At 42.4% G+C, this 72,089-nt stretch overlaps 1 protein-coding gene and 1 long non-coding RNA gene across 3 annotated transcripts; both read left to right on the top strand.

The window, feature by feature from the left end:
- The first annotated feature begins 21,005 nt into the window (after window positions 1-21,005).
- LOC120518792 lies at window positions 21,006-21,943 on the top strand. The gene is made up of 2 exons (XR_005631299.1): window positions 21,006-21,319; window positions 21,610-21,943. It is a non-coding gene; the product is annotated as an uncharacterized LOC120518792 (long non-coding RNA).
- A 15,191-nt stretch (window positions 21,944-37,134) lies between these two features.
- LOC120536261 (ephrin type-B receptor 3-like) lies at window positions 37,135-63,067 on the top strand. Of its 2 annotated transcripts, none has more exons than XM_039764595.1 (16): window positions 37,135-37,422; window positions 49,464-49,528; window positions 54,042-54,714; window positions 56,973-57,128; window positions 57,293-57,628; window positions 57,834-57,958; window positions 58,046-58,208; window positions 58,326-58,434; window positions 58,675-58,727; window positions 58,822-58,944; window positions 59,037-59,284; window positions 59,456-59,671; window positions 59,995-60,144; window positions 60,228-60,421; window positions 60,515-60,670; window positions 61,236-63,067. In XM_039764595.1, exons 1-16 carry the CDS (start codon window positions 37,365-37,367, stop codon window positions 61,342-61,344), a joined length of 2,934 nt encoding a protein of 977 aa, XP_039620529.1. In that variant the 5' UTR covers window positions 37,135-37,364; the 3' UTR covers window positions 61,345-63,067. The 2 variants fall into 2 exon arrangements, with proteins under 2 accessions (XP_039620529.1, XP_039620523.1); XM_039764589.1 differs by having other exon boundaries at window positions 58,323-58,434.
- The last annotated feature ends 9,022 nt before the right edge of the window (window positions 63,068-72,089 follow it).

Raw genomic sequence — 72,089 nt, 5'->3', positions numbered from 1 at the left:
TAATCGGCAGATTAGGTAGGTTAAGTCATTAAATATTTTCAAAGAGGTGGAGCTAAGTAGCGCATGATGGGTAGCTGAGTTGGATGAGTTCATTAAATTTGCAGGGCATATTGAGCATCTGAGAAGGGAAGTATTAATTAAACTTGCTTGAAGGGGCAGAGTGATGGAGTATAGGCAGCTAGAAATTCATTGAGTCGACAGAATACTGTAGCTAGTTATGGAATATGTCCAGTAGGTGAAGATGTGGAGCAGTTGGGTCTGTTGCTAATCATTGAATGTGGCTAATGGAACTGTAGCATAGGTTTGTTCCCTGCTAATATTTATTTTCTGTTTTTTTGTTAGAACGTCTTTTTTTTTGTTTTATTTTTCATGTTTTTCTTATCATGTAAATTTTGTTAGTGTTGTTAGGTTTATTATTTTGTTTTTATGTATTGTGCATATACTGTATACTATTTTTTGTTATGTGCATGGAACTCATAAGAGGCGGAGCAGCCTGACATCACTGCTGCTGGGACCGCCCCCCCACCTGTATATTCATTTTAAAGAGAAGATCCCAGTAGAGCTTCATGGTTATGAGTATTATATTACTTTTCCTGGTTTATGATTATAGTTTTGCTTTGTTCTTAGATTTATTTTGGGTTTCCTTTTTAGTATGGTCATAAATGGCAGGGTGCGTTGTATGGTGGCCCATAGTGATGGGGCCCATATAGAGTTTCACTCATTTATTTAGAGACCACAGCAGATGAAAATACATACATTGCTCTGTTTTCAAAGGGTACATCTAGCTTCTTGTCTGTTGTATTGGTTAATAAATATCACTCAACTTTCTGGCTCCCGACCCTCTTGCTATGTCCCTTTTGACCCAGATTTCTGCTTCTCATTTTGGGATTTCTTTGAAATACTAATTTTTTTTACTCACTGGCATCGAACTCAACAGTGTTTTTCTGACTTCATCTCTTGAATTTTAATTTAAAATCGCCTATGACTGTTTTGTCATTACAATGGTATTTTCAAATCTTTAAAGGCAGCTCTTCATTTTGGGCCTGTGCAGGCCAAAGCCTGCATATGAAGTTTATTGTCCGGCTGCCTGAGGGTGAGGCCTTCCCTAGGCAGGCTAGTAAAAGTGCTGGCTTGCTTTATGGTTCTTTTGGAAGCCTCACATTTCTTTTGTCATTTCTGTGTCTTCACAATACAATACAGAGCATGGCATGATTGGTGCCAGGAAAGAGAGATATTAATAAAATGCATTAAGTAGGGTGGGGCCTCACAAAGCCAGTGCGGCTGCCTTAGGGCAGGGCTTTGTCTTATTGACAAATGGATAGAAAATCAATCTTAGTTTTATATAGTCAAACTTCTTCATCCAAGCATACCAGAGAGCACTAGAGTGTCAAACTAGCAACATCATAGGTTGAAATTAAACTTCAAACTTTACTCCACTTAAATGCATGAATGCACTGCTGAGGCTCTTCAGGATGGGTTTAGGAAGAAAGGAAATTAAATGAAAGTAAAGAAATTGCTGCACAGTTGTTCAGTGCAGAGTACTTTGCAAAGAAATGTCGTATAAAGCTGCTGGGGCACAATCTGGGGGGCGGGGGGACTGGAGGCGTGGCTAATCCTTAAATCCATCAAACTAGGCAGGGCTCTGTTACATTCAGGTCACCAGGATCATAGCTATATTTTGGGTGCAGCATTCTAGGCAGCTGGCTATGGGGCTATTTTTACATGAGGGCTGTCGGCAGCTTGGGGTCAATCTCAGGCATGCAGGGTCCTCTTTGGGAGTCTGTGCCATTGCCTTCTTTCCTTCCTTCCACGAATCACTATTGCAAGATGGAGACTGGACAGGCCTAGCACTCTGGAAACAGCAAGCAAAAGACCGCCTCACACCCAGAGGCACACCCTGTTCGGCTGCTCGTGCCAAGGTCAATACGCAGCGGCGGCGGCGTATCGCTCTACCGCCTCACGAGGCTAATTGTATTTCCCAGTGACAAGGAAAGCAAACAAATGCAGTGAAAGCACATCCTGCCGCTTCCGCCAATCTTATCTGGATAAGTAGATTTAATCAGTTTCCTGAGTCCGGAGTGAAGTCCTTCAAAGGTGAAGACAGCGAAATTCACACTCAATTCAGTCACTTTGCTGGCACACCACTTAGGCAAGGATGTGAGAAGTAATGGAAACTAGAAATCTGGTGGGCACATTTCATCGACATGTGACTGCAAGGAATCCCCCATTCGCACACCTGCCTTCTTCTGCCAGGCTGGGGTAGGCTGTTACTACTGAATGGCACTTTTCTGTGCCTTGCTTCATTTATGGCATCAGGCGTCAAGCTCTGTGTGGGTTGAATGCTGTTCTATCGTGTCCATGTTCTTGATGCCCTCTGGGAGCACTCTACTCCTTGCCACTTTCTCTATGCCTGCTGTGTTCTGCTGCCACTGTGAGTCTGTCCAAGCTGCGTAGCCCTGCTGTTTGAATATCCGCCTGCTGACAGCAGATCCTCCCCGTGCCCTCTGATCCAGCTATGGAATATGATTCCTTCCTCAGTGTATCATGCACTGAACTTACTCAGCCGCCCTCTCCTGGGTACAATGAGGCTTGTTTGAATGCTGAATTTGGGTGGGATGGGGGTTGGGGAGGGGGGTGGTGGCTTCTTGGCAGCAGTTTAAGAGGAGAGTTGCATTAATTTCATTAATCAGCTCCACATGTGGAGGTCTGTGAGGGACGGAGTCGGGAGCCATGCCATGAGGAGGAGGTGGTGGAGAATTTATTAGCACAGGCATGGGCAAGGCGCCTCTATGGGCCTAAGCGAGTCCAGGGGTCAGGAGGACGGCCCAGAGCCTGGCTGGCTTCTCACTACTGTGGTCCAGAGTATGCATGGCCCCTCCTTGCTTTAGGCTCCGCTGTGAATCCTACAATGCTTCACATGTCTTCCAAAAAATAAACCCTTCCCTATCAGCGTGCTCTAGAACACAGTCATGTTTGAGGTCTTTAGGCCAAGCATCCATTAAATGTCTGCTGCATACTTAAGAACACCATTCCATGAGCCCATTGTCCTTTAGGAAGTGGCCTCTGCCTGCACTTTCAGAGGAGGCATGGTGGTGCAGTAGTCAGGGCTGCCTCCTCATAACTTAAATCCTGGCACAGTGCATCTGTGGGCTTTTCCTACAGACTTGCCAGGTTTTTCTTCCATAGCCCAAAGAATTGAGCTTAAATCACTTTGTGAGTATGTCCAGTGATGGACTGGGGTCCTGTCTAGATAATGCCTCCATGTTCTATCACCTATGACCCTGAACTGGATTAAGCAGGTTAGACATTAGGGTGTCTGCACAAGGCCTTCTGCTCTCAGAAAGAGACGTCACTCGATATTCTAGAATGCAAACCCCCAAGCCTTACTAATATACAAGAGCACTCTCCTTTTGCACTCTAAAACACAAATACATTCAAGAGGCAAAGCCAGGTGCTCTGGAACAAGAGCACATGAGCATACCCTCCCTATGCTGTAGAACAAGGGAACATCAGAGAGACCGGAACACTCAACACTGAACATCCTGTTTTTTTCTAGAACACATAAATAGGAGGATTTTCTATGTTGTTGCATATGGTAAATTCTAGAACCTAATTATATGAAGTGGCTATCTTCTATTGTGTACATACCTTATAGACAACATGCAACACACATACAAACACACTTCTGGTTCTCAAAGACACATGGAACAAATCACCTCTGTAGAACACACACAAACAGTTCTAGAACAGTGTTTCTCAACCTTTACCTTTCCAAATATATTGATGACCCACTAGCAGTGGTCCCACGTGAATCATGTGAATGTGAAAGTGGGGGAGGGTCCATGTTCTTGAAACGTCTGCAGTTATAAATGGAAATAAATATCACACAGCAATCCACCATGACCCACTGCAAACCCACTCATGCACCCATTGAGGCCAGTGATGATCCAGTGGTTGTTGAACACTGTTACAGAGATACAAAAAGCCTATTAAATCCAGGAGGGTAGCAAGAGTAAGAGCCTATCTCAGGGGCATTGGGAACAGGAGCCTGCCCCAGTCGATTTGAGTACTTGTCTAGAACAGAAATACAACCAATACCAGCAAATCACTATATATTCTAGAGCACACAGCCAAAAATGACATGTCTATTCAAAGCCTCCCTGGAATTATTCAAGAATACACAATCTTGTGAAAAAAATTAAGCACACACTCAAGAATGGCACACCAAAGGTATTCATTTCCTCTAGAACTCAGATATACTAAGTTAATCTCCAGCTTTTTCACAAACACCAGCAAATGTTTCTCTTCTCTAGAACACATACACACCCAGGTTTACCTATGCATGTGTTTTAGAGTGCAGGACCACAAAATAAGCCACACTACACACTCTGGAATTTAGGCAACAGCAGAGGTTTTTATTTTTTCTAGAATTCAGATGCATTAAGTAATCTCATTTTGTGTTCTAGAACACACAGACAAATGGAAGCTCCTTGTTCTTTAGCACAGGGCCTCTTTGGAAGTGTCCTAGAAAAAAGAACCTTGTTAAATAGCTTACTGTTCAGTCTGGAACAAAGACAAACCAGACAAATTCATTTGCTCTAGAACACAGATATATGTTTATGTATTATCTAGTTGATCCTCCTTTTCTTCTAGAACAGATGGATACAGTTCTATATACTGTAGCAAATGTACATCCAAGTGGTCTAAACCTGTATTGCGGAATGGAGAATCACAAATACCCCACACTATACACTAGAATCTAGACAATATTAGAGATATTTATTTTGTCTATAACATCAATTCATGAAACCATTTCATTATAGGCTCATTAAAACACTCTTCCAGTGTAATGTTGAACACAAAGAATCATGAAAAACTTCTTCACATTTTGTAGACTTTTTGAAGCCATGTCTTTTCACCACAAGACATTCACATGATGCATATCCATTTGTGTTCATGAGCACATGATTCTTTTCCCTAAAACACACATACTCTTTCACTCTGAATGTGACTGAAAACCTAAGCGCCAGAAATGCCACAGCATATTCTAGTACTCTTGGCACACATGCTGTATACATGAGAAGCCTAATGTCCCAGAAGCGGCCCCACTGTATGTTCTAGATCAGTTCCACACTTCAGGCTCCAGAGGATGCCACCATGCTTCTCTGTTTGTGTTGTCTCCCCCACAATGGAGGGGCGGGCAGCTCCCCGTGCTCACAGGAATGCAGTTCTGTAGCTTTAAGCTTTTACTGCTTGTGTGATGTTTTGCAGGCATGTCTCTCAGAAGAGACGACGCAAGGGCACCAGGGCTTTCAGCTCAATTAAATTTTCAGAATACATCATCCCCGGCACAGCTGTGTGTGATCTGTACGCCGAGCTGCGGGAACAATGTATTACTGTCATATGCCAGCGGCCCTCTGATCACTGCTGGCAAGTCTGGTCAATAATGCATTCCATACAAGGCTGCCTGGTACATCTCTCTCTCTCTGTTTCTGTCTCTCTCTGTGTCAAAGTGCTCTCACCTATTTGGCCTGTGTGCATCTCACCCCTCCGACATAAAGCTCTTTTGGATACTTGGCCCTCAGGAGCCCAGAAGATTTCTTTCTTATTGGAGAATCTATCAGGTGACACAGGTACACAGAGTGTCCTGAAACCCCAGCAAGAAGAACTCCAACTGAATAGGTGGGCTGCACAGAGTGAGTGGTCCTGTAGGCAAGACAAGGAGGCTGAAGCAAATAAAAGGGTTTATTTCACAGGATGTGGAACATGTCTGCTTCCCGCAGGACTTCAGCCATGGCCACAAATGTTTAGAAGATTGGAAGCACATTGTTTCATGGCAAAATGATGAAAGGTTGTCTTCCTTCCCTTCCAGCTAAAGAACATTCATACTCATGCTTAGTGTGGGAACTTGGTTTGACAGGATCCCTTGCCTTGTTCTTAGGAAGGCCTGGCACTCAGTGCTGAGACCTGGGCAACATTTCAGCAATGTCTCATACCTACATTCAGGTACAGTAGGTAGATTTAACAGGGTCACTCATCTGCGTCCAGTGTAGGGCATGGTCTGAATAGACCACAGTCCTGAGATTAGTGAGGCTGGCTGGCCTAGATAACCTACTCTGCATACGTTGCATCATATAGAGGGGACTGAGATGACTATTGTATAAATGATCAGCTTCCTTGAGCCTCTTTAGGCCTTTCAGAATTATCTTCAGAGCTGAAGTGTTGTACCTCAGTTTCATAGATTACATATGTGCATGCTGATGTATTTGAAGTAAACTTGGAATTCCAAGACATATTCTGTATTCCCTGTTCTGCTAGTAGGTTACCATTTGCTGTTAAAATTGTTGGAGGCCTAATATGACTGGATTAGAATGATTAGGTTTGTAGATATGTGAGTGGACCAATGTACAAGGGCTCCTGGGGACCTGGATAGTTTGAGGGAAGGTCTGCCTCAGATGGAATCACTATGGGAGGCCTGATCTGACCAAGTCTAGACCTTCACATAGATGCTACTAATTTATAGGATTACTAGTTCTGGGAATGATCTCAGAGGATCACTCTCCCTGGATAAGGGTGAGGATCATTATTTATCCTGACCCTGTAGGGATAAAGCTGATCTGATAGGATAACCTTGTCTGGATCAACAGGAAGGTCATTGACCTGTAGGATTTACAATTTCAAGGCTTGAATGAATTTCTATTCCTGGGTGTTTAGAACAGGCTATGCCTAAACTAGCTGTAATCTGACAGCATCACTTTCCTCAACTCAGTAGGGTGGTATCGCTTTGTCCTCTGAGAGACCTGATCTATCAGGAAAGGTGAATTTATGCCAGTAGGAGGGTGTCTTAATTGACTTTAGTACTGTTCGTGAGCCTGTAGGAATGGGATCGATCTGACAGAAACACCCTGTTGGACGGAGGCAGGCCTGGTCTGATAAAATCACTGGGATATCACTGAGTTACAAGATTGCTTGGCTGGGTCTATGGTTGTGGGTCTGATTAGCACAGACTTATTTTTAATGGACTTGTCACAGCACCAGTTTGACAACATCATGCACTTATCAGACTTTTTCTTATATGGCCAGAGCAGGACATGGATCCGAAAGGACTTTGCTGCCTTGATCGAATGAGAGTTGTTCCCACCTTCTGTCAGGCTCTGTGAAGTGGCCTGCATTTTCTACTATGACTTGCAGAGTCACCTACAATTTGACCTTCAAGTAGTGTGCAGACAAGCTTAAGTAAATTTCTCGGGGTTAACAAGGAACTATAAACACCATTTGCACCTCCTTCACCTGGCACATTCAGAACATAGTTGGAGCCAATTGACCTGATCTAGTCATTTATATAGGCCTATTCTACAGTTGTTGCTTTGAAATGGTGTTTGCATGAAAGGTTCTGTATGCAGTTTGACTCTTTTCTTTTGCACACTGTCCCATTTCTTCCAAGCTCTCTGCTGATCACCCTGCCTCTACACACTTTATCACTTTTTGCTGTCCTTTCTGGGATGTTGCCTGCACAATCTGGCACACAGCTGACATATTTGTGCGCGCAAACAAAATGGGGCCATGGCTGCAGAGGGAGGGGGCATGTGCTAATCAGAGGGTCCAGACCACAAAGCGAAGACCAATCCCACCTGGTCACATAAAGAAGGCCTGGCTCACCCACTCTGAGGAGGCAGCCAGAAAGAGTGCAGAGTGTGTATGTGGAGGTGGAGAGGGGCTACACTCACCAGCCCTAACACACAATCAAGTTCATGGACACAGAAAGACAGCTTGAATGCATTAGTGGTCAGCACTATCCCATGGCTGGAAAGTGGAATTTTGTACCTGCTCCACACAATCAACACTTGTCTTTGTGGTCCACTACTGTAATGAACCTTGAATTTGTGTCTGGCAAGCAGAGGTCAGTTTAACGTTACATCTGGTCAAAGCATCACAGATGAAGTGGGCAGCAATGACCACAGACCTCCACTTATCATGTCACTGACAATTTATCCAGTCTTTCTGCTGCCCCATCTTGATTGTGCATTTTAAGTGCATCTTTTAATCACCCAGGCAGATATGTTCACCCTTATTACCCATGGATTTTCTTTGCCATATGTCACTGTAAGTGTCCTTCAGCTGGATATATGTAGGTCTGTTTAGCAGGTTGGCTCAAAAGATCTTAGGATACCAACCTGGGAGCTGCAGCCTGGCACCTTTCCTGCTGGTACTCCCCCACGCTTGGCCACATGCCATTGACATTCAATGTTTTCCAAGCAACTCAACCAAGTGCAGGTTTAATATTAACTAGAAGAAAACAAGCATCCCAATGGGCACCTGCTGCTCTGTCAGGCCCACAACTCTCTGATTGCCACTGTGCAATGTTGATAGTCACTTAATCCAAGCTTTAGGACTTGGCTCTCTTCCCCATTTGCCAATAACTGAAACAAAGGAACTTGGGCCTGGGCACCTATACAATATTTAATATGAACACAGGTCTACAAGAATGAAAATGACGGTAATGCCAGGTGTGGAACAGCCACGCATTGGGCACTGAGATATGGATTGGCATTCGCAGGCCTGGCAGCAGACACTTTTTTTCTCCTTGCTGTTCACAGTACCGCTGTGATGCTCTCCTGTTCATTCACATGCAGCCAGACTCATTAGCCAGCTGCAGCCGGTCAGATAATGACCGCCTACATGGCTGAGCACTCCAGGCTGCGCCTCGGGCATTTTGCTCCTCCAGAAAGTTGTTAATGGCAGAAAGAAGAGCCAACTTGGGGGTGCAGCAGAAATAAGCAGAATGCAAGATTTTAGGGTGTAGGATGACCCCCTCTAAAAAGTGCTGGCGGTTGAGAACGAGGTGGGGCTTTCTGTGTGGCAGCAGCCACTGTGTGACAGCTCCAATGACCATTTTGTCTTATTTTAGATTTCTTGCCCTAAGCTGGACACTTCTCATGAGTCTGATTAGAAGTATGGTGACCACAGGAGGAGGTGTCTGTTACTGACTGATTTCAATTCATGAATACTTCATGATTTACTCATCATCTACTCACTTTCTGCTCCTGATGATTTAACACTAAATAAAATTTCTCTTATTTGGCGGTGCAAAGTCGAGAGGCAGATGTCCATCGATAACTGTGGCTGTGCCCTGAATGCACTGGCCACCTACACATTCCTGAGTTTTAGGAAGCCACTTGCACTGTGAAACGGCTGTGAGAGTGGGTATTTATAGGGAATATACTGACATGGAGTGAGTGGTCCTTCTCCAAGTTGGACATGACAAATTGAATTATACCCATTTTTGACTTGTGCCCAAGGTTGCCATGATCTCAGGTTTGATATCTCACTTTTTTTGTTTCGTCTCACTTAGAGCACCATTTTGAGAGTAATACTGGCCATGAGTGACCTCACTGATATTTCTGATTGTTGGTTTTAATAACTATCTTACATCCAGGGTTGTTTTTTTTCTTGCGCAGAGTCTGTGTTGATCAGTAACACTGTAACTGGATGAAGTGGATCATACAAAATGGATGGAGGGTTATGTCCACCATCTCTGTGAAATTTGCATGTTCTCCTTAAGTCTGCATGGGCTTTCTTCCCCATCCCAAAGACATGCAGGTCACGTTTGCCTGTTGTGACTGGTGTTTACAGGTTTATATTGGGTACAGTGAAATTCTTATGTGTACTAGTCAACATGGACATGTCATCACTGTATGATGCCTTGATTAATGAGCACAGCTACCTTAACTCGAAACTTCTGCCCTCCTTACCTGAAAAATTTCAGAACATGTTTGTCATCGCAAAATGCATTTAGAGCCAACATCCACACTTCTTAAGGTAAGGCACAAAATGGTAACCTAATTTGGTGTCAGTTGAGTATTTGGGCCTAGATATTGGGGCCTGGAAAAAAAGCAGACTTGCCTGCTCACATTAGTACTCCATAAATACTAAAACTGAAATATTACTTACCCAATAGGAAAAGTATGTATATATGTCCTGAAGTGCTTCATTGTGGTTTATCGTTTAATTAGATTGTTAAGATAATCCCTTCACCTTTGGTATCAATATTCAGAAAACTGCTGGAATATTACACAGTCTAAAGCGAAATTCTTATGTAAAAAAGAATATGGAGACTCATGTCTTCAATACTGTCGTCGCTCCTTTACACTTTAGTGTAAGAGTTGTGTGACTTTGCTCTGCCACAAAATGGCTTTCTATCCAGAATTAGTTCTTACCTTGCACCCAATACTGCCTGGATAAGCTTCACCACCCCACAACCCTGAAGTGGATTACTGGGTTAAGAAAACAGATAGATTTTCTGCAACAGTCAAACAGAGGAGGAATCCAGCCACTGTATTTACACTTTCTTTCTTTCTTTCTTTCTTTCTTTCTTTCTTTCTTTCCCTTCAAGCCAGCAGAGCCTTGCAGGTCTGACTGACTCCAGCCACATCAGCTCTGACATCTGTTTCCAATCAACGGCCAATCATGCACAGGGGGTGGAGCTCCCAAGTTAAAATAAAGCAGAGTTCCTGTATGTTGAGTGCACGCAACGTCACACTTCCCACTATTTTATGCCGTCGCCCCTCATCTCACCTCCACCCTCTCTCTGCTGTGTTTTGGAACCCCATACACATGCACACAGAAATACACATATACACACACGCACACACACACGAAAGGACTGTTCCATGAATTAATGGTGCTCCACCTTTGGACTGATGAATCTTAATTTTTTCTGATAACACAAATGCCACAAGGATATATGGGCACCAGAAGAGCAGCACTTGCACATCATACGTTTTTACACACAGGTTCATCTAGGCATACAAACAAGCAAACACATGTTTAGATTTCCACACATTTCCATTACAAAGAAATACTCCACTGGAAACACATGAGCACAAGTGGACACAGTCACTTGACACTAAGGAGCACCAATGCATTCACAAGCTCTCGCAGACATGCATTCTCACACCTATTGCATGTGCAAGGGCACCTAAAAACACTAAAAAGTAGAGGTTCACAATGGACACTTAGGCTCCTGATTTGTGCAACAGTCTCACCCACAAACAGCCTTCAGAAGGACATACACACACGGCTCACACGAGGATGCTCCAGCAACCGTGACAGTGCATTGATTTCCTCTGCAACGCCTCAGGCCATGGGACGTCATTAATGTATGCTTCCCTCCCACCACCTCTTGACATCTGACACTGCCATGTGCTTCCCACCATTTCTGGCACCCTGCTTGTGTCTTTGGGACTTCTTTTTCAGACCAAACTGTTGCTGTCATTTATCCTCCCAGCTGCAAGTGCACATGTCTCTGTGTCTGCAACACCAGGGAGGTGGCGTGTGAGTCAATGGCCACCCTGGTTGCACAGCCTCGCAGTGACTGGACAGTGATGACAGGACTGGAAGGAGAAGGACAAGATCATCATAAACAGTTGGAGAAAGGGGTCACCTAATAGGTTCAGAGGGTTGAGACAGTGAGAGGTGGAGGGAAATAGGGTCAGTAAAGGGTTAATGAGGACATCATGGTCAAGGTGATTGCTTACTGAAGGTCAGAGTGAGTGGTCTGAGAGGTGGGCAAGGTGAAAAATCAGTGGGAAAGAGAGAGAGAGAGAGAGAAAGCTGGCACATGTGGAGGTCAGAGAGAGTGGTCTGGTTAGGTAAAACAGAATAGCAAAATGAGAAGGAAGCAGATTGGAATGGACAAGCTAGACATAGGTCAGCACAAATATTGGGGTGGAGGGTTAAGGTAAGTGACAGGTATTTTTGTTAGTGAGAGACCACTTGAGGTCACTGTGACCCCCTACTCTCCTGTTTCTTTTACTGGAGTGAAGCTCCCCTCTTCCTATGACTTCTTATCTCTAACACAAGCTTTCATATTCCCTTGGGATCTCAACACTGAGGCTTCTCTCCTCCTCCTCCTTCTCCTCCTCTGTCTCAGATCTGACTGTGCGGCTTCTGGAGGAGGTGGGGGTGGTGAGGGGGTTCAGAGAAATGCCACTGAGCCAGTCATCTGCGCACTCCCAGGACATCTGGAGCACAAGCCACTTCAAAGCACTTGTCTTCACATCCATGAAATCTTCCCAGTGATGGAGCTGGCAGGCGGCCATTTGTATTTCATTCACTTGACCACATGACATTTGACCAATGTGATGTGTTGGGTATGATTTTAGGTTGTGGGGCTTTTTTGGTCATGACAGAAGCTTTCTAGGAATTACATCATTAGCTGTGGACACAAGTTTGGAGTCCATTGTGAGCCGGAGAAGGTCATGGAGTAGAATGAGTTCACCAGACCTAGCCTGGCTAGTGCAAGCTCTTCTCAAATTTGGTTAAATACAGTATGTCTCTTTTACATATCCAGGTGAAGGACTTTAGAGACCCTTGTTGGCATCTATTTAAGATACCGCTACACAAAAACACTGAAAAAACATTTTCAAGTTGGTACTGATCCTGCACCTTTGGCACATTTTCTTTTACAATCCCAAGCTCCAATGTGTCTTGTATCCTTGGTATTTTTCTTAACCTTCCTAATCACTAATGCCATGAAGGTTCTTGTATGACACTTCATTGAGATACCAGGATGACTTAAAGCCTTTACTTTTCCATCAATGTCTGCTTTTGAGTGTTCTCCTCATTACCAAAGAGATGCGTGTTACCCATCTTGTTACTTACTTTATCCCCCTTCTACCTGCCAATCAGTTCATGATACAAATCTCTTGTAAAGTTCACATAGAATGAATGACTATGTTGTTGAGGCCTACCATGTATCACTGCTCCCACTCACTGACTGACTACCCATCCCCATTTGATGACACTTTCTGTCAATGAAATCTTCATCACCTTACCTGTGTTACATCCCCTCTGACTCACTATGGCCCATTCCTCACTCTAGCTGCTCATTCCATCTCAGTGTAACAATAACAGTTATTTGTCCCTCTTTAGTCCTCATTTGTAATCCCAGGGGCAAACTTTCTATGGTGCTCCTTAGACTCCAATTCCTCAGTGTGTGAGACCATACTGCTTACCGGGTTCCACTCTCTATTTTTTGTGTGGGTAGGTGGAGGCCGTGACCGCAGGGCTGTAACCCTCACAGCTGGCACATTGCACATCTGGCAGAAATGGCTACAAAACATTTTTATCGCTTCTTGTCTACCTCGGCTTCCTTGTCTGGCAGGGTAATGAGAGTTAATAAAAGCAAAGAATCATTAATGTCTAGAAAAAGAGGCCAAAATGAGAGAAAGGCTTGTAAAGGTGGGTTGGAGGAGCGCCAGATGAATGCTTTCATCCCTCGTGTTGACCTTCTGCACTTTGAGCACAATATTCTTCTCTTCTAGTGCTACCCTTGGAGGCCTCATCGTCCCTCTGGTTCAATTGGGTAATGGGGTGCTGCCCCTTTGAGTCACTGATCATGGTACTTGTGGTGGTGGCAGGGGTTCGACTTCATTGCCTGAACTCAAACTCAATGCATAGCTCAGGCTTGCCTCTGCCCAGTAAGTCCAGACTCTGGGAAATGGAAGCCCCATGGTCAACTTTGAGGGCCTCTGCATTAAACTTTAGGGTTCACAAGTTCTGTTATGCAGTTCAGAGAGGACACCCATTCAATTCTTAAGGTCAAAGTAGTTTTAAAGACGGCAAATATTGCATCAACGATCACAAGTTCAGTAATGAGGGCTTCAAAAACAAGGCCACACATAAACCAGGAGCTCAGTTGTGAGTTTAGTTCTTGTGGCTTTAGAATTAAGTGACCATTCCTAGGGACCTTAGAGACAATTAGTCCAATGCTGAATATCTGTGAGTAATCAGCTACAGTTCTAAATATCAGAATGGCCACAAAACCTTAGTGACAAATGTCCAGTTCCAAGGGTAAGCGAGAGCAAGTCCCAAGGGCATTAATAACTATTAGGCCAATGGTGAAGCTTTGGATCATCTAACCGCAGTCTTAGTTATCGTGCTGACCATATATCCAGTCCTGACTGATGCTCTTTTTTGAAGGCAATGCTGATCTTAGAGACCTCTAGGAAGGAAGTTGCCCAACCTCAGGTTATAATGCTAGTGTTATTTGTCCTAATAGTTGTATTCACCCATTACGGTCAAACTATAGAGAAGGCACATTTAATCTTCAGACTTCCAAATGCCACCAGTACAGTGAGAAGCACCAATGATCTCCTTGTGAGGTATGAAACATGAATGTAGCACAAGGGGGCGCTGACAGAGCCCACGGCGGTCACTCTCTCAGACCTGCTTCTGTGAGTTTGGCTGCCCCCATCCCCCGCCTTCCATGTTCAGCTTGGCTGCTTCAGACAGCGCAGGTCCCTGGAGACCCCCGTCCATTCAGGGGTTTTGCTTGAGTGAAGCTTTATAATGGCTCAAGGAAACAGGGCTTCTCGAAAACTTTCGGAGCTGTCAGGCAGTGAAGATTAATGTGTGAGTGAAGTCCTTTCTGGGGAATATTCATTTTCTTCAGTCACGCTCCGGGCCTCACTCTTTCTTGCTCTGCACTGCTCCTTGCCTCTCACACCTCTTCATTCTTCTCAGAACCAGTGGTGGTTTGAATCTCTGCAGCCGGAACTGGGAGACGAGGGGCGGAGCCGCTATGTGGACCTGTCCAGTCACAGACACTCTGCCCCCTGGAGTCTGGGAAAGTCATCACTTAAGATTTTCTCTTTCACCACACGGCAGCCATCTAGTCCCAGAGCTGGCAGAATCTGGCGCACATGCGCACACAAACGTGTGTATCCAATGAAGCATGAATGCATATTAACAAACATGTCACAGCACACATGTTGAAAATGCACAATCACATTGAGAAACACAGATTCAAACCTGCAAATGGAAAACATAAACACCCTGCCAAAAATGTTACAAGGTGAGAATAAATATACATGCTCAGCCACCCTCCAACAAATGATCTAACACTGCAAGTTGTCACGTCAACACAATGCTCAAACACACACATCCAGGAATACGCATGGACATCCTCAGTGATGCATGCACACTCACATACGTCTAACATCACACATATGTATCATGCTCATGTCTACATTCACTAAATACAAGCACATTCACAAACAGGGAAAGCACACATATAAGTTCATTGCCATTTTCTCACTTTTTCACATGTGCACACACACTTTACAAATCTTTACGTGTATCAGTTAACACATAATACTCATGTCTCATAGGCTGATTTTAGCTTTTGATTTAATAAAATTTAGTTGTGTTTTACTATAATTCTTAGTTATATTATCTGTTTTTTGGTGTGTATCAATAAGGAGTCAAGAAGATATCTTTGTTCCTTGTGACAGAAAGAACTGTCTGCAACTTAATATCAGCAAAACAAAGGTGCTAGATATTGATCTTCACTGCACCAAAGAACCTCTATGTGTGGTCACTATTCAAAGAGTGAGTGTGGATGTGGTGCATTGGGGGTTCACATTAACGATGTGTTGGGCTGATCTCATGACACAGAGGAACTATATAAGAAAAAGCAGGCTCTTTTCCCTTAGGAGACTAAATTCCTTTAATGTGGGTAGTGACATCCTTCACATCTTCTATAACTCTGTGATGGTCAGTGTGATTTCCTACGTTGTGGTGTGCTAGGCTGGTAATTTCACTTCAAGAGAGGACCACCGAATCAACAAGCTAATTAAAAGGGCAGGCTCAGTTATAGGACGCTCTCTGGACCCCCCGGAAGTAGTAGAAAATGAGAGAATAAAGGCAAAACTGAATACCTTTATGAACAAAGCTGCACATACCCTCTATGTCACAGTGACACCAAGGACTTTCAGCCAATGAATTGTTCAGCAGAAGTGTGTCAAGAAACGCTACTGGTGCTCATTTATACCAACACTAATATGTCTGCATAATGCCTCACTGTGACTGTGACAGCCAAGGCAGATGTTTTCATTTCATTCTAGTTTTCATTCTTGTTAGTCATGCTGGTGTGTTCATCCCAAAATATGTGTATGTGTGTATTTATTTAAATAGCTTCTATAAAAAGGAAAATTTCCCCTTGGGGATAAATAAAACTCTATCTATCTATCTATCTATCTATCTATCTATCTATCTATCTATCTATCTATCTATCTATCTATCTATCTATCTATCTATCTATCTATCTATCTATCTATCTATCTATCTATCTATTTAATTGCACCAGAGTGTGGTGACTTGTTGCATGTTGGTTGGACATTCAGGTATGTATTTGACTATACTCTATATGTAACAATACTACTACTACTGTACTACTACGTCTACTACAAACACAATGAACTTCAACATCCATGCTCACTTTCATGGACAAAGATTAGACACATACATTAAAGCAACACACTAGTGTTAGACACATCTCTCTGAATATTCCTATAACAATATATACACGTGCACATGTTAATTCACATTTTTTGAGAGTTGGGAGTTTAGGAGTTCTTTCTTGTTTTCTTATAGAGTCAAGGCTGGGGGGCTGTCAAAAACAGTGCCTGTTAAAGCCCATTGAGGCTTTATGATTTTCGGCTATCCAAGAAATAGATTTTTGTTGTTATTTATACTCTCAAGGATACATGCACTTGCATTCTAGTATAAACAAGCACACTTTCAAATATGTGACAAACAGCCACACATAAAAACACACTTTTACAAACATAACATGCATAATAATACTGATATGTTCACCCAAAAACTCATAGACAATCGAAATTATACATACAGTATATTAACATATATCTCACATATAAAAAAACAGGAAACATGCATCATACCATTGAAATACACAGACACAAATGTACATACGTACAAAAAACACATTCATTCATATAAACATTTGCACCCACATTAACACATACAGTATCTAATGATTAACACAAGTATATTCACAATTATGTGGCACATGTAAACAAATATCAGCATGCACTCCCAACAAACACGCATGCATGGACATTGCAAGATTCCCTAATAATATTGACACAAAGACTCCAAACCTCAAGGAATTCTATAAAGACACACAGCATGAACAATATGCACAGACACTGATGGTGTGCACATCCTTACACACATACACATGGCATTACACACACATTGTATCATTCCTGCCCACAAACACACACATTTCTATCCACATTCACCCCCATGATAAACACTACATCAGGGTTCCTCAAGGTCTGTCCAGGATGGCCACAATGAATTCTGGCTTTTGTTCCAACCCAACTTCTTAATTAGGAGTTTGCTATGGCTGCTGATGAAGGTCAGACCTCAAGCAACATTTTTATGCATTGTTTTCATTAAGTTGCTTGTTAAGATTCTGAACCCTTAATGGATTCTTTCAGTCTTAAACCACTGCATTCATTTTTTAAAATTGGTTCACCATGAGATGCAAATGACAATCTGATAAGCGGCTCATCTTCTGACTTGACCTCACTTACGTCTGTGTGTGTTCATGATAAAGTAACTTTTTTAATAATAAAGTTGGAAAGCAATGAAAGATGATAAATTCCTTGCAGTTCACAAATCATTTGATGAAATTTTTAGAAAAATAAAGATCTGCAAAATAAAGATGGCCTAATAAGACAGAATTGAAAGCACTAGCACGTAATAAAAACAAACAACAAATTCTGGTATCAGTAAGGATTGGATTCCAGTTAAGATATTGGGTTCTAGTAAAATCTTGCAGCCAGTGTGGCCATCCAGGACTGACCCTGAGGATCCCTGCACTACAATACATGGACACATCACTTTCTCTAACCCCTCTTAATCCAGGGCATAAACCCTAAGATGGCAGCATTAGGCACAAGGCAGATACCAGCCCAGGACGAGACACCAGTCCATTAAAGAGTCCACTCATTCACACGTCAATTTAGAGTTGGTAATTAACCAAACATGAATGTCACTTGGATGTGGTTAGAGGATGTAGGAAGAATGTACAAACTCAACATGATCCTGGCATGGGATTTAATGCAAGGATGCCAGATGGATCTATAATGCAGCAGCATTAACCACTGTGCAACCTTGGGCTTAGCACTTGCCAGACGGCAGACATTCCCACATACCTACATGGCTCAAATGGGGTGTGGATTTGTCTTCAGTTCTCCTGACTCCTTTGTTCTAATACTGATGCCACCCATCATACTCCAGGGTTGCAAATCTAAGTACACAGACAGCCCTCCATGTAGTGTTGCATTATTTTTACTTCTGATTCACTTTGTGATTTTAATTTCCACAAGTCTTCAAATAACTCCCCAACCCATAGTACTGCAAGAGTTCCAGTTAGTTGAGTGAATTCTGGGTTAAGGAAGGCTCAGGGGGCGGCTGGCAGGGTGGGTATGTGACCACCATAGCTGTCTTTACATCAAGGCCTTCCTCCCCTCACACGTGGATGGAGAGTCCAGTGCTCTCCTGTCTCGCCTCAGCCGACTGGTCCCACGGGGAGGGTTAGGATTGTTTTCCTTATTTCTCATGTGTGAGGATTGAGTTTCATCCTTCATGCCGCAGGAATGCACTCGCTATGGCCTGACAGTGTCCAGGCGGGCCTGCTTTGTCTGACCGATATCTATTGAAACCATTTTAATCTTTCCGAACTTATACACCCTTGTAGGTCGCCAAGCTTTGGTGTTTGGGGAAAGGAGGTTCTGATCCAGGGCTCTGCCCCCTTCTCTGGAGATGGCTTTTTAATATTGAGAGCCAGATGGAAAGCCCTACTTCCTGATCTTTGGATCAAGAATGGAGAACGCCTGAGGGAAAAGCTTTGCTGTGGCAGCTCCTGGCTTGTGGCCCTACATTATGATCACTTTTTCTGTGGCTAGCAGAGTACACAGAGCAGCTAGCCCATGTCAAACAGCCTGTTTGGTCCAAATTGACCTGATGTGCCTGATGCCTTCCAGACATGTGCAGACTGGACATGGAGAGCAGCCTGGTTTTGTTTAAACTGGGTTGTCCAGTATGTATGAATCAGCTGAGCAGACAGATGGAGCCTGGCTGTGCCTCTGATTCCTCTTTCTTTTCTTCTTTCTGGCTTGTCACTGCACTGAGCGACTTGGTCACACCTCACACATTCTTCACGTGCTTCTCCAGTGAACTGAGCCACAGGAATGCTAGCCGGCGGCAGCATGGAGCTGTGTCTTGTGTGCTCACCTGGCCATCCAAAAGCCACTGGCCCATCACGGTGTACACATTTGCCTACTCTCTGTCTCATTTATTCAAACAAGCATCCACTGCAATATATTAACCCACATATACACAAGCTATAATGCTTGCACTTATACACATTCACATTCACTCTTGGGTATGCAAAGCCTCTCATTCTCACACTCATGGGGATATGCATGCATACCAACACACTTACACAAATTTAGGTACACGGCCTCTCCTTCTCACATTGCATGCTGAGATATACATTATCTAATATATTCCTATGCAAACGCTCTTGATATGTACATCTTCCCAGACTCACACATGTGCACAGGTATACATATTCTTACACACTCATATACACAGACTGGCACAATTACACTTAGATACACGTGACCTCTCATACTCACACACTACATACACCTCACATTCAAATGAACATGATGAGATATGAATACATGCACAGACAAACACAGACAAATGTACACACACTCACTTCATTCACAGAAACATTCATACTCACACTTAGTTATGAATACACTTTCACATAGACATTGATATGCATAATATCCAGTATGCACTTGTACACATACATGCAGTCATGCACATTTACATACAATATACAACATATATCACCCACATATATCATCCCATAACCTCCTATACTTATACTCATGTGGGCATGTATGCATATTTTCATTCCACACATAGACACTTTCACCGCATTCTACAGACTGTCACTATTCTGTACATGTAACATAATGACCCAATTACTTTTGTGATTAGACAGACCTTACATGCTCACTTTTGCTCATGCTCCTCCCACTCTTTGTTTGTCCTCATTGGCTCTTCATGATCTCTACTACTTGTGTTTATATGTCTGAAAGCATACGTAAGTAAACATAACATTCCCATATGCTCATACAATTTCACATATTCAGCTGAACCTCTTTCTTATCTACAGAAGGAATTCTACCCTCATACTCAGTGTCATACCTGCTGACACTTAACATGTAACCCGCCCACCTCGCACATACACACCTACTCACACCTACTCACACATGTACATGTACAACTATAGCCCACATTCACACTCTTTTACATGTTCTCATATAGCATATGCAAGTAATTTTTAATGTATGGGTCTTCTCATATTTATTTGAGCAGATGGACCCTTCTCTCACGCTCTGATACTTACTCTGATATGGACACATTCTCCCTCTAGCATGCACACTTATTGCATTCATACATCTGCACTTATATGTGGTCCTAGATTCACACACATAAACACACTGCATCACCACTCACATTCCGTTTTGTACTCTCACGTATACATGTGCCTAAAAACACACTTGTACACTCTGTACGGGGATCCCTCACTCACACTCACACACACACACAATGATGCTTGTAGTTTATAAGCACACTTTTTTAACAGGCACCGCTTTTAAATAGAAGAACAAACACATGCAGAGAGAGTCATAAATAATAAAGAAGAAATGAGAGAAGATGAAAGACTCTCCTCTAAGTGACATGGTCAGTGTGTCCTTGAGTCTGACCATCAATCTACTCTAAAGGTCAAAAGTTACCTGACTGGATGAGATAGACCATGTAACACCTGAGGAAAGGATGGCTGGTAGCAGAGCTAAACGTCTGTGAGATGAACAGGGGATCCGGTTTCAGGCAGACTGTCTGGAGTTGGGGGGCCACATTTCTTGCATTGCTTCACGCATTCCTTGTCCAGCTCAGGTTTCTCCCTAGTGAGTCGGTGCACTGTAATGAAGTCAGGAGGAACTGCTCTCTTCCCAGCCTTAGGCCACTATGCTGCTTTCTCAAAGCTAGCCAAGCAGGTCAACCAGGCCTTTCGTTGGTAAAAGGAGAAGGTGAGTGTTGTGATGTGAAGGGATATCGCGTGTGACTCATCATCTAGCCTCAGCAGCACATGCTAGTCGTCCTGTCCAAACGGGACCTTTGCTGGCCTTGTAATTCCCTTGAGAGGCTGTAGAGGTCAGGCTGACACTGCCAGAGTACAGATGGTCAAGACAATAGCCTCCATGTACTGCATCAGCTTAAATGACCTTCAGTCTGATTGACAATCAGAGATAGTGTTCCACTGTGACCGACCTTCACTTTAATGACACCCTGTTGCTGGATAAGAAGAGAGGTGGGTGAAGGGCTCAAGTAAACCATGGCAGACAAAGAGAACCAGGTATCTATCTATCTATCTATCTATCTATCTATCTATCTATCTATCTCTCTTTTATGTGTACCTTTTTCATGTACAGATTATTTATTAGGGTAATGTTGATTGATTTGAAATTCCAATCCTTTCCTCATTCTTGAATAATATTCTCTGCCTTTGTTGTTTTCCCCTCATCTCCTCCCTTCACTCTTGAACTGACAAGTTACCTGAGGACATGATGCAGTGACACTTAACGACCTAGAGTGCCTGTTTGACCAGCTCTCTCTCTCTCTCCCTCTCTCTCTCGCTCTCTGCAGATGGACTCCTCACTTTAGCTGTCAGCTGATGTCAATGCTGTGCTCCTGTCTGAAGAATCCTCATGAGGGACTGCAGCCAGACCTGTTCAACATCTCCTCAGTCTTTGGGTGATACCCTTAGCTTACAGCTTTCTTGTACGATGGCAACCTTCAAAAGCACCAAAGGACTGGGGGGAATGGGGTGATCAAAAGAAAACTCTAATTTTCTGTACTGCATTTTCATACATTAATTCTGTATGCCACCTTAACAATCTGCCCCTGATAGCCTGTACCAACAAGAGGCAGCAAAAATGTGTCTACAAATACACAGATGAATAAATTAAATTATTCCTTGGTTGGGGAGCATGTAGATAATTTTAAGTGGATGGTATTTTTTTTCTTTCAGTCACGCAAGAATGATTCTTTCCCTGTCTCTGTTTGAGCATGCTATGAGAACCAAAAAGGGCAGGGATATGGCCAGACAAGAACATCTGGATAATGTGAGTGTAAAGCAGTCATCTTCGGAGTTGAACTCACATTAACAAACTAGATTTTTGTATTCTGAAGTGGGACATTAAGTGATGAATCAACACGGCTTGGAGGCAGAGGGAGTGGTACATATTTAAGATGGTACATTGGCTGCTATCACCTGCCCTTTTTGTAGCTTCACATAAAAAATACCTTTAATTCCCTGAGAAATCCCGAGCTCTGACTGTGTAACAGAAGGATTTAACAGGAGTAAGGACTAACACAAGAAGGTCTGCAAGAAATAAATAAAACATCACCTAAAACGCTCTGCTCAAGCAGCTGGTGGCACAGAGGTTAGTGCTGCTTACTTTTCAAAGTGTTTCAAATCCTGGTTCATTTATGTATCTATGTGGGTTCTCCTTCAGGTACTTTGGTTTTGGATCCACATGCTATAGACAAACATGTTAGATTCTTTGGCGATTCTGAATTAGCCCAGTGGAAATGGGGCCAGTGGTGGCTTTGTGCTCTGTGTTTCACTCAGAGGTAGTGGACCCTGAAACACTGAAAAAGATTAAGCAAGTTCCAAAATGAATAGGCAGATTGATAAAGTGAACTACAGTACAGAAAGGAAACACCAATCAAGATAAATCATATATTGCATGCATACCTTAAAAAAAATGTTAAAAGTTATTTTATTTAAGGTGCATACTCAATTGGTGGTCAGGCTATTTAGATGCAAGGACCATGTTACTCTCAACTGACATTAAAAGGTCTTACCAAAATAAAGAGTGAACACTAATAAAGGAAGAAAAAAAGAAACCAATCAAATAAAAGAATCATGATGTGCTGGCTAGCTCAAAGTGTCAGTCAATATCTTTACAAATTTGTAAAAATAATCTTACAACCGGGTACAATGGTCGGGCACAGATTCAGTTTGTTACCTTACAGCCTCCTCAGTGCAAATCAAGGAATAAAGGTGTACATCAAGAAAGGAGAAATACGTCCCAAGTCCTCAATTCCCTTGAATGGAACAATCAACTCATTTCTCTCATGCTGATCCTGGTCAGGATGATGAAAAGTTGGAGGACTGTATACTGTCACCAGGGAACAGGAAAATGACAGACGGTCCCATATGAATGTCAAAACATTGGAAATGACAAGGTGACGACATTCGGTCTATGCATCTCCTACGGGGAGAAGTGTTCAGTTATGACTGTGGGAAAAAACAATGGGAGCGAATGTTTTGAGAAGATGAGAACCCTTTTGGACGTACTACATTTCTGAGTAATTTTTTTTTTCTTTTTAAGACAAAAAGGCTACTAAGAGGTGGCCCAGAGGTACAGTAGTCACTATTGTTGCCTCGCAGATCCAAACCACTTGAATTCTGGGTTAGTCACTGTAGATGTTAAGTCTACATGTAAGTCTTTTATCTGCAGTCTGGACTTCCATACATACAATAACCCTGTGGGTTAGGTTGACTGTTGACAACTAACTATTGGGACAGGCTCTGAATTTGGATTAATGGATAGATGGCGATACTGAGGTTGAGAATGGAGAATGGCTCTCAGTGTGAAAAGCTCAACTACAGGGGAGAGGTGGGTCAACCGGTATGCACACCGTCCTTTATCTTTGACAGTCAATAGGCACTACTTCCTTTCAGCATTCAACAGCTACTAAACATTTTCTGTGATTCAAACACATTTGCCTATTTTTTTCCCAGTAATCATTTTTAATCATCATGTGTCTCTGTGGGCAGGACGGTAGCTCAATGGTGGTACTGCTGCCTTACAGTAAGGTTTATGTTCTGGGTCCTCCTTTTATGGAAGTTACATCTTCTCACTGTGTCTGTGTGGGTTCCCTCTGGGTGCTCTGGTTTCCTCCTACAGTCTGAAGACATGCAGGTTAAGTGAATTAGTGATGCTAAATTGGCCCTATTAGGCGTTTGGTATACATGTGTGTGTGTTTTCCCTCTGATGAACTGGCACTCTATCCAGGGTTTTTTCCTGTCTTGCACCCTATGCTACCTGGGATAGGCTCAAGCACCCCCTGCAACCCTGGCGTGGATTAAACAGGTTAGAAAATGGCATGATGAGTTTGCCTACAATTTGAACACCACTGGAACTTATTTGCTGGAAGGCTAGCACTTCAATATTCTTACAAGCTTCTCAAGAGCTGCTGACACATGGGTGCATAAGGGAGGAAAAGATGAGATTCTGGTCCCTGGTGTTGTTTAGAGTTAGACTTGATTTTAATGTCCAAAGCCCACCTACAGACATATGTTTCCAAGGTTAGTTATTAAGATGGCAGCAAACAGACTTTTATTATTAATTGTAATGGTTTCCTATTGAATCTTAGTTCCTGCCTCACATCTGGATGCTTCTAGGATAGGTTCCAACCCACAGAAAATGGACTGATTTCTTGTTTGTGTTCATAGTTGTCTGGATAGAGATAGTTTATTGATTTTAAAGATTTTTTTAGAATAAGTGCATCACTTCTTGTCTCAGTAAAGCACTTCTGTAAAGGGCAGCTCGATTGCTGACCACATCTGGCAGTTAAACTCGTGAGACGGTGTTTCACACAGGGGGCTGAGATGGCGGTGGTGAAATCTCTCACATTCTGCAACAGGCAATTCAACTGCTTTAGTGACAACAAAGAAGATTACGGTGCTGTTAAAGTTTAGGGTAATCAGCAAACAAAACACTTCAATCTGAGGAAAATGCCTTCCTTTTATTTACTAGTAAGTGGATATGTACATGCTGAGGGCAGAACTTTAGGAGGGGTAAGCTCAATATGAGGCACAGTAGTCAGTTACCTTAAGGGAGGGCACTTTCCCAAGATTTGGGAAGTCCGCTGAGAGACATGTCTCCTCTGCAATGACGCCTATGGATGGCTTTATAGAAATCTTGGAATCCTATCCTGCTTTTGGGGCCATATGTGCATAGTGACATACCACACAGATCCCTTTTTCCTTCTCCAAGCAATAAGGAAAATGTATTTCAATCCATCAATAAATTCAAAACAAAAACCCTTAGAATGAACTTACTCAGTTCTCTTCCTTCTCCCTATTTTTTCAAAACTCTCCCACCCAGAAAATTAACTACCATCTTTCCTGTTCCACCTACATGTATCAGGCTGTAAGTCCTCCAATGTCAGGTCAACCCCAGAGGTGCTTCATCATAGTGTGTTTTAGGTCAGCCTTCTTGGGCAGTACCCATGATAAGATGGGCCTAGTACATTAGGCTGGGAAGAAGTAGCATCACATTTTGGGACATCAGAAGATTTGTGTGCACTTCCTTCTGATTTTCAGCCACCTATGAGAAGAGCTTCATATATATAGTAACAGATGAGTGTGTCTGTATGGCACCTCTTTCTGCACCTACAAAAATGCAAATGGGTATATTTACAATGCATTCAACACATTAGGAAAGAATGAACAAAAACAGAAAGGCAAAGTAGCAGACCAAAATTCCAAGGGCAAAATTATCTTTACTGCATCATTAAATGTCCTCTCTGACATACAGAGTGGCTTACCCATTTGCCCTTTTCGCAAGTTTCACAATACACATCTTCTCATCAGTCTGATCTCTTATTCCTATCGGTGAGCTCTCATGCCAAACACTTCTTCCTAAATCCACAGTCATTTAGTCTCTGGTCTAAAGCAGCTGTAAAAACCCTCCCAGCATCAGGGAGGCCTTCTTTGCCTAGAGGAATCCCAGGCTAGATTTCCCACTTCTGCCCCCTGTACCCATGTAATGCTGAACAAATTGTAGCCCTTGAAGGTTAATATAGTCTCCCTCCTCCTAGTATGGGACCAGGTGCTGCTCAGGAGCAGCCAGGCAACAGAGTATCACAACCCTGCTAGTTTCCCTTGAATCCAAAAAGTAACAAAACTTATACTGCTAGCTACTGGCTAGCATACATACATATTTAGATTAGATTAGATTTTATTAATTCACGTGCATGCAGCAGCAGAAACATATAAAACAAGGATATAGACTCTCAATACAAATACAATAATAGATAGATAGATAGATAGATAGATAGATAGATAGATAGATAGATAGATAGATAGATAGATAGATATTGTGCAGAAATTTCAAAATGAAGTTATAAAGTACATTGGGAGGAAGCTTTGAATTGCCTGATAACAGCGAGCAGAAAAGACACCCAGAGGTGCTTTTTGGCACACCATGTTGGAATGAGCCGTGGCTAAAAGATGCTCCAAGAGAGCGCCTCCAAGAGGGGACAGAGGGATTTTTTCATGATGGCATCCAATTTTCCCACCACCCTCTTTTCCACATCATATACCCATATACTGTATGTATAGGTTCATAGGATCAATATAATGTCACATATACAGAGTAAACTGAAATTCTTACCTATATGTGCTAACCAACCTGCAACATATCACCAGTCTTTAGTACCACAGCCAGCGAGTGTAACAAACTTGCCATGAAACTTACCTTTCGACCTCAAAGCTTGTTTTTCATATCTGAAAGAATTATCTTACCTTGAAGTAAAAATTTTAATGGAACATGAAGTTAAAGTGAAAGTATTTACCCATGTTAGATGTTTACACGTTTTATATTACAGCCAGGAAACATATTGTATTTAACATTGCTACTGGTGAGTATTTTGAGTAAAAATATAGTTATTGTTTTGTGTTAGGGAATGCTTGTGATATTCTCCTTTTAAATTTTTGGAAATAGAGAATTTATTAACACAAACACAGTGTATATCACCCAATAACTATAAACTACTCATTGTCACTGGTATAATGGAAGTCAATTCAATAAGTAAAAGATGCTAAAAAAACTAGTAGTAAGGTTTAAGAGGAAAATAAGCTTGTGTTATTTCCTATTTTCTTCTCACTTAAGAAGCCATTGGTGTATCATTGGGGATCCAATCTGGTATTTAGAATACTGCGTGTTAATTATGTTGAACACAGTGTATGGTGTAACAAGTAAAACTTCGGTTGTAAGAAGCAGATCTTAGATATGTGATACAGTACCTGCCAAATAATAAAAAAAATACACAACATATGTGTACGCACTTTTGTATACACTTACGGGAATCAAAACTTAGATGTCGGTGTACTAAGGCAAAGCCTATGATGTTACACCACAGTGGCTGGTTTGGATGCAAAAGTGTCTACACCTGACAAGCCTCAATAAAGGTGAAACACATGTTGTGTACTCTTTGTATTATTTTGCAGATTCTGTACCATATAATGGCGGCACAGTGGTGCAGTGGTAGAGCTGCTGCCATGCAGTAAAGAGAACTGGGTTTGCTTCTAGGGTCCTCCCTGTGTGGAGTTTACATGTTCTCCCCGTGTGTGTGTGTGGGTTTCCTCTGGGTGCTCCGGTTTCCTCCCACAGTCCAAAGACATGCAGGTTAGGTGCATTGGTGATCCTAAATTGTCCCTGGTGTGTATGTGCGTGTGTGTGCCCTGCGGTGGGCTGGCGCCCTGCTCAGGGATTTGTTCCTGCCTTGCACCCTGTGTTGGCTGGGATTGGCTCCAGCAGACCATCGTGGCCCTGTGTTAGGATATAGCTGGTTGGATAATGGATGGAATGATGGATTATTATTATTATTATTTAATAATTGCCATTATTAGTGTATAAATGGATATAAATAATTGCATGTAAACAATTCACCAAAATCTGTTGTATGTAAACGATATTGTTTAAAACATTATTGTTTCTTCATCAGAAAACCCGGTTTCCATGTCTAGCTTTATTAGTTTAAATGGCACTTTTACCACTCGCAATAGGGCGGACGCACTGACTTATCGTGTCGACTGGGCAACACAGTGAATGCGGCTTCTATCTATATACATGTATGTCTATGTTTTCCATAGCCTGCTACAGGAAGGTACTCTCTTGACTATTGGCATTGGTTTTGCTCCTTGCAATTTTTGACGGTGGTTTCCTAAGCCTTTGTTATACTGAATTCCTTTCATACCGTTTTCCGTTCCTATTCTTACACCGCTGTATGATACGGCGGGCTTTGACTAGTGTATATATATATATATATAGTATATCAGAAGAGACAAGGCACCAGTGAGATGGAATAGACAAGTTTTATCAAACAGTGACCCTGCTGCTAGGGGGCAGTATGACCTGCATGAGTGTAACCTGCTCAAAAAAAGTCAGAAGGTCTAGCTGGATGTGAAAAATGCTCCCCAAAGACACTAGAAGGCCAACAAACCAACAGTTAGCCAAAAGGCCTCACAATTCTCTAAAAAACAAAGAAGAGCCTGAAGGAAGAGGAAGATAAGGGTGTCAGAATGGCAATCTCCTGGTCATTATGAAGCATACTGTCCCTTGAGGGAATGTATTGGACTGCGCTGTCCCTTTAACATAGTAGGCACTTGTAAAGCTATCAAGGAGACCTAGAACAAGCGTAGTGCTTTCCCTAACCATTGAAGTAATTTTGAGGCTGAAGCTGCATGCAATCCCTGGAGGGGGTTTAAAATTCATTCATGGCCTGAGGACATTTACGTTGGGTGGAGAGCTATTGGCAAAGATTCAAATGGCATTTAGAAAAGAGGAAGAGTATGAGAGAGGCAAACAGAGAGAGAGAGAAAGAAAGGTAGGTGATAAGGTGATTGAAAAGGTTGGCTTCAAGACCTATGAGGTAGGCCAAGACATTTAAGAAAGCTTTGTTTTGCTTGTTTATATAATATTTTTGTTAATCCCTGTGTTGTTTATTAATTTATAAAAGTGCAATTTTTTATTTAGGTTTTGCTTCCAGTGGGTAACTCTGGGTGTTGAGGTCATCACAATATTTATAGTTTACTATGGGGCTATGCCCCTTGTTCGCTTCACTCGCCAATCCCTATGCGGGCGCTTAGCCTCTTTATGGCTCTGCCACTTGCATATGGGGAAGCGGATGTACAATTTAAACAGATTGTTATTGTCATGGAAATTGTTAACTATTTTACATCACAGTGAGTAATTAACCATAGTAAAAAATAGTAAAATGTAATAAATTGAAAGAAAATTATGTTTCATGTTGCAGTTAGAGGTATTCGTTGTGTTATACATTTTCATTCTGTTTGGCTTTGAAATTAACACACAAATACTTTTTAAACTTACACTTTTAATGTAAAACTTCAGTAAATATAATATTTCGAATTACCTTTTCGTCAATATTGCATTGAATTTTGATTCCGTGTTTGGAGTTACATTGTGACAATGCAATGTATAACTGCCCATGAGTGAATATTGTTTCTTTCTCTCTAATAAATAAACTGACTTTTTCAATTGTTTGTCCCTGTGATTTATTAATTGTCATAGCAAAAGCTATTCTAATGGGAAACTGTAAATGTTTTAATATGAATGGCATATCAAGATCTCTTTTGGTGTCTAATGTTTTCCACGGAAAATGTACTACATAACTTTTCTTGTCACCTGTTAAAATTTTACATGTCAGAATTGTTGAACCAATTTTCAATAGAACTAATCCTGTCGTATTGCATAGCCCATTACTCAGACATAAATTACGCAATAACATTATGATACATCCTTCTTTCAACAGTAATTCGGCCGGTGGAAGACCAGACAGTGTTAATGGTTGTATATACAGTATTCTATGGGATATTGTAAGTTGATGTTTCATCCTCCGCACAACCATCTCCAACTCTTTCAGCATAGTCTGATGATATGCATTAAACCAATTTACCATTTTGTGTAAATTCATTTGACTTCACCGTTTCTCGGTGCTAGGATTGCCTGTGTACTCATTTTTTCTTTTGATAAACCTTCTGGAGGAAATTCTTTATTAAAATTTGGACATAATCTTCATTTATTGGGAACTTAAAGTGAGGAAAATGTAAAAGTTTCTGAGAGTTGAGAGTGCAGGAACTGTGTCTGACAAAAGCATTCACACGAATCAGAGGTGAGGGAACTGTGAGCGTGGGCGGTTAATGGTTGAGAGGAGAACAGGACTTGATAAAATTTTTGGCAATAGTCTTGTCGCGCGGGACTTGAAAATATCTCTTGGAAATAGTCTTGTCTCATCTCAAGATTTTTTTTTTATAATTGAGAGATATAAGGTATAAACAGCCCTGCAGGAGTGTTTTGATCACACGGACTGGGCCATGTTTAAAGCAATTGCCACCTATGGTCATCAGATCAGCTAAGAGGAGTATGCATCAGTCACTGCCTAGATTAACAAGAACATACAGTAAATGATTTTACTGTCTTACAGATCATCAGAACATATGCAAATCATATGGTGAGCGATATTGGAGGTACTTGCATTGTTAAAAGCCCGTAATGCTGTGTTTTGATCAGGTGACAAGGTAACCCTCAGGGCAGGAGTGGGCGAACCTATCTTAGTGCATCAAAGCAGCTAACTGAGAGTATGGTAAGAAAATCCGAAGCCACTTTCAGGACACCAGAGACATGTGGCAAATGTAACAGGGAATACAAGCCATTACAGTGTATAAGACCACTTCACCTGTCTACAGTGGTGATACCTCCCTTCCAGATATTCTGAAGAATTTCTATGTGCAGTCTGATGTCCTGAAGAACATACCTGTGAGGAAGTCCATCCATCCTCCAGAAGAACAGGTACTGTGCTTGTCCTCTGCTGAAATGAGAAATTTGTTGAATATAAACCCACGGAAAGTTGCTGGACCAGACAACATATTGGCTGAGGGCTCAGGGAATGTGCAAACTAGCTGTTAGATATCTTTACAGACATCTTCATCATTTTACTGAGGATGGCAGTTATCCCCTCAAATGCTTCGAAACCACCACCATCATACTCTGGCTGAAAAAGTCTTCTGTCTCCTACTGCCTCAATTACTATCACCCTATTGCACTCACACCTGTCATCGTGAAATGCTTCATAAAGGCTATTCTATGGCCACTTGAAAGCTGGACTTCCTACCTGACAAAATCCTCCACAGTTTGCCTATCTCCTGAACCATTCCACTGAGATGCCATATCATGTACTGTTTATCTGGCCCTGTCACATCTGGACAAAAGAGACATTTATGCTAGAATTTGCATTAATTTCAACTCAGCTTTCAACACTATCATCCCTCAGAGGTTCCTAGGGAAGTTGGGTCTCCTAGACTGCAACACTTCCCTATGCAACTGGATGCTAGACTTCCTGATAGAGAGACTACAGACACTCCACATTAGAAATACCATCTGCAGTACCACAATGCTGAGCAATGGTGCTCCAGGGCTGTTTGTTCAGCCCACTTCTGTTCACTCTGATGACTCATGATTAATGATACTGCCATGGAACTGATCAAGGGCACCCAAGTCCTTGCTATAAACCTATCAGCTGACTTTACTTGGTCAATTAACACTACTTCCATAGCCAAGAAGAAGTAACAGCATCTACATTTCCTTCAGCCTCTGAAGAAGGCTAGCCTACCCCTCTGTATTCTCGCCACATTCTACAAGGACAATACTGACAACGTTCTGACTGGCTGCATCACTGTCTGGTTTGGGACCTGCAGTTTCCTATAAGAATAGTGCACACAGCAAAAAAGATCACTGGGACCTCTCTGGCCTTCATTAAAGCCGTCTTTACAAAGTGTTACATATACAAAGCCTACAACATTGTGAAGAACCGCTCCCACCCCTCTCACAGTCTTTTTGTCTCAAATCCATCTGGCAGAAGGTGCTATAGCATCTGCACCTATTTTGCATGGTCCTGCAACAGCTTCTACCCCTTGGCTGTCTCTGAACTCTGTGCTCTCCTCTGCCCTCAGATCAGCTTCTTGTAGCTTATTTAAATATGCTACATTTGTTATACATGTTACTACTGTTGTTTTTTATTATTAGTTTCTGTTATTAATATTAATGTATTTATTAGTATCTATTTCAAATGATTAATATCTATTCACTTACCTATTATTTATTAATTTATCTATTTTTATTATAGTATAGTTCTTTACCTGTCATGTACTTGCCTTGTGTTTATGTATTAGTTGCACCTCGGTCCTGGGGACATTTATTTGTATGCTGCAATATGGTGTATAGATAGTATGATAATAAGGCCACTTGACTTGAGTTTCTATCTATCTATCTATCTATCTATCTATCAATCGATAATGTAGTTATACCTAAAAACTCACACTTCACAGTTCATTAGACCTATTTATTCCAATCCTGATATGCAAGAAACTGAAGCTAACAACAGCAGCACTGAGTGCCACACGATTGCAGGGCACACTTATTCAATTTAACTGGAAAATTTTGGGATGTGGGAATAAAGCTGCAGTACCTAGGGAACAATCCACACTGACACAGAAAGAACATACACAATTCCAGAGAAAATGCCTGGGTGTTGATTTTAACAACCTTCGTATTGCCATGTTGCCCTATATATTGATGTTTCTTAAATAAAGTACTGCTCATCACACTTTTTCTTATTAAACCCTCTTAAATAACATGTTACTCTAATGTGTGAGGTTCCCCCAGCACAGTCTGTAACACAATAACATCTGCTATATGCAGACCTTACAACTTAGAGACACATTAATTTTGGTTCCACTATAAATGCTTGAAGTGATATTCTGTGTTCAATTCTAGTTTTGTTTGTACTTCTTTTCTCTGTGCTCAAATAGGCGGCACTCAACAAGAACACTCTGTATCCCCTAGGCAGTGACATGCTGGGTGGCCAATCTATTCCAGTGCTCCCAATAAGATGGTGGAGGTTGGGAAACTGTAATTTCAGGAAATCTTTCTCCAAGTTTGATAACAGAGAATTGTGTGTCTCTGATAGATGAGTGCCAGGTTTCTGACATTAGCTGACCTGAAAGACAAAAAAGGGAAGAAGAAAAAAAAATGAAACTCAGAAACACTGATTCTTAGTATTTATTCCCACAAATTGGTTTCATACGACTGAGTCCCGGTCTCCCTCCAGTAACAAAAAAATACAAAAGCACGCACAGCCGTAATAGCTTAAAGATGTGAAGCAAAGGACGAGACCCCATTGCTCTGTGATTAAAATGCCTAGGCTGTCCAGCTTATTGCCGAGCGTTTGGACTTTAGGGGGCTGACTGGGGCATGAAGGTCAGTGAGGCAATGAGGTCAGGTCGAGAAAACTGAGTAAAATGGGTTTGGTTACTCGCAACAGATAGTTTGGAGCAAATCTGGGCATTTTCTAAATTCAGTAAAACAAGAATATTAAAAATTCATAAGGAAAGAAAGTCATCATATCCTACAACTAACAGGTTGGGTATTTTTTTTATCAGCACATTGGTAAAGGAAATAAAGGAAAAAGAATAAATAGGCCACAGTTTCGGTTTTCATCAGAAACAATAAAATTCGCTCGTCACTCTCTTGTGATTAATGACTAAAGAAATAGTCCTTCGGCGCCGCTTTGCTGTTTAAGTCAAGTGACTCACCTGTCCCTAGTAAAGAAGGAGGGCTGGAAATGCACCCCCGTAAAAAACAACAGCAAACCTGCGCTACCACTGAAACTCTAACTGGCAACAAACAGTCAATTACCGATCACTAGCCGAGAGTGACACAGTTCATAAAAATGGAAACAAATGTAAATGGCCAGAATGCGCTCTTTAAAGAGAGCTATAATTCTAACGATGAGTTCTGAAACAGTAAGAAACATTTATTGTAAAAACAACAATAAAGTAACAGTAAATAACATAATGCAAACATAACATTCTCAAACCGGATGTGTGGATAATAAAAACAGTGAACACCCCATCCATCCATTTTGTACACCCGTTTTTTTCCATTTCAGGGTAGGAGCGTCCAGAGCAAAGCAGGAGTACAGACAACTGTTTAAAGAAAGGCGCAGATATACTTTAATCATGACCTTTGTATTCTCGTTTATATAAATGTTCTTGGTATACGTTCGCCCAAATAGTCCAAATAATTTTTACTGTAATCTTGTAACGTATAATAATAATAATAATAATAATAATAATAATAATAATAATAATAATAGGAAACAGCCGAATCGTGCAGCCCTTGTCCGCAGTTTTTTGGCACACGCGCACGCCGGACTACATAAAGGACTACCAGATAAGGCTGCAGGAGAAAGATGGCGGGATTCGTGGAAAGCTCGCATTTCTGTAAAGCTGCTGGAACATCGGACGTTGCGATTCTTCCCCTCCCTGGACTCTTCAAAAAATGAGGCCCCTGTCTCAGTATGAATAAGACACAAGGCAGACGCCCTGAAGTCGTGTTTCGGAAAGCGCTGCCCCAATGTGGAAGTGATTAACGAAACTTACAGCACAGAAAGTCATGTAGTGCGTGTGAACTGCCAGAGCGCTGGTTTCTATGAACCGGTTGCACTAAAATCGGTTGGACCTGGCGGGTGCCACTGAAGAAATACAGAAGTGCGTGGCCACGGGGACTGCCCCGTTAGTTGGGATGGATCCGGCTACCGGGTCTGGCCCAAATGTGGAGGGGCTGTGTCTGCTTCATCATTAGTGCTGCCATGCCTGCCAGTGGACAGAAACTGATGGATGGCTGACCCATGACTTACTTAGTCCCATGTTGTGGGAAATCGCAGCCCCTGCCCTCCTCATGCACGTTTGTTTTTGGAGGAATTATTCTCAGGTGGTAAAAGAAAAAAAAAAAAAATACAGTCGAGTCGACCGAAGCCAGAGAGGAGTCGCGGATAAAACAGGGCGCGACCGACCACTGTGCTTAGAACTGTGTTGAAGGGTAAAGGGTACTTTGTCTTAGTTATGCTATAGCTATTTTAACCCAAGAAATAAAATCTGAATTATGAACTAATGTTTGTAGATATTTAAAACAGTACAAACATTTAAAAATCTTCTAAATACCCATCTGAATTTTTAAAGATTCTCTCCGATCCGTTACAATAACATTCTATAACACTGCCGAACAATCAAGAATCTGCAGGTATATCTCATTAAATGTCCTCATGCTGTAAAACTAAAAGCAATCCTATTTCTGTTTTAAACAGTGCCAAGTGTACATGTGTACACCCCGGATCGTTCACATGGATGAAGCAAGACTGACAGTGGGTGGATGGATTATAGTGAATTGTGGCTAACATAAACTCTTTATATTGTGTTATATAACGATATAGTTGTTAATCATTTTTAGATATGCTTCAACGAAAAATATACTTTTATTATAACCTCATTTAATCTATCTATCTATCTATCTATCTATCTATCTATCTATCTATCTATCTATCTATCTATCTATCTAGTAACTTTATTTATTTTTCTACCTAATTCTGGCCTTCAAGATCCAATTTTGTTTTTAGAACTGTTTTATGAAACTAACAATTTAGAGGATTTTAATTTTTGTAAATCTACAAGAAGTACTGAAAAGTTTATGAATATATGAATAATGAATAATAATGTATTATATAAATATGTTGGTGAGTTACAGATTAGTTTGTATTCTTTTCTGCCCCCCTTTATTTAATGGTTCAGGTGGTTGAAATGTTTAAATAATTGCATTGGGACTGTAACAATGATATTTTTTCCTTGATAAAATCGTGAACAGTAGGAATATTATTACTTTTTGCAGCTCAAATATATTTATCATGCGATGTTAACGATTTTTTTAAATTCAATTAAGGTTATTTTAAACGTAAAATATCTATCTATCTATCTATCTATCTATCTATCTATCTATCTATCTATCTATCTATCTATCTATCTAAAACATTCCACCCAGCAATAAATGTTAGAAAAAAATACAGTAATGACTTTTAGTTTATCGGACTTTGTACGATGAATTCTTCGTATTTGTTTCAAATCTTTTTTCTCTTACTCTCTTTCCCTTTTCACTTGCAGTTTATTATCAGTAAATTTGTACTTCACGTCCTTTGAGAAAGAAATTACTTTTTCCTTTTGATGATGATGATGATAGTGAATTTCCAATGCCACCCTTGTGCTTCCGTTGTGAGGACGTCGCACCTCCTATCTGACGACTAGCATTTGTATCTGTCCGAAATGACCTGACGCCGATTCTTCATTATGTTACAATAGCTCTGTCATTGTTGGATAAAACCTGAACAAACAGATGGGAGGTGCCGAAAACCTTCCTCCGTATCCGTCAGGTGATCCTTGTTTTCTTTACTGGCCAAATGCTAATCTGTCTAGATCATTGAACACACGGGCTCTCCATCCATCCATCTATCCGTTATCAAACCCGCTTAGTTCTTTTAAGATTCGTAGAGGACATCTCTTTCCTAAGCTGAACAGGACACACACACACACACACACACACACGCACATACATATACGTACGTATAGATATACACGCCATAGCTATCGGCTATCTTTATCACTTTCTGTCTACCTATTTGAAAAACAGGAAGGTAATTCGGGTATATTTGGAAGAATTGTGCCTGACACTGTGTTCTAATATTAAACTTGACAAGGCAGTATCGGGTTCTTTTTATCTTTAAAACTGATTTTTACGCCCGTTATCAGTAACTGTTGCTTCCTGTTCAGGGTCACTGATTTAATTAAAATGCATACTTCCCGCCTTCTATGGGCAAAAGTCATGAAGCTATGAATTTCTAACCAGACTTTTTAATTTTTACTTTAATGAGGCCATACTCCTAATTAAATGCCATTTTTAATATATGGCGAAACTGTTCTACTTAATCTGGACTACACTGCATTTGCGCTGAGATGAGTGACTAATAATGTGGCGCCTTTCGCATTACACAACCTGAACTGTGAATCGATTGCGCGAAAGGGAAAATCATGGAGACAGGAGATAGCAGTTTACCAGGTAATGGCCAGGGCTTACCAGGTATAGTGTGAACACCTTATGCGCAACACGCAGGGATCATAGGCCAACAACAGTTGGTGTCTCCATTGGAGATGCACATGCAACCGAATTGTTTCAGCTCTACAACCAGTGGGTTCAAAGCCAAGGAAGTCCAGAGTTTTCCGTGCCGACCTGTCGCCTTGAATATCCAGCGGTCACAAAACCTTCGACGCATTCATTCTGTATATAGGGCTAGCCACTAGGGGACGCTATGTGCACGCGGCTACGGTCGCCGTGGAGGGGCGTGTCTTGTGAGATTGACACCGTAATAGTCCGTCCCTTCGCCATCTCCCAATCTTCGGAGCTGGAGGCTGCCCCCCTCATTCCAGGACATGTACCGCGCCACTCGCGGTAGGGCTCAGGGAACCGCAGCACAGGACTCGCAGCATCGCCACAAAGCTGCGCGCACGGCCGTCAGCCGACGGCTCTCGGCTGGGATCATTAGAGACTCGGGCTCGCAGCGTTGGGATGTAAGAACCTACAGATCCGCGGATTGATTATTCTGAGACTCTTTGTATTTCGAATCTAGCCTTGGCGACAATGGATTACTTCGCCTTTCTGTGCAGCTGCTTGCTCCCGCTGGCCCTGGCAGTAGAAGGTAAGAATGCGCTCCTTGTTTTTAGGGGCACTGCTGAGGATGTGCTCTGCGTACCGCGGGGGAAGTCTGCGAAGATCGCACTCGGCGCCTGTGCTTGGAGAGTGCCCAACTCTTCTAAGTGGTCTATCCCCACTCTGCTCAGCTTTACAAGGGTCGTTTACATGTGATTTTACACAGCCTCATGCAAGTCTAGCTATATATGCTCCCTGTTCTTATCATGTGAGGTACATGATGGCATTCCCAATTTTCCAAACGAAAACGACTAGGGTGCCGAGGATTGAATCCTCAGAACTGGCGACTGGCCGGCTGTGCCTGCATGGGGAGCTGTTAAGGCTACCCCCACGCTTTTGATCACCTTTTAGATTTGGATCGGTTCCTCAGCAAATTAAGCCTGCTGTTGCGCCGTCAGAAAGCAAACAGTAGATTGAAACCACATAAATGCTGGACGCCCATTCTATTAGCTCTCCGCTTATTTCGCCCATTTGCTCCGCGGGCCTTTTCACTCACCCCACAGTTTAAAAGTAAGGAAATGGTGTGCTTCAGGCTAAAAACTGGTGTTAAGACCAGTGACCCTAGCCAGCACCCAGTGAGAAACCAGTACCCCAGTAGACCGGGATTAACAGGAGGAATGTCCCAATGAGTGATGTCCATAATAGTGCAAAAATCGCAAGGCTGGACAGCACTCCTTTCACTTATTTTTAGTTTTAAGGAATTACTCCATGATTACCTCCCAATGCTTACTCTTTTTAGTTCCACCAACAAGCTGTTCATCTTACTTCTAAACCAGGGCATCATTCCATTCATTCATCATGTCCAGCAAAGGCTGTATACTGCATGCCTATTCTTTACACTGGCACTGGGTTTGTGTCCATGCATTCATCTCCTTGCTTATCCAGGGCAGCATTTCTGTTTGGGATAGCACACTCAGCAGACCCTAACATTTTGCTTACTCATTCCAAATTATAGTAGGAAAGCACTTTTCTTATACCTACCCAACCATGGTACCAGTTTTGACATTCAACAGTACACTTACTTTCTGGCTGAGGAAGCACTTCACTTACTTCTCTTGTGAACAAGAGTCCTCTTACTTATAGAAACTACATTTCCTTCAGTGTACTTCTCAAGCTCCTATGAGGACAGTTCTAAACTCAGTTTTCACTATCACACCTTGGGCAGCACCTACTAGTACTCACTCTCTTTCTCTTATATAGTACTCCACTAACTCTTTTTACCTAGAGGTGTATCTCCTTCATTGTTTTCATGCTGAAGTTAAAAACACTCTGTTCAGTATTATCTACAGAGTAGACAACATTGCAAAAGAGCAGGATGTGCTACACTTTAAAAGACCCCGGGAGAAAAAAAATCCTGCTGCTGGCATGGATTCACACTTTTTAAGGCACTTGGGAATCCAGACTTTGGTGCCATTCACCTTTAAGCACAGACCACATGTGATAGTGTTTCCCCAAAGATGTCTTTTTTATGGCCCTCACAGGGAGGTCTGCTTGTCCTGGACTTGATAAATTTTGTTAAAGCAATCTATTTCCACCTTAAGTGATGCCATAAATTTCCACTCTGACCTACTTTGGGATTTAGCTAAGCTTTTAATATAGGAGTCTGATTTATTGCCTGCTCTCTCTGCCTTCAAATGTTGACCAGGCAGTTGTTTAAAATGGGCAGACTTGGGAGAGAAGTGCTGTCTGGTTGTTTATTGGGGGCAAATTAAAAATGGTGCCCGTCTGCGCTTGCAGCTCGCTAAGTGCAGAGGGCTCTCATTTCCAACAGGAAGTACACTCTGTGACCTTTTGAACTTTCCCAAATAGAAGGTTTATTATTTAGCCATTCTGGTCCATCTGTATCTGTTGTTGATAGGTTGGAGGTCATTAGAGCCTCTCATTTCAGGAGGCACTCTCTTGCTTGCATCAGTCTCCAACCCAATGAGCCCCTGCTCCTTTTCTTGCCACAGACAACTCTTTTCCTGTGTGACATGTAGGCTGGCTGATTTAGAGGTGGATGTTAGGCATTGATTCTGCTAAATCTAAAGTCCAGACGGTTCTTGCTTTCACAGTGCCAAATGATCATGGCCACTCAGAGTTTGCTGAATTAAATTTGAAAGCAGCTCTTGCCCAGTGGGGTGGCAGCTGATCCCGAGAATGTCCAGAGAAAATAAGCCAAAGTAAAAAAAAATAAATAAATAAACACGACAACCAGAATGCAAGGTTGTCCCTTGAGTCAAAAAGTGTCTCTTCCAACTCATTTATGTTGCATGTAGACAGCTGCAGCTCTTCCTGGTGCTGAAGGTAGTGCCTAGGCTGGTGTTTCCATCCTCTGGGTTTCTAAGGGCCGCTTTAGTCATGGACGAGCTGACTTTGGAGACAGAAGGGCCTAACATGGCGACTTGTACATCAGACCGCTGAACGACTCCCCCCACTTCCTCTCCCATCTTTTCATAATTTGTGTTTTTTCTGTTTTTCCTCATGCCTTTAGGTTGCTCTACCCACACTCATATATTAATTCCAACCTGTCATGTGTTTAGTTTAGTTTGGGGCAAGTTCCTGATAGCATCACACTATTTTGTTTATTCAAAACACATCTTGTAGGCCTTTTAGACTATGTGAATGACCTGTTTGGTCATTACTTGGCATTTACTTCTTGTTTCATTGATAATTTAATAAAAAAAAAAAGTGCTACATTAAAAAAAGAAGAAATCAAATGGACGTGAAGATTGTAATGATGTCATTTACATCCTACTCCATCACCAACCAGCCAGCTTAGAATGGTGGAGGGCTCTGCTGATCAAAGAATTGACTAATTGGGGCAGATCGATTTGTTAGTCATGCCGTTGAACAACACCCTGACCCCAGCTGGAGTCGCCGGGCTGTCAGACGAACTGCATAGCAATGACCCAGGCTGCCAAAGTGGGAGGCCGAACACTCGACAACAACGCGGGGTGAGAGCAGCGCGAAAATCCGAACTGGTAAAATTAACACAGGCCAGTACTAATTTATGTGGGACGTACTGCGTGTTTGGTGCAGATTTCATTCAGGAAGCCGAAGGGAACCTCGACAACACAGGGCGCGGGGGAGTTGTATTTATCATATCATAGCTTACAATTTCGATCTGACGCCTCTGCTCCGAGAACGAGGCAGTCACGGCCAAAACGCCTCGCGGCCGGGGCTCCCACTCAGTGTCCACGAGTGTGCCCGCCGCACTTCACCTGGATGCGGAGAAATCGCGCGTAAGCGAGCCAGCATCACTTATTTAATCAGCTGCTGAATTATTCAGATAGTTCACGTAATGAATAGCCAACTCCGTGAAAGTGCATTTACCTTCGTTGATTTATTTGTCAGCGGCCGCTGATTGTGTTTTCATAAACACGCTTTAAAGACTGAAGTGTGCAAGGAATATCGGAGCAGGTTGTTTAGGCATGGAACTAAAGGATCATTCAGGCAGATTGTTTTCGGGGTCATTGACGATGGTGATGATTATGGTTATTAGGATTGTTATTGTGGCGTTTGGTTTTGTTATTATTATTGTCCGTTTATTTATTATCAGACCGTTTAAATCAGTTCACGGATCTTATTCTTCGTGTATTTATTAAAGACAAACTGAAAAAGTAACCTTAAATAATGCAGAATGTTATCGATCAATTTTCTTCATCCATCTTATTGCGATGCGGGGTAACACGTATCCAGACCCAATCCTGTCAGCATCGGGGAAAATGTAGGAATAAGCCATGAACGGGATGACATACCAATTGTTCAATACATGGCCATGTCTTTTCCATGACAGGTTCGCGGGGAACACACGCTCATATCATTCTTTTTTTCAAAACAGCTTATTCCAATGCAAGGACGAGCACAAGGCAGGAGCTAACCCAAGCCGGGTCCTTGGTTCATTGCATGCAGACTGGCACCCTCAGACACACATACATTCGCTCACACAGGGTGAATATAGTGTGAAGGCTGAACCTAGCCTTTAAAATGTGGGTATTGGAGCAAAGTCCACGGAAAAAAAATTCAAGGGGACAAGATGTGATTTGAACCTTTGATCCTTATTGTTATTACTATTATTATTATTGTTTTTATTATTGTCGTTGTTGTCATACATTTTATAAACACATTAATTTTCTAACCCTCACAGGGAAACATTAGGGCTACATAAACCCAAAGTTCAGTATCATTCAAGATGAAGCAGGTACCAAGCCTGGATACAGCGCCAGCCCATAGCAGGGCACTTTAGCACACACTTAAACTGTCACTGGATGAAAAGCAATGCAGAAATTGAATCAATTTGTGAACTCATCATTGGCACTGACCTGGCAGCTAACCAAACCATTACCACACCTACCATTATTTATTATTATTGTTGTTGTTGCTGTTGATGTCCATTTCATTTTATCAACACATTCAAATTTTTGACCCTATCAGCTAAACTTTAGGGCCACAGGGAACAGAAGTCTGGCCTTATCAGGAATGAAGTAGGAACCAAGGCTGGATGGGACGCGATTTCATTGCAGGGCACTTTGGAGCACTGTCTTCCTCTCACTGGTGGAAAACCACACCATCCATTAAATAATAATAATAATTATTATTATTATATTATTATCATTATTATTATTAGTAGTAGTACTGTAGTGCTATTGTCAGTCCAGTTTATTGATCCATAACATATATATATATATATATATATTTTGTTTTTGCATGTAGCTTACTTAATAAAAGTATAATTAAAAAAAGAGATTACAATAAAATTAAATTGCGGCTTTCTCGTTATTCGAAAGCAATGCAAATGCCATTGAACTTTGAGTCCAAAAGACAAAACCGACCTTTTTCCATTAATGTTGTCAGGCTTTTTTGCTCGGTGTACAAAGAAGGAAGGTTCGTTAGAAAAATACACACACGCATTTAAGGCACTTTAAAAGAACAAATATCCGCGCACTGCACAATGCAAGTGTGTAAACTTGTTTTTCTGGTTTTAAATAAACCGGCTTACAGTGTTCTGTTTGTAGAAAGTCAGGAATAAAAGGCAAATGCTGAAAGACATATTTTGGGTTTGGCTGTTCGTTTTGAAGCACTGGCATTTTAGGCACCAGCTCTTCATTCTGTCTTACTTTCTTTCTTTGAACCTCAACAGCTCTGTCGACTGTTCTCGGCTGTCTCCCATTTCCCCACAGACTAACGGCTGATAGAGATCAATAAAAAGAGCAGCTGCTGTTTTAACAGGAAGGGGTGAAATAAAGCGGTCGGCTTTTTCTGATCGAGCGAACAGCAGATAGCACGCAATAAACCCTTGGCCGTCTCCGGAGATTCGGTCGTCCTAATTGCATACCTTTGTAAATAAACCAAAAACCACCTTTTGCTCAAGGCCTCAGTTGTTAGCTTTAATTGCTATTTAATTTGTACGGTCAATTATAACAAATGCTGCTTTTGTTTTAAAAGAAAAGGCAGAAAGCGGACCGTTTGTCTCACCGTAGGAGTGTGACTGCACACACGCGCTCCCTCACGCACGGCAGGTCGCACCTTCTCCCCCCGGAGGCGGCCAGCGCGCTCTGTTCGCACGAATACTCGGTGCGGTTTCTTTCTGGTCTAGTCTTCTCCAGTCCAATTACGGATTGTTTTAGAAAAAAAAAAAATCGAGAGACAGAGCGAGAGAGGGAAAGACAAGTTACAAAAATCACCCACGGAAGTGGAGAGGCATAAATATAAGGACACTAACGAAACACGTGCATCATTAACATATGATAGAAAAATTAAAACAATTTAAATATTGAGCTAAACGAGATTGTCATGGCCTCCCGAAAACACACGCGCAAAAATAAAATGATTCTAGTTAATGTGCTTATACAGTACCGTATACATTAAAAGTGTATCCGTTCCCAAGCAAACTGCACGACATTTCTGTTTATGGAGTAAGCGCCTTGCTGTAGTGTCAACTTCTGGTCTTTGGGGATCAAACTGCAGTCACCGTTTGTTGTGTCATAAATTACATCCACCGCTGAGATATTAATTATAACAACATGGGGTAAAAAAAGAGCTTTTTATCTATTTTTATTTTTAGCTTTTTAAATTGTAATTACTAATTATAAAAATGATGAAAAATTAAATTCTATTTTATCATCAAATGTTAGAATGGAGCGCAGTAACATTTTGTATACAAAGAAATGCCTAACGAAACATACTGAAATTAGATTCTATTTTTCCTAAACGTAAGATTCGTTTTAGGTGGACATTTTAACATGTGAGCCTGTGGCGGGATCTTAGCTGGGCATCAAAAGAAAATAGTTAAACGAATAACTGAACAACTTTATAGACACACAGATAAATATGCGATAATATATTACAAGAACAAAAGATGACTAATGGAAATGCAAACACGTTTGAAGGAAATAAAAAAGTCAAAGTCGCATATATATATATATATATATACAGCATATAAATATATATATATATATATATATATATATATATATATATATATATATATATATATATATATATATATATATATATATATATATATATGTATCTTGTTATTTTCATGAATAATATTAACGTAAGTAAATTATAAGCTGCTGTAACTTTTTTTTATTTAAATATTTATTGCGGCGAGGCAGCTCACCTTTCGCGTGAAGTTACTTTATGTTGCTTAGAAAGGGATTACGCTTAAAATGTATATAGATGTATCTTGTTATTTTCATAGCGGATTTTTAAATAATACCGATTATCATTATATTTTCTTTTTCTTCTTCTGCTTCTTATTTTTTTAACCGGCTGGATAATCTTGCTATATTTCTCCTCAAATGAAAGGCGAGACAGAAGTGCCGGGCGCTATGGGACTGGGCCATGTCTCGCTGGCAGAATAAAGGCAGCTGCCGCTTATCTGATGGAAGACACGAAATGCAGGAAGGTCTGCCCCGAATCTCCAAAACTGATACATTTTAGACATGTTTTTGTATGCTTCAAGAAGTTCAACTGGAACGGAAAAAAAATTAAGCTTTCATTTTTCTTTCAAGGCTACTCAAAGCAGATGGGTACTTCAAACACAAAGACACACATGTAGGCGAAGACAGCAAGGTGGCACTCTGGGTAGTTCCAAGAACCTGGGTTCGATTTCCAGTAGTATATTATCAGTGTATATAATTTACAGCCACCTGTTCTCTCCTCTATAAATGTAAAGTGAATGGACATCCCTTTAAAGGTGCACCCCGTAATGGATTGGCACTATATTACGGTCTGCTATAGGCACAGGGAGACACTCTGCCATCCTATGACCCTAAATTGGTCAAAAATGGATGGTTGGATACTGGCACAGCAGTTAGCTTGAAACACCTGGGTTTAATTCCCATTGGTACGTTGTTTCCATATCCGCTGTTCTGATTACCTCCCTAATGGATGTAAAGTTAATTGGATTCTCTAAGTTATCTGTGTATAAATGTAACCTCAATGGACTGGTGTGCGGTCCAGAGTATGCTGCTAGGATGGTACCCAGCTCAAAACAGGCCTGTAATGAAAAAATGAATGAAAAGATACTTTGTGTTTATGTATATGCATTTATATACCATATACGTAGGTATCACACCCATATATATTTGTTTATATATATATATTATATATATATATATATATATATATATATATATATATATATATATATATACATTATGTGTGTGTGTGTGTGTGTATTTAGGTGGATGGCAGAATCACACAATGTTTATTTTTCCTTCCTCAAGAATCCAGCACCTTAATTTCAACTCTAATGCCCATTTGGTGTGAAATATATGCCTTCTTCTTATGTGTGCCCAGGATTTTTCTCCAGGTACTCTTTTATCCCCATATGCACTGGTCACATGTGAGTGTGTGCATTAGTGACCTCCGTGGTGAATTGGAAAACAGGCCAGGATTTGTTGTTGTTTTTTGCCCAGTGTTGGTGGGATAGGGTCCAGTACCTTGGATTGGGTTAAGCTGGCTTGGCAGAGATAATGTTATGTTATACTGTTTGAACTGTGCATATATTTATGTTTGTATATACAGTTGTATGGGCCTGCTTCTGTTCTGGGTTCAGACTTCCTAACCAGACTGTCTTCATTTTATTTCTCTATCTGCTGACATTTGTGTTGTTCTCTGATTCTTCTTCACTGCCTTGTTTGCATGTCCATAGATGTTTTGTAGACCCCAGCTAGGCGATTTTCATCTAAACTGATAAACTGGGAACAGTTAAATCAATGCAGCAGGTCTGTGAATTAAAACCTTTTCAATTCAAAGCCTGAAGCTAATGGACTGTTGCCTTAAGTCCATTAGCTTCATGCTTGTGACCAGTATGTCTGATTACCATTATGCCTTGTGGCAGCATCTTCTGCCCCAGTTTTTCTATCCAAACTATAAGAATTCCTGTCTTGTTGAAAGTAGCCTTTTATTTGTGCCAGGCACAGAGCAAACTGACATGGACATGCAGCCCACCATATAGTTTGTGGCCTGTTTGGCTGTTAAACAATGGACTCTGATGGGCCTATGATGCTCTTACTGTATGCTTTGGGGGCTGTGAACAGGGGAAATGAAACAAAACATCCATCCATCCATCTATGCATATAATGTACATCATCACAGGGAGCAGGAATATATTTTGGACATATATACATATATGGACACAAAACTAATTTCTTTTGGCCAGTTGCTCCAGCAAGCTGGGTTTGAGTTGTGAAAGCAAACTAGAAGATGTGGATGCACAGGGAAAGCATGCAAACCCTTAAAGAGAGAACCCTAACCAAGATTTAGAATATGATCCAAGTGCTTTGAGGCATCTTTGTTATCTACTTGGCAATTGTACCACTCAAGATAAAAAAAAGCCAGACATCCTAAAAAATGTATATATTGTTTTTGAGTACTTCAGGACACACCAGTGATCTAGAGACTGTGCCAAAATGGATGGGTTACATCTGAAGACTTGCCACTTCACCTTTGGCTGCTGTGGTCACACTTAGAGTGTCAGATTTATCAAACTGAGTGTGGCTTCTGGTAAATCTTCTGCCCACCAGCTAGCTGAGTAAAATAACATGCACAGCTGCTTTTTCATTTTGCCCACCGGTGTTCTCGAGTGGAACAGTGTGACTCTCTCTCCAGGCAGCATTGCAATCTCAAGGTGACTTGAGTGACTAGACCTAAGTCATATGCGTATGCCCCCTTATTTCACCCTCATGAGGTACAAGCTTTAGTTTTATGGATCATTTTTCCCGAGGTCCTAGTGACCTACTCTAGTCTATCAGTCCTCACATTTAAATGTGTCCACTTGGTGATTCCATGCCATTTGTAGGTAGTAGGCAGAGCTATGAGCCAAAGGGACATGCTGGCTAAGGGGGGTCTTGGAGATGGTCTTTATTTGTTTGTACTTCAGGCTTTTAGTCTGTTAGAAACAGCAGCTGGTGCAGCTCCTTGGACTGATTGGCTGACCACTCCTGGCAGTGCTTCTTACTATTTGGTGTTGACCAGCATTCCTTCATCATTCCTTTGCTATTACTTCTTGTCTTCCCCTCCTCCTTCTACTCTGCCTTCCTCATTCTTGAGTTATACCTTTCCCTTCACATGCTGCTGTCTCTGGCTTTAATGTGACTGTGCATAGTGAGAATAACAAAAAAATCCACTAAATATCTCTTACCGAAGAGTAATTCAGTCTGTAAGAAATTGGCACAGTGTGCCCTTTGGTGAGATATCTGCCACTCTCCTTCTATAGTGCCTTTCATACCAGGTTCGGCAGACACAGGAGGAAGGTGGCAACAATGAGATTTAAAGGCCTTTCTTATTGAGCTTGATTAAGACCCCCGTTTCACTTTTTCTTTTCCCATCATGCCTCTCTCAGTTGGTTTAATCACTTTTCTTCCCTGCTGCACTCTGAGTCTGTGTGCCGTGACAGATTTAATAAGCCATGCTCTCAGCAGCATTCTTAATTCATTAATATCCACATTCCTCTCGGACAGTGTTGCTCTGCTCCAGGTGCCAGGTGGACTACAGGGTCCATCAAACACACTATCATCATACCCAATCAGGACACTTTGAGGACTGCAGCTTGTCGTTACGCATGTTGTGTTGAAGTTATACTGCTTGCCTTCTTGCTTGTGTTGCCAGGGCTGCGTACAGGCGCTGTTCAGCTTTCCACTGGGTACTGTAATTATTGCCGCATCCCTTTAATCCAAGTTAGCCACACAGCAGAGTATTTAAAGAAATAATAATAATATGGCCTCTACTCTGCCCACCCCACCCTCCTTTCAGGCCCCTTTCCCAGCATTCAGTGCGTAAATACATTAGAAACACGGCTGGTAGCGATCCAGTTATGAGTCTAGCTTGGCATTCTGAGGCTAACAGGAACATGGTACCACCCTGTTTTCCCTTTGGACAGAAGCTATGCTGAGACACTGGCAGCTAAACATGCAAGGTGCTGTATCCAGTAGTCAGGTGTGACAAGCCACTTCGGTCTCAGTAGACACCTGACTGTATGGTATCTCTTCTTGATTGCTTTGCTACTGCAATCGCAAATCCACGTGGCTTTGGTTCAGTTTCCTGGATGCGTGGCATGCCTTCTTCTTGAGTTCAGTGCCTTGTATTTGCTGTTCCTTTGTCTGTGCCATAAGCCTCTTGATGCTGCCGCAGAGCGCCTTGTGATAACTGCCTTGTGTGAAATAAGAAGTGAGCAAATGTTGCCTTTTTGTATTGTTGCCATGCTTTCACCACTCAAGCGCATTCTGTAAATGTGCCTGGGCATTGGCAGGATGCTGAGGAGACTTTGGCCATTTTGTGCTCCAGAGGCAGTGGTGGCAAAAAATAACTTGGGGCTTTGGAACAATGTGTCAGATAAGCGACTCAAGTGATGTGTACCCAAGTATCACACAAACTTTACCAGTTAGATTTCAGGTCCATTCCACATATCTTGCTTCAGATTGCAGCCACCTAGAAGTTTCAGGTAGTTACACTCTATGGACTCCATTAAACCAACATTAGTTGCAAGCCCACAGATGGTACCTTTGTGGTAGACCACCAAATATGCCAGCACCCCACTTCTCATTAGTCTTCTGACTCCATTGTTAAACTGTGGATATTCTTACCTTACAACTTTGTGGCATGGTGGTGGGTCTGTGGAGGGCGGATGCAGTAGCCTGTGATCATGGGAGAGTGCGTGTGAGCAATTGCAGGAGCTTCAGTTGTTTCCAGGAAAACTGTCAGTCAAGGAGCCAGCTGTTTGTGGCAAATCCAGGTGTTCTGACTCATTTTTTGTCAGGTGACTTCCCCCCCTTAACATATATCCCTGCACCCAGCTGTCTTTCTACACCCTTATGTCTAACCTTGTAACAGACTAATAGCAGCCTGCTGTTAATATAAGGACGACCTAAGAAAAGTCTCCATGAAAAGTGTGGCTGTAAAAAAATTCACAATGTATGGCGGCCTCCTTACATTTTATAAAACACGATTTTTACCTGTTAAATTTATTTTTAATGAAAAAAACCCAACAACATAGGAATGGTCTCCTCCTCACTGCCTTTCATTTGCTGCAGAAATTTCTTTTTTGGAATTTTCAGTGATCCTGAATAAAACTACAAAGAGCTTCTCCGGCATGTGTATGTGTGTGTATGAGCGCCTTGGTGTGGAGGCATACGGTAAGCATTTAGCAGGCTGAAGGCCCCTGTGTCCATCCATCACAGCGGGGGGTGGGGTGGGGGGCTTGCATAGAAGAGCGCAGTGTTTTCCTCTCAGTGCCGTTCCTTTAATTAGTTACCCAGCTGAAGGATGAACCACTGAAGCGCAGCAAGGAGACGCTGGGCTATAGAGCTGGGGTGTGTGTTTGGGGGTGCATCTGGGGATTGTGGGTGGTTAAAAAGGAGAACTTGGGGAAGCAGTTAGAAGGCTAAAGTGGGCAGAGAGAAGGGGACAACTCTAAACCTATCCCTCAAGGTCCACTTATGCCCAAGTGGAAATCTGAAGGTAGTACACGGCAGTGGTGTTTATGACCTTTCCCGCATGGACAAGTTGACTTTGGTAATTCTGAACCTTTCTTTCTAGAAACGTTAATGGACACAAAATGGGCTACATCAGAGTTGGCGTGGACATCCCATCCAGAAACTGGGGTGAGTGCTGTTCCCTTTCGTGGATTTATATCTGCTCCCATCCCTATACTCTTCCCTGCTGTCACTAAAGGGTGGTCCAGATCTAATTATGCAATTTTCATTACGCTATAACTCATTAAGTTTATTACATAGAAAATCATTTGGAAAATCCCGGACCATCGAGAAGTGTGTGATCTGACGACATGAAGAATTGTCTTTGCGCCGAACTGGAATCGTCCCTGCTTAAATCAAAGTCATCCTGGTGATCTGGATCTGCATAATTAGATCTGGACCACCCTGTATAGTACTTTCTCATACTACTTCATGTTCTTTATTGTACTAAATGATTAAGCTGCTCCTCCCTGCTCACTTCTAAGTGTTCTTCATCCCTTGGGCCTCTCTATTTTCTTACCCACACTGTAAACATTTTTAATGTCCTTATATTTTAATTCTCTGTGACTTTCTTGAATTGTTTAGAATACTTTGGTCCTCCTCTCCATCATTTCCTCAGAGTACTTAGAATGTTTCTGTACTCCTCGCCTGTCTCTATTACTCTTTGTAATTAGTTACGATGTCTCTGTGCTTTTCACTACTGCCATCTGTTTTGAGAACTTACTATAAGATTGTGTCCTCATCTTGTCTTCATCCTGCAGAATGTTTATAATGAACACTTATATTTTCCTTGTCTTTTTCCCCCACATACCTCCTGTAGCCATTTGGCATGCCGGTGTATTCATCTCTTTTATCCATCCCTGTTCATTTCCATATTTTCTTCACGATCCTCACCTCTTCAGCGTTTAAACATGGCAGTATGCTTCTCTTATTGTTTTCATTTTTAATTCTGATACTACTATTTATATCTTTTCACTTGTCTCTGTTCTCACCCTCTCAGAATATTTCTTCTTCTTCTCTCTATCCATTTCCTCAAAGTATTTATAATACACCTGTGATCATCTCCTCTTCTCCAAACTGTAAATAATTAATATTTCTATATTCATTCAGTTTGTTACTAGCACATAATAATTGATACTCTTCAACTTCTCCTTGTTTGCTGCTCTATTTATCTCTTCTGTCACAGACTGTCTATACAATCTAGTTGTCACCCTTCTCCTTTCACCCTAGTCTCATGTTTATATTACTCTATTCCTCTCTTCTTGCTCAAATTGTGTATACTTTTAACATCAGTACACTCTTCCCTGTCATCAGCCTACTACGTATAGTCCTTTTCTCTTGTTGATTTTACCTTAAGTAATCATAATATTCTTCTGCAGCCTTTCTTATTCTGCAAGATGTGAATATTTATAATGACCTCCGTACTCCTCCCCTTTGTTACCTCTCCACGTTCATGTATAATATTCCTCAAGTCCTCTCTTCTGCCGTAAACTGCGGCAGTATATAGTATCCTTGAATTTCTCCCCTCTGTTCTCATTACACCTCTATGGACTCCATATCTCAGTTTATTTAAAGCGCCTTGTGTTTCTCCAGGTTCTCCACTGCTCTTGAGTGTTTATTTGACCTGTTTGGTCTTTTGTTCTCTTGTGTTCTGAGTTATTTAAACCCCATTTACTTCTAACATGTCTCACGTCCTCTAAGAATTCATAATACCACTATATCCTTTCCTTCCATTTATTTCTTGGAATATGTATAACATCCCTGCTCTCTTGTTGCTTTCATTGCTTTAGACTAAATGATTCAAGTCCTGCTTGTTCATTTTTCTTGAATATTTAAAATAGACAGGCAGCCCTACAGTCTCTAACGGCCTCCATGACATAACAAGGTGCCCCACTGACATTCCCGGATCTTGATGAAAGAGCCTGAGTAAAATGAACTTAAACAAAAGTACATTATTTTCACAATGGGTGGATTATGGTATATACCTATAAAAGAATAAAATACAAGTGCACAGAAGAAAAGAACAAATGAAATTCTGACTATCCCACCTGTCCATGCTGAAAAGTCCTGGGTGGCACGCACACCTGCTCATCCAGATGTTGGAAGACACAATGTCTCACCATTCAGAACTATTGTCTTCTTTTCAGTGTTATTCCCTACTAATAAAACCACTTCAGATCCCCCATACGCCACTGGTACTAGAACAGCCCCTCTGTTTTGTTCTGAAGAGTCATGTGGGTGGTAAGTGACTTGAGTCATAGCTGAATCTGCCATTTGTTACTGCCTTCTGGTGACTCAATCAAATAGTCCTCACGCAATGATTTTATTTGTAAGGTTGGGCACTTCTCATGGTTTCCCTGTTGGAGGCTCCCTTAAGTAAATTGCATTCTGTTGGTATGATTGTATACAGTGGAACTATCTCCCACTAGGACCATGCAAGCTTTATTAATTAATTAATTACATTTATATAGTGCTTTTCTATCTTACTAGAGGTGCTTTACAAAGATAGTGGGGAACATCTTCAACAACCACCAATGTGCAGCATCCACCTGGATGATGCCACAGAAGCCATTCTTTCACCAGTGTGCTCACCACACATTAGCTATCAGGGGTTGAAGGGGTGAGAGAGCCAATAAGGAACTAGGGATGATTATGGGGACCAGAATGACCAGGTAATGGTTGGCAACTTAGCCATGAAACACTCTACTCTTTTCAAAACATGATCTGGGATCTTTCATGATCACAGAGAGTCTGGTCCTTGGTTTTATGTCTCATCTGAACAACTGTGACAACTTTTATGGCACAGTGTCCCTGTCACTGCACTGGGCCTTTGGCATCCACACAGATCATGGGGTAAGTGCCCCCTGCTGGTCACACCAACACCTCCAGCAGCAATGTAAACTTTTCCTAGATGGTTTCAAGTACTGGCTGGGCCCAAACATGATTAGCTTCAGGACTACCTATTCTGAAGTGCAGATGACATGGCTGCTAGTTAAAGGTTGTGTGCGCTTCTTTGTCTGGCCTACACTATACCCCTAGGTTGCTTGCCTTGGAGATTAAAGATACCTTTCATATGCTCTTTGGATTTCAAATATCTTGCATAATATTCAAAATACTATAGTACTAAATACTATTTTTCTCTTACCACCTAATATATATTTATTATATCACTTTATAATGTCACTTTTTTATACTATCTCTTTATTCCTCACTTCTATCCACCCTACTTTCCCCTTCTTCTCCTTTTTCTTTTGCTTTGTTTCTGTATTCATCATTCGAAATGCACTTGTGTTCATTCATTCTGATTCACGTTCCGAGTGTTTACTGTGCTCCCATACTGCTGTTTTTACACCGTTATGTCTAATATTTACACTGCTCAAGTGATTCTTCCATTTGTGAGTTTTTATACTATCAATCTAGTCCCCCATTATTTGAATGTTTGTAAAACCCCGTATTCGTTTTCTCTCTCCACCCTTCCTAATATTTTTAACATCCCTGTGCTTGTTTCTTTTCCATTATTCCTAACACCTATAATGTACCCTGTACTGCTCCCACTTTCCAACCTTTCTGATCCTGAAAATATTCAAAGTGCCTATACTTTTCCTGTTCCTTCACCATTTTAATATTTATAATACTCTATATTTGGCCAATATTTGAACTCCTCTGAGTATTCATCATACCCTAGCACTCTTTTCTACTTCACTTCCTTTAAATGTTTATGGCAGTCTATGTCTCTCAACTCTTATTTATAATAATACACATTCCCTACTGTATAGATATTATACCCCACACTCCTCCCTGCCCCAACTCCCTCTGTATGCTTTTAGTGTTTCTTTACTGCTCCTGACTCTTACTTCATACCCCTTGGATATTTCTCTTGTTTTTTCCCATCTGATCTTCTTATATAATGTGCTACCGTGGCTGTTCATTTGTCTGTCCAGGATTTTAAATCCCCTGTAGCTCGCAAACCGTTTCACCTATTGACTTGAAATTTGGTACACATATATTACGTGATGTCTACTATCCGCTTTCGGGAGATGATTTTCATTACTCTTTTCATTTTTACTTTATTTTATTGTAGAATCAACTCTCTGCAGCACGCAGCAGGGCGGCCATGCGGCGCATGCGTATGGGCACCGTTCTCATTCCCTACCACCTTCGCGGTCACTTCCCCTACCTCTTCATGTCTTTAATCATTCTTGAGACAGATTGAAGACATAAGTTCCAGCTTAAGTGAAAAATTAAAGAAAACATACTAAGTAATTGCAACACAAAAACTAACTTAATCAGTTTTAACGCAAAAAGATGCCGATGAAAAAATGAGAAGCAGTGGGCCGTTAGGATGGAGAAAAGAAGAGCTGTTTAGGAAGTAGCAAGCGTATCAACCTCTGAGGAAATGAATGCTAAACAGAGACAGAGAAAGAGTATGAAAACTATGAATGCTCAAGTCAAGTGTATTCACTGCACGTTATCGTGCAGTATGCCGTTACTGGTATTTTATAATATTCCAGTGCCACCCGCTCACTCCAAACCTCTCCCTGATACACGTTTAGCACCAGTAGTCTTGCATTCCAAATGCCTCTCTTCCTCCTGGAAGTTGTCACTGTTGCTCTGCTAATGCTCTTCTATTCTGTTTCTCTAGTGGGAGGAAGTCAGCGGCTACGATGAGGCCATGAATCCAATCCGGACCTACCAGGTGTGCAATGTGCGGGAGCTGAACCAGAACAACTGGCTACGTTCAGGCTTCGTCATGCGGCAAAGTGTGCACCGAGTTTATGTGGAAATTAAGTTCACTGTCAGGGACTGCAACAGCATTCCCAACATTCCTGGTTCTTGTAAAGAGACCTTCAACCTCTTTTACTATGAGGCAGACTCAGACTCTGCGACAGCTATGAGCCCTTTCTGGATGGAGAATCCTTATGTTAAGGTGGACACTATTGCTCCAGATGAGAGTTTCTCCAGATTGGAGTCTGGCCGAGTCAATACCAAGGTGCGAAGCTTTGGCCCACTCTCCAAAAATGGCTTCTACTTGGCGTTCCAGGATTTGGGGGCATGTATGTCCCTTATTTCAGTACGAGTCTTCTATAAGAAATGCCCAACCACCATTGCCAGCTTTGCTATGTTCCCAGAGACTGTGACAGGTGCAGAAGCCACATCATTAGTTATTGCTCCTGGAACATGCATTCCCAATGCCTTGGAGGTATCTGTGCCCCTCAAACTGTACTGTAATGGTGATGGAGAGTGGATGGTTCCTGTGGGTGCCTGCACCTGTGCAGCTGGGTTTGAGCCTGCAGCCAAGGATACTCAGTGCTTGGGTGAGTCCTAATGGTGCCTAAAACAAAGTCATTGTGTAACAAGATTCCATCTTTGTGAGCATAGGTTGAACTCATTATCTAGTCACTGTACAATATGGACTGACAACTACTCTTCCCAATAGTGTGCCTTCTTAAAACAGCATGGAGTTTAGGCATTTGTTATTCCTCAGAATTCATTATTCATGAGGAACTGTCTTTATTAGTCTCTCCAAATGTTTTGTGCTTTTGGTTAGGTGAACATGCCACTAGACTACTATTTTAGACTCCCACACTCCCCTAATGCCCCCCTCAGTAAGATTATTTGAAATGAATCCTCAGACTGGACACCCTGCCCCCCCATGGAGCGATTAGAATGGTCTAGTTGCTCTCAAAGTCTTAGTTACCATGATCTCTGAAGGACCTCTTGTTCCAAAGGAATCAGCAGAAGGAGCCAAAATGCCCCTAATACTCCCTGAGTTAAGCAGGATCATCCTAACTGGACTTTGTGCTCCTTGCAACTGAGCAATTTCAGCTAAATTGGGCCTTCTACCTCCTGGGATCAGCAGGATAAAACTGACTGGAAACTTGCTCAGTTTTCTCCCCCAAATCCCTGCCCTGTTATACAATATGGATTACACTGGTAACACTTAACAGTAATTGAAGCTCCCTGGGTTAAGGCTGAGGTGCAATTTTCACTCTCCTATTCCAGTGACCAGGCTGGCTCACCTTTGACGCTGATGCCTATAGCTGAGTCCCCCATCTACAGTCTGCCCACCTTTCCTTGTAAAGCCTTTCTCACTCAAGGGTAACCCGGGGAGGAGAGCTGGAGAGAAGAGGCGGCCACATGAATATTCATCAGAGGCAGTAGTTTCCATTTGGGTTTCTTAAGCCGCGCGGTAGCAAAAGCGGATTTGCATTTCATCTGTAAGTCAAGGAGAAAGAAACGGCTGACAGCAGCAAAGTGGAAGCTGAGAATCAGCGGGAACTAAGGGGGGAGCTGAGGGGCCTAGGATGATATGCAGAGGGACTGTCACCTCCCAGACTCCATAGGGCTGGATACTGGAGGAGTCACTGGTTCTCAGAGTTGTCTGGTATATCCAAGGGCCTCTCTGCCTGTATAAGGAGTGGACTAGTATAGACATGGGCATTCAATAGGGTCTAATCCTGTATTCATACTGCCTTCACATTGATTGGCCTGTTATTCAGAAGGCCATTTTTCTATGTGCTGCATACAGATAGGTTTTACAAACCACATAAGATCTACAGTGATATACATATGGTCTGTTTCTGGCGACTGAACCTGTATACTGTATAAGAATGCATTTCAGCCTATATAGGAATTAGTCTACTGTACAGTAGGCCATTTGTTTTGTATAGCATCTTAGCGTAAATATAGTGAGCCTCAGAGAATGTGTTGGCTTACAGATGGGGCCCCATAATCTTTACAGGGACTAGACTGATTTGAGAAAAATAAGTTTACTTTGTTAAATGGGTCAGGGTGACCTCATATATCCTTTATGTACAGTATACTCAGATGAGCACTCCACACACTTGACTGTTACACAGATTATTTTACTCTCTATGGTCTGAGTAGGGACTGAGTAGGTGTATTGAGGGCATGCAGGATAACAGTAGTGCACATTTTAAAGACAATGTCTGGTTAATAACTTTGCAAGGACTGACAGAAAGGCCTTTTTGCCTTTAAGTGTCCAGAGAGCATTGTACTATTTATGGACTGGACTAATGCATACAATTTATATACATTTGGAGGGTTATTATTGTCATGGTGTACAACATATAGTGACAGTATTACATGCATGTGCTAATCAGCAAGCAGAACATCATCACTCTCCAATGCTATCATTTGTGAAGATAACTTGAAACCTCTGTCTGTAAAGGAGAAGTGTAAGGAGAAAGTTCTTAAAGTCTATAATTGTGCCATTTGGTTATCAGTTAGTAGGCAAAGGAGACCTATATCTGTTGTGCTATACAACAACAACAACAAAACAACATTTATTTATATAGCACATTTTCATACAAAAAATGTAGCTCAAAGTGCTTTACAATATACATATGTATTTTGCTTATTATTCAGTACATTGAAAATCAAGTGAGTATTTGTGGGGACAAAGTGTGAACGTAAGAAGGATAGTGAGGACTTGTGAACTTTATAGAGAGGGAATGAGGAGTGGCTAACCAGTATGACCCCAATAGACTGATGCTTGGTTTAAATCTGATGGCTTCTACTTTCCTAATACTTCTTCTATTACTCTACCCAGCTTGCATCCCGGGGAACTTCAAATCTCGTCAGGGAGATGGACTTTGCATACCTTGCCCCCTCAACAGCCGGACGACTTCAAATGCTGCTACCATTTGTTCTTGTCGAAGTGGTTACTTCCGGGCAGATAGTGACCAGCCTGAGATGGCTTGCAGCAGTGAGTATGGGGAAGTGATGGGCATCTTTTTAATCTACCTTCGCACACTTATCTATCTCCTGCTTATGCTGATGGGCACACACTCTATTTTGTATTAAATCCTGCAATTTAAACCCAGTTGCCTGCCTGAAATTTTAGCACATTGAACTCTCTTTTTTGTGCAGCTGTACCGTCACCCCCACGTAACGTCATCTCCAATGTGAATGAGACCTCTGTGGTACTGGAATGGACTGAGCCACAGGATTCAGGAGGCCGGGATGACCTCCTATACAACATAATTTGCAAGAAGTGTGGCACTGAGCGGGGGTTTTGCACCCGTTGTGATGACAATGTGGAGATCTCACCTCGTCACCTGGGCCTTACCGAAAAGAGGGTGTACGTGTCCAACCTGCAGGCACACACACGTTACAGCTTTGAAATTCAGGCTGTCAATGGGGTGTCCAGCAAGAGCCCACACCCACCTCCATTTGCAGCTGTGAATATCACCACCAACCAAGCGGGTGAGTACACACTACCCCTCCTCTTTCTCACTGGGGATTAATTCCGTCCACACTGCTCTGAATATTCATGACTAAGTGTAGCCGTGGTTACATGGGGGTTCTTAATCCTCCCTTGGGAGGAGTAAACTGACCTAGGGCAGTTTGGGGCGTAGACAGATGGGCAAAGAAGGAGAACTCTACACTGTGTTTCTGTTTCTTATTCCAGCCCCTTCTGCAGTTCCCACTGTTCACCTGATGGGGGCAACAGCAAGCACCATGAGTCTCTCCTGGATACCTCCTGAGAAGCCCAATGGCATCATCCTGGACTATGAGATCAAATACCATGAGAAGGTAGGAGACAGCTGCTGCCTGAATGCCTGGTAGGATCAGAGCTGGATATTCACAGTCTCCACTCAAATGCTGCATCTTGTTCCGCAGGGTCACCCAGAGGCCATTGCTCACACAGTGACCAGCCAGCATAGTTCCTTCCGTGTTGAGGGCCTTAAAACAGGCACTACATATATGATTCAGGTTCGAGCCAGGACGGTCGCAGGGTATGGCAAATACAGTAACCCTCAGGATTTTAGCACCAATCTGCAAGGTAGGTTGCATATTAACCTGAAATACTTCCAGCCTGCATTCAGGTCAGAGGTTTAGCTGACCACCTGTAAAGGTGAATGCTTGATGTGCTGCTAATGACCTTCTCTGTGTCCAGCAGATGACCCCGCCAAGAACATTCAGGAGCAGTTGCCTCTCATTGTGGGCTCTGCCACAGCAGGTCTAGTCTTCATTATTGCTGTGGTGGTCATTATCCTGGTCTGCTTCAGGTAACATTTTACACATGCTTGTCTGTGCCTACCCAAGGTTCCAGCTAATGCAAAGTTAATGTCTTTAGGTCAACCCCTCTTCTTTTGCATTGAAAACAAAATGCAAATATTAACAAACTCCTGTGCTTTGGTTGTCTGAAAAGAGGCAAAGTGACCATCTGCAGAGATGGACTTGAAATCCTGATAATAACAGGGGGAGTCTGGTCAGCTGATTCATGCTTTTTGTCTGGTTTTGTCTAGGAAACAACGGAATGGTTCTGAGTCAGAGTATACAGAAAAACTGCAGCAGTACAGTAAGTATGACTGGTCTAGATCAAACTTTGACATGTACTGTATAAAAAACGGAAGCTGGTGGCACAGAGACTGAGACATTTCTTCATAATTTAGTTACCCCAGGGATGAAAGTATATATTGACCCCTTCACTTATGAGGACCCCAATGAGGCTGTCCGTGAGTTTGCCAAAGAGATTGACATTTCCTGTGTGAAAATAGAGGAAGTCATTGGAGCAGGTGAGCTCATTGATCCATTTGTCCCTCGCACATATATGGGTGGCCCCCAATGTGGTCTGACCATTCTCCTACTTTCCTTCTTTTCCCTTCAGGTGAGTTTGGTGAGGTTTGCCGTGGTCGTCTGAAGCTTCCTGGTAGACGGGAGATCATTGTGGCCATCAAGACTCTAAAGGCAGGCTACACAGAACGTCAGCGCCGTGATTTCCTGAGTGAGGCCAGCATTATGGGCCAGTTTGACCACCCCAATATCATTCATCTGGAGGGAGTAGTGACCAAGAGCCGGCCAGTCATGATTGTGACAGAGTTTATGGAGAATGGGGCTCTGGATTCCTTCCTGAGGGTAAATACAGTCAGTGAACTATGTGAGTGGGTGGGGAACGTGAAAAGTGGCAGCAAGGGGAAGATGAGGTGATGTGGACAAGCTGATCATCAAGTGTCACCCTTATGGTCGACCCTCTAGACCAGGACGACGTCCACCTCTGTCTCTGAACTTGTGCTAATCCCTTTGCAGCTGAATGATGGCCAGTTTACAGTAATCCAGTTGGTGGGAATGCTGCGGGGTATAGCAGCTGGCATGAAGTACCTCTCCGATATGAACTACGTTCATCGAGACCTGGCAGCCCGTAACATCCTGGTCAACAGCAACCTTGTATGCAAGGTGTCAGATTTTGGACTCTCTCGCTTCCTGGAGGATGACACTACTGACCCCACCTACACCAGCTCTCTGGTATGATGAGGAGATTGGGGGTTGGTGGGAGAGGTCATATTGAAGTAGAGCCAGTCTTGGGTGTGGATAGTGGTGTGTGTTTCAAATGGTGTTGATAAGTCTCTTAAATGGATGTGGTCATTAAATTGGTGAATTTTGAGTGGTTAGAGTTAAAACAATCAAAATCCTTTGTAGGTAGGTTTATTAGAGTTAGTCTATTTGTGAATGGAGTTAGAATGTCAAAGAGACAGACGGATGGATGGGATCATTGTAGAGGTTATTTGCTCAAGGATGAACAGCTCGGTGGGCAGGGTCAGGAATTCACTTGTTTGTCTTTCCCATAGGGGGGCAAGATCCCAATTCGTTGGACTGCACCAGAAGCCATTGCTTACAGAAAGTTTACATCAGCCAGTGATGTGTGGAGTTATGGAATTGTGATGTGGGAAGTGATGTCCTATGGAGAACGGCCATACTGGGACATGTCCAATCAAGATGTAAGTTTGGTGGTGTCCTGTGATTTATCATGGGTCATTTAATTGGCTACTTACTTATAGTCCATATTTACTCATTTCCTTAGGTTATCAATGCAGTAGAGCAGGACTACCGCCTGCCCCCACCTATGGACTGCCCCACAGCTCTACATCAGCTCATGCTCGATTGCTGGGTCAAGGACAGGAACCTACGGCCAAAATTTGCTCAGATTGTGAACACACTTGATAAGCTGATACGCAACGCTGCCAGCCTGAAGGTCATTTCCAATGTACATTCAGGGTGAGTGCAGCTGGTATCTCTCTCTCTTGGGTCACTCTACTGTTCCCACCTACACCAAGCTGACCTGCCCCAACTTTCTGTTTCTATTTGCAGGGTGTCCCAACCTCTTTTGGACCGATGTGTCCCTGACTACACAACCTTCACCACTGTGGGAGACTGGCTGGATGCCATCAAGATGAGTCGCTACAAGGACAACTTCCTCAATGCTGGCTTTGCCTCTTTTGACCTGGTGGCCCAAATGACAGCAGAGTGAGTGTCATATATCATCACTGACCTTGGGTTCCTTGTGCAACTGCTCTGGCAATGTGCATGTCCCTCAGGTGGTCACGTCTGCAATGCTCACTTGTGTCACTTGTCAGTGACCATTACTAATTATTTTCTAATGAACTTTAGATAGATACGAGGTCAGGGCACAGATGGTATGAGCCTGAGTACCTTGGTTGCTGTGACTGGTACTGGTAAAATGAGCCAGGAGGGCTTTGGGAACTAAAGTAGTGGGACTGGTACCCACTGCCTCATATGGGAATGGATGAAAGAGTTAAGACTATAATTCTTCTAGTGGTTCTGAGAAGGAGAACGTGTGGCAGTCCTGCTGGCACTGACATAGTGGATCAGACAAGAACTGTTTTAGGGGCACAGAGGGCAAGGCCATTGAGATTAGGACCACTGAAGAGTGGCAATGAGTCTTTGTTAGTGACACTGAGGGCAGGATGAATAAAACTGGCACACTCTGAATCTAAGTGTAAAAGGGTGGGTGAGAGTGGGATGTACAGAATGGGAACAAGACCTTCTGATATTGTCATTTTTATCTTAGAGACTTACTGCGGATAGGAGTAACACTAGCCGGACACCAGAAGAAGATCCTCAGCAGCATCCAGGATATGCGCTTACAGATGAACCAGACGTTGCCCGTTCAGGTGTGAGGCATAAGTACGTGTGTGGCTCTGGGCACGCAGGACTGCACTTGCATGCGTGTCCTTCTGTGTGTAGCTGATGTTGGCTGATAGACACATGCAACATTCCCGAATGGCTGCAGGCTCCATTGAAGCTTCAGAGTGGATGGCAGGGCATGGACCTTGCTACTTGGAAGTCGGCTCTTCATATTGAAGAGGACAACCAGAACTGTGCCATCACCGGGCTCAGTGACCCTCTTGCCTCGCCTGGTGTTGTGCCCTTCTCAATGGCTTGTGGATTTGGAACTGTTACAGTCCAATGGTATTTCCACATGAGCTAAAGAGACCCTAGAAGTCTGAGTCATTCGATGGAGTGAACAATGCAGTGGAGGAGTGAGAGTGCTTCAGCAAGAGGGCATTCCAAGAAGGCTGCGGACATGGTCAGTGGAGAAATGAGTGTCATAAGGCTGATCCTGCCAAGCCTTTTAACAAGCATGTATTGCAAGTAGGGCATCAAACATTTAGATAAATGTCCATGTGGCTGATCCTGCCAGCAGAGTGGCAAGTGTTTAGGAATACTCCAATAAGTGGATCAGGCCAGTATGGCAACAAGCATTCAGCCAAATGTGCCAAAGTGGCAGCAACATTTTCAGCAAATGTGCCATGAGAATGATCCTGCAAGCGGGATGGCAAGCCTTTCAAAACATGTGCCATGATGCGCTGGACTTCTAGTCAAGAGTTAAACCTGGCAACTAGGCTAGAAATTGGGTGACCCTACGAGCCAGTTGGCAAGCATTTGGAAACGTGTGCCACTTGGCTGATTCTGCCAGCTGGGTGTCCAGCCTTGAGTATGCTTGAGCAGCTGCTGCCAGAACTGAATGGTCTGCAGTGACAATTGCTGCTTTCCTTCCTTATTTTTACCCCTGGCAGTGCTTGAAAACCTGGTTGGACCATTTTGTTTATCTTGAGTTTTTTTTTTTTTTGAAGATTTGCACTTTTTCATCACATGCATGTGTTTGCATCTGAACGAGACCGTTGCACCTGTGCTGCTGCCTACTCTTCCCGGGAGGTGGGGGGAGGGGGTGTCTTTCTGCCATAGTATGGTGGTATCCCAGTTGGCAGCAGCTGGTCCATGGTAAGGAATCTCAACCTCCATGAGCTTTTCTAACCTCTAACAGTCAGTGTAAATAAAGTAATAATAATAACAATAATAATCATAACTACACACAAATATGCATACAGGGCCACTTTTTTTTTAACTCAAACCTTCAAAAGCTGGCATTTCTAACAGAAATGGTGACACTGTGTATAGTTTTGTATTGAGGGGCCTCCTTGGCAATGAGGGTAAGCAGCAGAGTGGGGTATGCTGCACTGGTGCTGAGATGGCAATATGCACCTTACTATGCAAAAGGTCAGTCCACGAAGTGCAACTAGGAACAGCACCAATATCCATGCAGCATCACTCACCCCACCACAACAAGCTTTAATTTATTATGCGTGTTCCCAATTTGCCCAGTGCCCTCCATAACTATCCCAGTGCCCCCTTCACTCCCTGCTTGCTCTGCCCCTAGACAATGTGGCTGTTGCCATCTGTTTTGCTCTGCTTCTCCTCTTGTCTCTTTCACAGATACCAGTACTGTAACTGTACAGGACAATTTTTGAGATGTATTTAATGATGAAGAAATGATGCTTCTTGTAGAAATATTTTTAAAAGCCCCTTTTGCAATTAAATTATTTAAGAAATTTATGATAAGTCCAGAGTGTCTGCGTGTTGTCTTCTTTTGGCATTGATGACCACTCCTGAAGGCTAGGTGGACACATGCATGTGCGTGACCACTGAAGAGTGCCAGGGAAATTGGCAAGTCGGGTGCTAGAAAGCATGCGGAGGGTGAGGCGCTCCCACGCTAACGCCCTGCATGCACTAATAACTGGTTTGGCAGGACTGGGAGGCCGGAAGCTGAAACCAGAGACGCTAATGAGAGGCTTGTGCACCTGGGCCCCTTGAAGCAGTCAGACAGGGCGGGGCATGGGATGGGAGATGGGGAGGAGGGGGACAGCAGCACTTGCAGCTGACCACTCGAGGGCCATGGATGGATTGTGGAGACTAGCAAGCCCTGTGCCAGGCTACAGAGACCTGCGGGCCTCTGTCAGAGAGGGAGCCACTGGGTGGCACCGCAGCTTGAGGACCTGCCCCTCCCCCACTAACTGTGTACCTGGTTTTCTCTGTCATCCCGTGACAAGCCGCTGCGCCCCTTTCAGCAGTGACACGCGCAAACATGCAGACAAAGAGTCACGTGCCATGGAGGAGGCGGCAACATAATCCCTTATACAAGGGCAAGCAGGGGCACGACTCTCACTCTGTCCCAGGCAGTGTTTGGTGACAAGAGGCTGGCACCAGAGGTCAAGCATTTCATAATCAGCCAGCCACTGGGGTACACAACTTTGACTTTGACAATGGTGAGCCTTCACTTGACAGGCTAGCACCATCCACTGTTTGAAGACGTACTGCCTTTACGTCCAGCTAAGAAATACCCACGTGGGGTTGATTCTGGGTGGACAGACAGTCATCCAGTTCATCAGGTAAGAGATCCAGATTGGAATAAGAGGTCAATCCACCCAGAGTGAGTTAATGATGAAAGAGAATCAAAGGACATAAATTCATATGAGTGGTCAGTGATCATGTGATATTTACTGTGTGATCACAAATTTGTGTAAAAACCAACCTTTCCGCATTTCTGGGGTATCTGACTGATTACCAGGTGTTCAGTACATGACGTTCTGACCCGATTACATGCCAAACTTATTGACCCTATAATGTTTGTAATACAGAGAGCCATTGAACACATATTTCATACTGACTATAGCATTTCAGAATGTCCATAAAATGATTATCACTGACCAATTTGGAAATATGCACAAATAATTCTTCTTAGTGACCAACTGGCACATATTTCTGTTTAATGACATAGAATAGCTGAGTGATGGCCACATGTTTCTGACAGACCACTCACCAAACTGATTGACCACTTAATCTTTCTTACTGGCAACATGATTATTACTGACCACCTGGCATTTTAAAGTGTCCATAAAATTGTTCTTACTAACTAATGATTTTGAGCACACAGTTCTTCCTATTGACTCTTGACATATTTCCAACTGACCACAGTATTTATAACCTTATAAGGAATTTCATGTTGGTCACAAAATATTTCCCAGTTTCCAACAACTCTTGCTGTACACCCATTGATTACTGAACCACTACTTTAATGTAATTCGGGGGGCGGGGGGGGCACTGCAGGGCACAATCACATTCTCTCATATGGACCCAGTTAATGCCACCCATTGTCACAACTGGCACATCTTTTGAATGTGGGGGAAAATGGATACTGGCACAGGGAGGTCATCCAAAACAGATGTGGAATCTGAACCAAGGACTTCATTGGCGAGACCACCTTTATCACCCAGCATTACTGGAACACAGAACACATATGACTCTAACTGACTATATCGAGTATTAGACAGACTAGACCATCACATTACATACCTAACTGACCACCTAATGTTTCTAATTAAGAAGATTCTACATCTTATACGTTTTATTTACGACTGACCTTGCACACTTTTATTAACGTTTTGGAACATCTTTCACTGCAAAGTGTTTAAGGACTAATCAAAGAGTCCCTGGAATTTTCTTCTGACCGCCTGCCTGGGCTCCTTGCTTAGCGGGCGGCAGGACTCCATGTTTTCAGCATCTCTTTGGAGTGCGTGACCTGTGTGATGATCTCCTGTGGCACGAAGCCCCCACTCCCGCATTGTTCCAGAGCTCAAGGGAGGGTCTCTTTTCTTCTGTCACAAAGGAGGAATGAAAGCGCCGGGAAGGTCCCTCCTGCTTGGTGGCAACCCAGTTCTAGCAGCGCAGATTACACTGGGATTAGAGCAGTAATGTTTGCCTGACGGGAGCCGCCCACAAGGAGATAAGCAAACAATTAGCAATCAGACACAATGTGCCCTCTCCCTGCTATTGTGCATCCATCTGAGCCCACAGCTGACTCACCACAGCCTGACCCTTGTATCACTGCTTGCAAAGGTCAGTGACCCACATAGCAAGGATCTGCCACTTTGCAAGGGATACCAAGCAAGAAAGCAAAGCCTGCTTAGAGAGTGAAAGTCCAGGGTGCAGGCTGTAATGGTCTACAAAAGCAGAATCAGTTAAAACAGTCATAAGGTTGTGGGCCACTGGTCAGCACTTTAGTGGACAAGTCTACATTTGTCATGACATTGACAGGTGGGTGTACTTGTTTCACACATTTCAATCCTGAATCCACCGATACATGCAAACCTTAGCAGGGGTGTGTCACACTCTCACATGCTCAAGTGAGCCCATTCTCACAGGTATAACCGTCACAGTCACACTTCTGGGGTCACCCTCAAAGGAAATTCAGGAGACAACAGCACCCTCCCAGTCCAGCCAAAGAGAGGCCCGTCGGTAATGGCTGCTCTCTTCCTGCTGGCCTATCATCTGGCCACAAAATGGAGTCACCGGCTCTGCCTGTCAATGCCCAGATGGCAGGTCTTCTGGATGCCTGGGTCTGTTGCTCCCTGGTGATTCCCAGACAGGTTGCCTGGGAGAGGGATGGGCTGTCTGCGGGGTGCTGACTTGGAGAATAGCCTCTCTGTCCATAAACCGTGTCCACTAATCCTGTCATGGAGATGAGGGGCTGGCAGCCTGCACCCTTCTCCTCACCATTCCTAGCTGCTCTAATCCTCTGTGTGAAATGGTGGGGGTAGGGTTAGGGTGGGGTGTCCTTGTCACATCTTTACTGTGGGACATTCCCTCACTGCCTGTCATCTCAAACTGTGTTGGGTACACTCATGCTTTGAACCCATCGGGCTGGAAGTCGCACCCGAGCTTACAGGTAATCAGTCACCAGTGAGACATATACCCACACACACCTAGATGGAGCCACTGGCTCTCTTATGTGCACACACTGTAGATTCTTATAAACACACACACACACACACACAGCTAAAAGGAGTGAATGGTAGAGTGTGCAGCAGCATGTCTTTACTTAGAATAGGAAGAAGCATTTCCTGCTAGCTATCCTCCCCAGGGCGCCCATCAACAAGCGACTACAGGTTGGGCTGGCATTGTGCCCACTGCCTTCCCCAGGTATGGATCAAGGGTCTCACCATGACTTGGGCGAGTGCACGTACATAAAGGAAGCATGCACACAGCTCATGAGTACATGCTCACAAAGGATGTCACTCATGGCACAAACACGCCAACACATACTGTACATGTTTCATGGGTGCTTGACGTTTCTGCACAAAACAAGCAGATAAGCAGTAAAAAGCACACAGACATTAAATGTATACACACACTGCATAATAATAGACCAAGCATGTGCATACACATGTGTGTGAAAAGCAAGTAAACACAGATACACACAGATATTGTGAAACTACTAAAAGACAAAGGCTCTTCTTATGGGCACATACACCTCCATATGCAATATACACACATACTCATTGTACAATCACAAGGCACAGACAATCCATGTGCACACATGCTGTGCAGTCACAAACAGGCCTACATAATACATATATGCAAATACAAGCACACATACAATACATGTACATAAAGGCAATACAATAATGGACAAAGTAAACTAAAATGCACACAGAAAGGTGCATAAAACATGAATATTGAAAAATAAATGTGTATATACAAAACAAACACTTGCTTAGTAGATGTGCACACACAATCACGGTGGTGCACAGATTGTACACGTGCACAAATATGCGTACTTAAAACAAGAATGCAAACATACATGTATATGTGTACACAGTATACAAATCAGCACAATTGCTAGACAAGCATGTGAATACATTGTACATGTATGTGCACTCCAAGGCCTAAAGATGCTCAAAGTCCCACTGTAGAGTCACAATAATTCACAGAGATACGTTTGGAAATGAAATCCTCAAGCTCACACGTGGCAGGAGCACATGAACACACAAGGGGAAGCTCCCAGATAAGCACATACTTTGACACGTGTATATATACACACACACTCCCACACAAGGCCTCAGTTTGCGTTGAGCAGCACTGAGGGAGGATGACAAATTCACAAGGCCAGGCCATTGGGAGCCTGCTGCCGCAATCTACCACCTGCAGATGATGGCCACCCCGCCAATTGTTTCTTTCTCCTTCTAACATTTCTTCAGCATGGATGGGTAAAAGTGACATAAGAGTTTCGGGGGTCTATGAGGAGGTGACACACTTCAGTAACACTGACATGCAGCAGAGCCCTCTGCACACTGAACCCCAACATATGAATCATCAGTTAGGCAGTTCTAAAGCTCCCTCACTACCACAAATGCCAAACGCAAAAGGAGCCCAAATGCCTGGATTGCTGTCATCCTTAAAAAGCTTCTTTGTCCCCCTCTCCTTGCCCCCAAGAATTAGGAGACAGACCAGGGAGAGGCTCAGAGACCATAACACTCTATTATGACCTGCATACCCAAGGAGCAGAAGCCACTAGAAGGTAAAAGTGACAAAAAGGCTCCACTGATGAAACCTTGTCTTTCCAACTTTCTTCATGTTGGCGTGGAATTAAATTTCACCGACTTTTTCTTTTTGCAGATGCACGCTGACGCAGTCTTTCTCTAAATCCTACAGCTCAACACTTTCTGTTATCCTACCAAAACAAGGGAATGTGGGAGAACACTGCCTAAAATTAGCACAACGCCTTGCCAAGTGAAACGCTTCCTCATACTGGGAGAACAGGATCAGGACCGGCCACCCGGTAGGTTCAGGCTTGTGACAACCTGAAGGAGATACATGTAATACTTAGAATATTTGTACATTTGTACCTCTTCGAAAATTTATTACTTGTACTTGTTGTAATTAATAGCCTGTCTTCTATTTATTCCTTAGCGGGTGCCAACTCAAACACTAGGCATGTTTTTTAAAGTTTCTGTCGACCAGCTTGTGAATAGCCATGTGAAGTGCACAGCTGAGAATGGAAGGTGCTATATAAAATAAGGTCAGATGTATTGACCGATTATCCTAGTGACTTTTAATAAACAGAATCTGCTCCTCAATGCTATTTAATATAGCACTTTCTGAGAGAGCTCATATTTAAAATTACTATGGCGAATCATAACTGGCTCAATTATTTGCTTTATGTCTTTTTGGGAACTTTTAAACAGAAACTCTTTACATAAGGCACAGTGTATTATTAGTTTAGGTTGTTTGATAAGTTCAAAGGGCTCATTTATGAGCAAGAATGAAGAACTGATATTGACAACACCTCTTGTTTTGTTTTAAAAAAGTGTTCATGAAAGGCACTATAAGCTTCTTTTTATATTGGTGGACATGTTAAAACTGGAACTGCCTGAATTATTAGCCTTGATTTACATGCACACCCTGAAATACTTACTTATTTGAAATCTACTGACATCTCTAATAACACAAATGCAACAGAACAGTATTGCTGATGTTAGCAACTTCAGACTGAAAACTTTAGCAGGGGTTAGAAGATGGCTACTTCATAGCTGCCCCTGAAAGGGATGCACCCATTCTAACAGAACAAGCAGAGCTCACACTTGAACATAAAAGACACAAACTCCAACAAGACCAGATCAATGCTGCCACCCCAGCACACCACCGTGTAGAAGAGGGCACTCGCCACAACCGTCGGGTAGAACATCTGCAGCATCTTACTGCAGATGTTGAAGGATGCCAACCTTCTCAGAAAGTATAGTCTGCTCTGACCTTTCTTACATAGAGCATCAGTATTGGCAGTCCAGTCCAATTTGTCATCCAGCTGCACTCCCAGATATTTAAAGGTCTGCACCCTCTGCACATCTATCTATCTATCTATCTATCTATCTATCTATCTATCTATCTATCTATCTATCAGTACCTGCGACAGAACTAAGCAAATAACAAACTACTCGACCAAGCACACTAGGGCAGATGATATCAATAAACCAAGGCAAGTTTCAGTGAAGAGATATTTAAGCTTTAATTTAATCTTTACTTATTTGTATGTTTATTTACTGAGAAACTAGACATTACGTAATAGAATTTAAAAGAAAAGAAAACACACAACTTGAACAATTCTAATTAATATCAATAAAAGCCAAACAGAGAGAGATGTCCAAGAGTTAATTCTTGTTCATTTAAGTGAGGCATAAACGTTTCCACTGCCTTCATGGCACAGCCCTGGTCTGCTTCTTCTTCGATAAACTAAACAAAACTCTAATTCTGAAACCCCATTACTCCTATGTAAACCACTGCCGAGAGCTAAATACGATTTTTATCCACCTTTTAACCCAGAATCCAGAGTGCCTGAGCCAAAACCAGCAGCATTAGACATGAGGTAGGATCCAACCCTGGATGGGGCATCACCTGCGTCCTATCATACTAGTACAATCAACCTGCATGTGTTTGGGATATGGAAAGAATAAAACAGAAGACTGATACGGACACTTTTGGAACGTGGCACTTTGTCCATACTCGTTGGGACAGAAGCACAAGGAGAGTACATGAATTAAGACAACGGTTTTGAGCTACCTTCATATAAGAACAAAATTTCTTAAATTAAATTTAAATGCTTTTTAAAAATGTTTTGAGACAAGATCCATTTTAAGACAATTAAGACTAATTGATATCCCAAATGCCTTTACAAGTACAAATTTATAAATGGAGTTGCTATGAAAGTGTTGTGGATCAATAATACATAACTGATATTTTAATGCCTTGTGTAAAAGTTTCCGACAGGGTAGCTTCTGAGAGGTGGTATATATACGGTCATGACTGAGTAATACTCTGAAAACTTTTTATAGCATTGACTAATAGGATTCATTCAGGAAATCTCTATAAAAATGATGGACTGAATGAACAATGGACAGTGAGCAAAACAAATTAATAAATAAAGCAGGTGACTTATCATAAAAAGAAAGGATTAACAAAGCAAGCTCTTAGTAATGGAGGGAGTGGGCAGACAGGAGTGAAATGTGATTCAACCTGATGCACAGGCCTCATAGTGACACAAATGTAAAGGCAGAGGAAGAAATAGTGGACAGCCGACACCTTGAGACCATTACACATGTCAAGAAGACATCATTCGGTCACTGAGTGAATCACAAACAAATTCTAAATTCAGAGATCACGGGGTGATGGTTAGGTTCCAGAATGTCACATCCAAATTTTGACACAGTGTGGATAAGTGACTGTCCTGTTATGGGTGCTGTACTGTGCCTCTCAGTTTAACTTTAGGCAGAACAGAAGGTTAAAAAGGGGGCCTGTTCAGCCTCTGCTCACCTGCTCTCGGCATCCCATCAAAAGGCTGTAGGTCACACAAGGTCAACTGTGATGGGCTCAAAATATGTACTCTCCTAATTCCACAACATACAGGAGGTTTTTGGCTGCACCTGGAGAGGTCATGGGTCTGCATTCGTCCCTTGCTTTCTCCACTCTTTGCAAAAGAATGGAGGACATCTGTCTCTTGCACCTTATTCATCAGGGCCTCTCACTTTAATGTCACACAGACCTCAGTGCTGAGGGGCACTGAACATTTCTTTGCAATGCCAATGCTTGAAACAGAGCTGGGGAGAGGTACATATGGCACGTATAAGGGCTAACTGGGGCAGATGATTGTCTTAGAAACACCTGTGACATATTCACACAGTTAGTATGCTGTCAGTTATCCAGGGGTATTTAAGTTATTGAAGTTTAAACTGCCATGCTGTTGGGCCACTATGAAGGAATCACAGAAGGTCTCCCTGCTGATAGTAACCACCATATCTTATGCGGACATTGTTGACTCGACATATGTTTGTAGTCACTGCTTTTACTTCCTGGCATAGTAAAACACACCAAGGGGGTAGCTGTCTTTCACAGCGCTGCTGTTCATCATCATAGGCAGTGCCAGTAGCATTTCAAATATGAATATGCCATCAAGAAAACAAAAAAGAAAAAATAGATGACTATAAGTTTGTTCATACATGAACTTGCTTATTCCAAAATAGCATCAAAACATGACAGGGCTGGAGCCTCGCAGAGTTTCATGAAGTACAAGGTAAATCACCACAGGGGGCACTCACTCACACAGGATAAATTTATGGAGGCCAACTAATAACTCATCTATCTTTTGTGAGGCGAGAAGAAATCGAAGTCAGTGAGATCAGACATAAAACTTATGCTTCATTTGTAAATCCAGATGGCCACTGCCCAGTTCTGCAATAATGTTGCAAATGCGAGGAAAAAAGGAATACAAAAAGAAGACTGAAGCAAGACAGAGTACAGAACCTCCAGCAAATATTGGCAAATACCAATAAAAAAAACAACAAAATAATATTCTAGTAGTTCAAAACTGACCTGACCTGACTCGTGAACGTGAACCCTATGGAAAGAGTTGATGAAATAAACACTTTAACCTGGAAAGTACTTTAAGATGATGTTCCTAAGGAATATATACTTTAGGAAACTGGGACAAGCATTAGTGAGAGGCACCTTTAATTTACCCCCCACTTTGGTAAATGTATGTGTCTTGACTTCATTACCCAATGATGTATGGCATGAATGTCCATTAATGAAGCTAAGAAAGGCAGAGATTGACAGTGAAAGACATGCAAGAGTGATGGTGGGAGGAGAGTGGGAGTGAGACAGTGATAGATGTGGGGCAAGAGAGAGGGAGAGAGACTGAATAAGCAAGTCAAGAGAATGCGTTGTGCCAGTGATAATGGGCTAGATAAAGGAGGGT

This window comes from Polypterus senegalus, chromosome 1 (assembly GCF_016835505.1).
Source record: "Polypterus senegalus isolate Bchr_013 chromosome 1, ASM1683550v1, whole genome shotgun sequence".
Classification (NCBI taxonomy): domain Eukaryota; kingdom Metazoa; phylum Chordata; class Cladistia; order Polypteriformes; family Polypteridae; genus Polypterus; species Polypterus senegalus.
The sequence above is the reverse complement of the archived record's forward strand: the minus strand, read 5'-3'. Positions and strand labels throughout refer to the sequence as shown.

Excerpts from the sequence above, each read along its gene's own strand:
- LOC120536261 (XM_039764589.1), top strand. The coding sequence starts at position 37,365 with ATGGATTACTTCGCCTTTCTGTGCAGCTGCTTGCTCCCGCTGGCCCTG. Across the intron at positions 54,715-56,972 it reads CAAGGATACTCAGTGCTTGG|CTTGCATCCCGGGGAACTTC; the intron begins GTGAGTCCTAAT and ends TACTCTACCCAG. Across the intron at positions 60,671-61,235 it reads GTGGCCCAAATGACAGCAGA|AGACTTACTGCGGATAGGAG; the intron begins GTGAGTGTCATA and ends TTTTTATCTTAG.